Raw genomic sequence first — 51,987 nt, 5'->3', positions numbered from 1 at the left:
AAACTTTCTGAAACTCATTTTTTTATTGTCTATAAAATTATACCGTAACGAGAAAAAAAAAAAAAAAAAAAAAACATCGATTTCTGACGTTTTAAAAAATGTGAAGCGACCGCCTAAAATTTTTTTTTGAACTGTCCTTTGGAGTGGGCTCTTAAAACATCAAAAACTAACATTTTGTCACACGAGACTCAAAAAAAAAAAAAAAAAAAAAACAGTCGGTTTTTTTGCGCCACCCTAATATATATACATATCAGTTGCAAAAAGCAAGCTGTTGTACTCAGATTGGTCGGTATTATTGTGAAATGTAAAGTTTTGCGCTCATAATCACCCGGCTAACTGTTTTCTTCCAAAACTGTTGCTTAGTTTCAGCCCTGATCGTTTTCTTGCAAATGACCGTACTTTCATAGAAACTGAATGATTATCATTATTAAACTAAAGTTAGAAAAGAAGAATTTTGATTTACAAACTTCTGTACAATTTAATATCAGCATTTGAAATTGCACGTGGAAATGGTGTAACTTTATTTATTATATGAAACCGTCATCTCTCCTTCCGTTCAATTTAACTAGCTTATTTCGGGCAATTTGTTGTTTGAAAGGATTGGGCAGATTTACAAGTGTGTAGGTACCAAGTGAGAGAAACTTCTTTTTTACAAAACCGTCGATTCCGTACGGATCTCATAAGAACGAGTGGCTAGTTGTAGAGTAGTTCAGGCTGAGTGATTCGCATACTTAGCGAAGGGTCTCCCGGTCGTTATATATTCGCAAAAACGGGACAACCATTTTCTCTTGACCGTTGCGCAAGATGGATAGAACGAAGGAGCGCCGGATTCTCATGAAGAGCCAATTTTCAAAACCACTTCGTGATATTCCAGACATACTTGGATATCAAACACGACTTTTTATTTGCATTTAGCTTTGATGTTCATTTGAAATTCATTATTTTGTTACAACTACGAATATTAAAAACGCGGTTTGCCAGGCTTTGATAAAAATATTAATCAGTATGCTGAATCACGTGTGTATTTTTCATAGAAATTTTTCCATTTCTCAAGCTTTATTTCGACGCGTTTTTACAGAGGACAGGATAGCATATTGCAAGAAATGATGTCAATTTTTTAAAACTCCGCAAGCACAAAATATTGTACCAGGCGATAAATAGAGCAGTTCATATCCCATGTGTGCATTTTTATGATTGACCTTTTCTTTTTCGTGTGCTGTTTTTTATATGTACAACAAGATTACACATATAGTTACATCACATAGCTTGGTATTTAATAGGTACGTCTACACTTACAATTAGCCTGATATATAATATATACGTACTTGCATATGATAATACTAACAATTGAAATTATGCTAACAACAATAATAATAATAATAATAATAATAATAATAATAATAATAATAATATGTATCTTTGATAAATATTTACAAGATATGTCGTATCAATCCAGGTCGAGAAAGCAAATGAATATTTACACGATATGTCATTATGTATATTTATATAACTTTGTCACTTCCCTGCACGATTTCACTGGATAATATATATAGTTTATGGAGCACCTTGTGCTCGATTGTTGAACTGCAAGATTACATCAAATGTGTTTTTAAAGAACCGGCAATAAACTTGATGAAAAGTTGCCATGAAGAAAATTTTTGTGTATCTCACTGTACCGATGGGGATTATCTATAATATATGTACAGTTCCCCCCCCCCCCCCCCCCCCTCCCCCCGCCCCTCATTCATGCATCGGCTTCAGAACGTGTTTGACGAAATGTATGAAAATTTTTGCTTCTGGGTAAGAAAAAAAAATTGCATTTTTCTCGAACCACGTGCCGACGTACAATTACGATCCGTGTTTATTGCACGATACCTTAATTAATCTAATCGATTCTACGCATTTCTTCCGATCGATATTCCCTTCAGCAAATCGGTTCCGTCAAGGGCTGCGGGGGTCCGTATGGCGAGGCCCACTGAGGCATCGGGTGTCCCATTGCAGGCTGTGAGGATTGCTGCACTTCTGCATTAGACGTCTGACCTCCGGAATGCGCCGGCATCGAGCCAGGATATCCAACTTTTCCAAGAGCTTCTGCCTGCAGTGAGAGCATCAAACGATTCGCCGCTTGTCGTTCAGCCTCTCGTTCCTCTGCTGTTTGTCTTCTGGAAATCATTTGATGAAAGAGAAAACATAAGAGAGGTTAATAAAGGAGGTTAGGGAGTTGAACGAAAAATCATTCGATGTAGGGAAGGGTCGGTCACGACGGCCCTCCTAAGTCGGTTATTACTTTTTACCATCAAATTAATTAATTTTTCTTCTACTTTGAACAAATTTACCGAAATTTTACACAAAGCTGTAAGAAAACTTTTTTTTTTCTGGGGCACGATTACCCCCCTCTAGGAAATGGTAAAAAAAATGTAAATAACAATTTTTTTTTAAAGTCCATTCTACCCAGGATACCCATTTCACCCAATTTTCTTAGGTGGTCCATTATGTTCGAGATATCTCACATTGGCCTAAAAATAAGAAAAACATCAAGTTTACGATAATGTGGTAGAAAAAGAAAAAATAAATTTGGCCAAATTTTTTAGGAGGGCCGTCGTGCCCCACCTTCCCCTATTTGATTGGCCAAGAATCGATACCTTTTTGTAATTCATTAAGGAGTCGTGCACTTGGCATTCAACGAATTATTACGTTCGTAAGCTATGAAGATCTTTTTGTGAATAAGAAAATAGAAAATAACGAAATTACAAAATAAAAAAAGTTTAGACAGCGATGCATTATTTCAAATCGTTTCAAAGTCTGGTCGATTCGTTCGATTTCACAATATTATAGCTCGTCACCATCGGAAAAATTATTTTCTCCAGATTTACTGGAATACTTTTTTCTTCTCCTTATCATTCCAAATATCATGTTGACATTATGACTAACAAATTGCAATGATCATTTGAGTATTGTAAAAATAAAAGTATATTCACCACGCTGACTTTGTAGAAAATGATCTTCTGAACAAAATGGGCCATTTTCGTGTAGTGAAATCGAATGAATCAACTAAATCTTCAACCATTTCTTAATGTAGCTTCGACATCAAAGTTCTTGTATATAATTTAAGTGCGTTTTATTTTTGTGTATTTTCTCTTTTCATTTCATTCTGTATGAACAGTTCTGAGCAAAAATACCCTAAAATATTTTTATTTGACGCAGAATTTAAGAAATGACATGTACTCTACGAAATCGCAATGGTAAATTCGTATAATTCATGACAATTCTTCACTTTTGTGACAAATCAAAATGCAATAGAGTGTTTTTGTTCAAAATTGTGTACAGAATAAGGCTGTTAAATCCGTTTCGCGTTTAAGATACGCGAACTTTGATATTTAGAGACATACACGTTAACGTGGGAATCGACTATAGCATCCCCTTAATAACTTCCGACATTCAATTACAAAAATATCGTCGAATTCGGAAAAATAAAAATTCACCAAGAAATGGTAAACCCGTATATTATCTCGTTGAATACCGTTTGTATAATATTTCGCCTTATGTTAGACACACGAAGACGGGTAAGAGGATTCATCTAAAATATCCCAAATCCCGTTGGGGGTGAAACAGTGACTGGCGTTGTTGGGGCGGAAAACAGAAGACAAACGTAATAAAGATAATTCGATTCCTGGGCGTGCCGGCTCACGCTCGTCCTGCAGGATGGTACGGAGCCGACGGAGTCGACGTGGCTGCCGACGAGGGTGAGGGCAAAGGGTGTCTGTTTTCTAGCGCTAAGTCTATCGAGGAACCGCAAAATGGCCGACGTGTTGTTCTATACCGACAGAATTGTACTTCGGATGCTCGTTCTTCGAGGAGAAATATTCTGTAAAACTTGTCACGTGTCAACTTATTTTATAAATATCCCATAAGATGGGTTAAACTATAAACTTGCTCACTTACTCACTGCAATGGATGAATTTACGTCATTGAAGTTTTTTTCTTGGTATTTTTTTTACAAATTTTATGCAAATTCAATATCTAATCAGAATCAAAGTTCAAGTTGCAAATATTCTCATTATCTTTGCAGGAAGTGATGGAACGAAGTCGTTTCATCGAACAAAAAGAGAGATGATTAATGGAAACGGAATATCGTTATCGCCGTTACACGAATTTCATGATATATCGTTATACTCTGTAAGACTGGTTAAAAGCCAATACGTAATCAATATACCGAATTAGTTTGAATCAATCAAACGTCTTTACGTCCTGATACAAGTTACAGAAAAGTAAAACACCAGCTCTTAAGAGATTTTTAAATTATTCCAGTTTTAAATGGATCTGAAACTGAGACAACGATCAATCGGACCATAAATCCAACCTCATATAAATGGCAGAGAAACGTCGTGGAGCGGATTTTCGTACGATCCTGGTGCATTTAACGTTTCTGTACGCATATAAAACGATGTGCATCTGCGAGTTGTGCAACGGTAATTTATTTAACTTCTCCGTTATCAGGATTCGAAGTACCTCGGTCACTGCGATTGCTATGTTAATTGCCTTATTAGCGTCATAAAGAGTCCAAAGCTACCGAACTCCTCAGGAACTATTCTGCGGCGGATTCAAACAGGTAAGCATTATAATAAGGCAGAACAGGCAGGGAGATATGGACGGTGATTAATCCATGCGATCATAAATCTACCGCTTTTTCAAACGAGCCTTGAAGAGCCGGCATAGATTGCACGCTCTCAACACATATCATTGTAGTTTGCCTGAATTGGTACACGCGCGGATGAAAGTGCGGCTGAATTTTTATCGGAGTTTCAAGACGAGGTCTCGTCATTTGTATATATAGGTATATGTAAATCATACTAGAGCGACATTCTTATGGGCCTAGTTGAGGTATAATATTTTACACGCTAGGCGTAGGTTAGACGTCTCCTCGAGTAGGTAGAGGTGGATGAAAAAAAGCGGAGTTAATTCGAGATGATTGGCTGACCTGTCTACCCGGATCATAATAATTTGAAAAGCGACACGGCGTGAAGCGCCACCGGTCTTTGTAAAAAGGGTCTTCTAGAAACCAGTTTGGACTAACGATCGCGAGATTTCGGTCAGAGATTCATGGCCCGTTCACTGCAATCTCCCCTGAGTCTATCCATCACGCCCTCGTAGATATAGGGCATTAGTAAATTTGAATAAAACCTAAAACAGTACACGACTACCGATCGTCTTACGCCCCTGAACTACCGAGGGCCGAAGAAACGAGTCGCTGCTGTAAGGCGGAGGCAAAAGGAGGACCCTGAGAGATAAACAAAGGAACATTGGAATCGTTTAATTACCGGCGCGCGGAGATTAGCTCTAATGGAACGCCGCTGTTTCGAATTTAAACCCTTGTCGTTGATTGGCTGCTGGATGTTCGCTGGCGCCTCGGAGGCCGAGGTATGTGTGTACCGAGTGGATCGAGACCATCTTGGCACCAGGTCCCAACGTCGAATGGTACCCATAGCCGACTAGCCGCGGAGGATGAAACCGCTTCTTTATTACTCGGTGTCAGAAAAGGAGGTCGTGTCTCCAGGCTTGTCTCTAGATTCGTGGAACCCTATCGAGACTCAGGATTAGATCGGAACGCACCCTTCGTCGCGTTCGACTAGACTATAAAAATTTGAAAGAGTCCGTTGCACGCAGGGATGAATTCAATATTATATTGAGAGAGATAAGAAACAAGATTTTTTATCCAATAGTCGAGAAGAGGAATGAAAGCAGAACACAAGAATTTATTCGTCTCTATAATTGATTTTCGGTTCAAACCTCGATAAATTAATAAAAATAAACTTGTCAGGTGTCCACCTCTTGAAGTTGGCCATGTAAGAAATGCAGACTGTAATTATTTCCGAGATTACGAGTATCTTCGTAACTATTTGTGATACTCGGATGTTGAAATTTTCATTGCGATCACACTGCAAGACAATCGAAGTCAGGTTTAATACGGTTTTTAACCTTTCAAAACGGAGATGCTTTAAATTAAGGATAAAGAATTCGAAATGAAAAGTTGAGGAAAGAGTTTAAAAAAATTTAGCAATGACATTTACATCAATGACTAATGAACACGAATGAAACAACATGTTAATCAATCATCATTAGCGTGAATTTAATTGCTGGAAATTTGTTAAACTTTTTTTTTCACGTTCCCCCAACTTTTGAATCGAATTGTCCAACCGATTAATTCTCGAGGGCCAGAATATGAGATATACTATTGTTGATAATAAAAAGAGACAAGAAGAAAAAAAGCAAGCAATTATCTTCGTAACGAATTATTTCACGATTGTAAATTGAATGATGTTGCTCTTCGATGAAATTGCGCAGACACGATAATGAATGGAAGCTAAAACCGAAAATGTTGAATGAATGGAAAAGCGAAGTTGTGCTAGTTTCCGTAATCGACAGTACGACTAAATGACTGCATTACGTGGTCAATAATCGATGTATTCGAAGTGCGCCTATCCATACCTATACAGAAATTCGTAATTTGCATTGCAATAGCGCAACTAGAAACATGTGACGCGATAATTGAGTCCACTTGAAGGTGGATCGTGAATATTTGAAAGATCATTTGGCGGATTATTTAGCAAATCCAGCCTCCCTCGAAATTCGAAATCGCTTTTGCATAATGACAAGGGTTATACATACGACCCTGCGCACTAGATCGGCTCTCCGGTGTTATACCTGTTATGTATCCCGCAGTCAGCGAGAGTCAGGACGAGCGAGGCTCCCGAGGGAGAGGCAAAATGTAATCGGCAAACCACCCTCAATAATTAATTACCAGCCCGGTTAATTACTTGCACGGGCGTCGCCTGGAACTGTCACTGATACAATGGCGTAACCTGAAACCTGTTTCTGACCACCGACGATTGTTTTACAGCGAAATGAAAACCCCGAAATGTGCTTTTAATTCCGTAGGTGACGTTTTTCTAATTTTCAAAGACCTTTGTCAGCTCCACCCTCTCTATGATGATGATGATGATCGACAATTCTTTTTAATCTATTCAATAAAAAACTGTTTAATTCAACTCAATTTAAGATTAATTATGTTCATAAATTTGAATTCCGAAAAAGAGAACAATTGAAAAGATGATAAAAAATTTTATTCAATAACTGACGGTTGAAAAAAGTATTCAATTTATTATAGCATGGATGTCGATCATTATTTTGAATATCTTGTGAATAAATCTAGCTTCTTTTTTTTCGACTCAACTGCTGCAGACTTAAATAAATTTATCTTTTGTACTTTTCCCCCCAAAATTACACCATGATTTCGTGCTAAAAGTGGTAAAATTTTTTAAGAAAATTGGACAACCAACTAGAAAGCATTGTGACCAGGGAAAAATCGATTCCAAGTGTGAAGTTACGATAAAGTAGGGCAACTTCTAAGAGAAGCATGTTTCAATGTACGCAGAATTGCAAAAAATGAAAATTACGAAAGTGGAAGTAGACAATTTGTCACCGTTATTGAATTACGTAAAATTGGTACAGACAAAAAACTGCTAAGAATTTTACCGTGCAGCGTGTAATTTGTTGATAAACCAAGCTGTATAGTTACAAGAAGTAATTTGAACACGAAAAATTATGGATGCAGGCTTAGAGCGGTCGATATACGATATACTAGGAGTAGCCTAACTTTCGAGTGAAGGATACCCCCGGGCTCGAGTTGCTATTACATTTCTTTTTTTTCCACCACGCCGACGATTAACGCTGTTACTTTGACGTTAAACAGCTATTAAAACGTTCGTTAATTAAAATTTATGCTCGTTCTAAAACGGAAGGAAGGAAGGAAGGAAAGAAAGGAAGAAAGGAATGAAAAAAAGGGAGAGAGTGAAAAAACACGAGCCGTTTACAGATGCCGTTTCAGTTCTTCTTTATGCCGTGCCTTGAATATATATATATATACGATGATAAAAACAGAAGAATTCATATTCAATTACCGAAATGAAACCGGGTTGGAACGTTCATTAATTAACATTCATACCTCACCGCTTTCTCAAAGCCTGGGGTTAAAGAGACCCAGGGATCGTTGAAAAATTTATACATTTTTTTTTTTCACTTGTCATTTCACCCGCGCATTGAAGTCTGATCGTGAATCGAATGATCGACAGCGACGAAATGACGATAAAGTCATTTAGCCAGCGGTCAGAAATGCACTTTAAGGGGCGGACTTGAATTTTCGAATTTGAAAAGTTCCAAAAGCGCCAAATTCTGAATTGTTTGGTGGAAAAATTCGAAGTAAAGGAATAAAAACTTTGACGAAAAAATGAGAAAATTTAAACATTGGAAACATCGAAATTCTAAATGATCGAAGATTTTCAGTTCTGTGAATTTCTGGCTTGGTGAAATTTCACCTGCGTTTTGATATTTTTTTGTTCTGGATTTTCGATATTTTTACGTTCGGAATCCAGGTAATTCTTATTTTCTGTTTTTCTGATTTTTCACACCGGCTTGTTGAGCATATTTTAACTTTTTCGGAAGTTTGATTTCTTTACTTGAAGCTTTGCGATAAAATAATTCGAAATTAGGTGCTTTCGGAACTTTTCAAATTCGGAACTTCAACCCCGCCCCCATTTTGACCATAAAAATCCGGTAATTAAATCGGGAATTAAGGAAGAACCCCAGCCAGCCTCGATACCTTCCCCTAATTACGCCGCTGATATAGGTGGGTCGTCAGGTATATCGAAAGGCGACACAATCGTCGATACAGAAAAAAGGAGCGTGCTTATTGGACGCGTCCACGGGGTCGCCGGGAACACGTGACCTTTTGAATGTTTAACCATTACTTGGGGGAAATTGAACGGATTCCAACACTGGATTCAAATGTTTGACAGTTTAAAAGCCGAGAAGCACCGAGGCCGATAAGGGGATGGGAAAGGGGAGGTGACTGCATTATGAACGGGGACAAGGCTAAGCTGTTACTCCCCGTGAATTATTCATCCCTTGCTATCTCATCTGCTCAACGCCATCTTGTTAAAACTCGAAATATGGTCGAATAGTAAGGGTTTTAATCCGGGATCAATTGCAGAGGACAAGTATAAGTGCAGTCTACTGCACCGGAAATAGAACTGATAAATTATAAATGATGAATCGAATCTCAAAATCATCCGATCCCGTTGATCAAGATTTAGATGACTTAGATCAATTAGTTATCGCAAAACACAAAAGAATATGTTGATCAGTTTTATTGTACTATGACTTTTTTCGGAGATTATGAAATTGAAGTTTTTGACTGAAAATCCAAATGCAAACCGTGTTTTGCGGTGAGTATTGCGGAATCGTCAAGACTTCTCTGCCCGCAAATACGCAAATCGAATAGCGGAGTGCCTATCAATCACAATGAAATAAAACAGGAATAATATCGTGTCAGAGTTGGAAACAATACCTGGAATGGGGCTGTCAAGGAAGATGGAACAAAACTTGAGTGGTTGGGACTCAATTGAATAAAAGGGGATGAAAATCGAAGAAGACTGAAATTGAACTGAGTCACTGAAAAAGTTTTATTTTATTTCTGCCTCACATCTAAATGAGAATCCATTTGTCGATTTAATAATTTATAATTTTATTATAGATGATATTATTTTGTAATCAGACAGTGATTATAAATTGCGAATCTAAGCCTTTAACGGTTGGTGAATTATTGTGAAACTATTGCGTAAGAATGATTAAATTAGATCTATTAGTTGAGAATTGTTTTTATTTCAAGCATGGCTGTAAACGGAATACAAAAAACAATTGATAAAACTTTCTCACCGACAAACGTTTTTGAATTTATCAAACCAAGTCGACGTCATGTTTTGAAGAAATGCACTTTGAACTTTAGAGAATATTTAAAACAACAAATGTACACCGAAGGCATGGATTGAGGAAAACTTCTTTCGCTATAGAGGATAAGAGGTAAGTTTAAGAAAAGCAATTCTCTCCAAGAAATCAGTATTTTGCACGAATACATTTCCGAGTCAACGATAAGAGAGGAAGAAACATTAGAGTTTGAAAAGGAGTTAACCAGCGGAGAGCCTTGCAGGTTGGAATGTCGAAAGTGGCCTAGCAGCCACATAGCATCGTGTATCTGCGGGCGTATTAGGAGTCTCTTCAAGATAAGAAAGGACGAAAACATGTAATTTAGATAAAAAGGATTTCGGGGCACCGAAACCAAGTTTGATAGGGAGGGGCGTCCTCACGTCGCGACGCCGGTCAACATTCTTAAAGGATATCGCCAAGCCGATACCTTTTACAGTTAGAGTTTTAAGGGCACCGGGATTACTAGGACATGAGTCCTTGGGCGATCTTTGAAATTCCTTGATAAACCTTCGGAACAAGTCAAATCTTGAGTGGACAAAACTGAGTGCAAGAGTAAAAAGAAAAGTAAAACAATTCTACACACGTAAGAAGGCACAGGAATTTTGGAATTTAACATTTCAAATTTAGCAGCATTAAACAGATTTGTATAGTTTTCAATCTGCGGTTGGGCAACGGTTCAAGAATATCTAACAATGGCACGAATTGTGTAACGCATTAAACAGGCAAATTGGACTTGCTGAAATGCAGATTTTACCTAATTTTGCATTTACATTGCAAAACAAATTGCAGCAATTACCAGAATTTCACGTAAGTACATACCGTGTTAAAATTCTTTCATGTTTTTTCATAATTTCAAAAATTCACAAACGACATTGTTCTCATCTACAAATCACGAACTTGAATGGAAACATTTTTTGTACAAAAGTTGTTCGTTTTGATTTGACAATTCTTCTGGCGAAAAACAAATCGTGTTTCCATTGAAAAAAACATTTTGGCCATCTTGACGCCGCCATTTCTTATTTTGGATCAAAATATTTCTTTTTTTTAACGTTCCCCTTCGAACCTTAAAAGCTTCATTATACTCAACACTCGATTAGAATTGTATTTTCCGAGATGAATCAAGTTCAAGATTAAAATGAGAGACCCTATATATTCAAAACGGTTTAAAATCATATTCCCGACTCGCTGAATAGATCTGTTAAAATTTCTCTTTGCCTCCTCGGTTTAACCCGAACTAATAACGTCCACAAAATTATAACACTACCGGTTGATAAAGAGCTGAATTTAAAAGGTGTTAATTTATTTGTCATTACGCGTTTCTTTGTGTTACCTGCATGAAATGGCGTCAGTTCCTGTTTTATCAACGGAACAAGTGTCTTCCGGTTGAATTTAGCGTTTAACGTGTTACATAGATACTTTTATTCACCGTAATATAATATACAAGTTCGTGGATTGATGGAGACGATTAATCCCCGAAGAAACTTACCGCCATTTTGTCCTCCTGTTCTGAAACCACGTTTTGACTTGCGCGTCCGTCATCTTGAGGGATTTAGCGAGAGCCGCCCTCTCGGCTGACGCCAAGTACTTCTGCTTGTGAAACCGTTTTTCCAGCTCAGCAATTTGTAACCTCGTAAAGCTGGTTCTTGGCTTCTTCCGTTTTGGCGGCGTTCTGTTTTGGTACGGATGGCCGATCCTTCTCGGAAATGCTCCAGCCACTGCGCAAATACGGAGGAATTATAAGTGAACATTAAAACGGTGAAAAGTGCCAACAATAACGAACATTGTAGTTACAGATAGGCCAAATTGACTCTTGACCCGCGAAATTATCATGGCGTTCTTTGAATAATAAATAACACGTCTCCTCCAATCTCGCATTGGGGGTGACTAAAGTTCGCCTTGAATATGCCGATATAATGAGAAAACTTGACGTTCTACGTATATAATGACACTGCTATGAACAATCGCAATTTGTTCAACACACAACACGCTATACGAGGCCTTCTGTGATCGATGTCGTCTTGTTTATAAATAATGCGACGTTTGCGGGTAGAGGTGAGTATCGAGTGAGTGCGAAAAGACCGAACGAAAAGTTGGCATCGAGTTTTCGAAACGATAAAAGACGAATCAGCCGGCCAACGTGGATGCGGGTAAAGCTAGAATTCAATTATCCGACATGAATTACTCGTGATCAGAACGAGATTGTGAAAGTTCAATTTTAGCTTTATCTCATTTCCGCTAATAGCGATAGTGTTTATGCACAAGGCACGAATAAGATATCGCAACGTGGAGGTTTCTATGTCACGTTTAATTCAACCGCGATTTTTAGCGATCTCTTAATGTGTCCAATCCGCTGAAATACATACCGAAAGCTCCGAGTGCTTTGCCAAGCTTCGCTGCACTCGTGCCTCATGCATGCTTAATAATGCTTATACACACGATGAATGACGATTACACAGAGTCATTTTATCGAGCGCGGATCCGGCTGTAGAAAAGTAATTAGGAATAAATTACAAACGGAGAGATGTGAATATCATTACATGGGATGATAATTCAAGAGTCGTGTAATAGCCCGAGTACCGGCGATTATCGTCCTAATAAGCGAATGACGCAAGGGCTTCTCGCAAAGAGTAAACTCGCAAGAGAAGCTGCGATGGCGGCGGTAGGGGTGATGGGGTAATGGGTAATACCCGTTGAATAGCCCTTTACCCTTTTACGATGATTCCCTGGTTTGAACCTGCAACTACGCGTATACGGAGATGAGAGGGGTTCTTCCCTGTCAAATTTCATTTCCATGAAAATTTCATACAAGCCCCTGCACTCCGGTTGTTCCGGCGGCTCGGATCTCCTTCCGTAATTTTTCTCCGGACCGAAGCTTGGAAGCGCTTTTCACCCGCAAAATTCACCCCCGTTTTACCCGGCATGGGGTTTGCGTGTTACCTAACACCGCAATTCAGGACTGTGTTCTCGGTTCATGGTTAGAAAAGCTGTGCCCTTTACTAGGCTGCCGATTATATTATTCGACCCTTTCACAGTAAGTGCAAGCGAGAGAGATAAACGGAGGAGGTGGCCTCTTGCGGCTGAAACTCGTCCCTATCACGTGCCTCGAGACTATTTGCTCGGTACCATACTCGACGATACGTCTCTTGCTGTTTCAATAAAAATCGTCTTGCTACAGTTGGGTTGAAAGCAGCCGGTTTCCACAACGCGGTGGCGTGATCAGGGACAATGTGCCGACCGAAACTCCCTGCAACGATAGCTTGTCGTCGCGACTGCAAAGGAGTCGTTAGCTTAACAGGCCGTGCAGAGTGGGTTTCCATGGAGACGAAGAAGCCGTGTGTAAGCCTTCTTTATCGTTACAATGTACAGGAGGGAAGTGCTCTAATACGGTGATTTTTTCTCCAACTACTCAAAGACTCGGATAACCGAACTGTGTGTAGCCTTTTCTAGCAGTACATAGATACCCGGGTAAGAAGTGTAACTTTATAGTGTTCCGGGCCGTAAAACGAATTGTCACTATTCATAACATACCCTCTGAAAAATGAGCTTTTTCCGATATAAAAATGTATAGCGTATCACCTGCGACGCGCTTACTTGTTCCTTACATTCTTGGCATTCAAAATTCCCGGCTGAAGTGACGTGGTTTGAACCGTATAATATAACGGTTCCAATGAGATGTATTTTTTTTTTCATTTTGGGATAGGTAAGTTGAGCAATGGAGACTCACGCTGTAAGAAAAAGTCGGATTTGGTGACAATCCAACACACGACTTGATCTCGAATTAGCAAATTGAGTAGAAAAATTCTTCCCTACAACAGAAGTCCGCCATTTTTTACATAGAATTATTACAAATGTAAGCTAATTATTGTTCGCTTGCTAAAGTGATGAAACGGATCTGCGCAAACTGCCGATTCCTGCCTGTGCAGGAAAATGAAAACGGTTTACGATAGCAGCTGCTAAACCGGAGGCAATCTAGCGTTGTTAGACACTTGGGAGAGGCGTTCCATTGTTGTCGTTTGCAAGTTCCTATCAGATGCGAAGCGTATACCGCGAGCTGGCCAAGGGTGGCTGAGGGGTGAGTAGGCGGGTAAAATAAATGAACATCGACGGTTCGATGAATAAAACAATAGATGCTGGTAAACGCGGCTCCGTGGAAGTAGTAACCCATGCTCCCCTACAAGAACGGGAGTACAAATGAGCATTGGAAAGTAGCTGCAGGGGCGTCGGGTCTTCGGTCTTTCGCGGCAGTTCACCGGATGGAATCAGGGCAGATCGAGAGGGTTGTGCATAAAACAATAGACGGTCTGGCGAAGTGCGAGGAGAGCAATGCCTCCGCTGTACGTATATGTATGTAGTACATATGTTTGAACAGGTAAACGCGATGGCTGCACGGATATATCCGGTTTCTACAGGGACTGCCTGGCTTATCCGGCTCGGAGTAAAGACGGAAGAGAATTGCATCTGCATGCCCTACACACACACACACACACACACACACACATTTACGCGTACGCGACTCTCTCTTTCTTTCTCTTGCTCTCTCTCTCTGTACGCCGCGGGGGTGATCGTAAAAACAAGATGGCGCCCCCCGCCGCAAAATGGCCGACATAAATAAATGAGCGGGACGAAGACTGTGCGGCGGGATGTGCCGTTGCGTTCCTGTATAAACTGGCAAAAGTTTAGTCCGAGTTATCCATCGTCTTCGTGTATACCTATATCACATGCCAAGTAGGTACCTTCTACGGAGTCTTTGCCGCTTCTCGCTCGAGCCGCGGTGCGATTATAGGCACCTTCCCAATTCGGCGAACCTTCGCTCCTGATCGTGGTTGCAGAGTCCACATCGACCAGTCGATGGAGGAAGGAAACGATGGGGTGTTGAGGTGTTTTGAACACGTGAGCGATTTAAGATTACCTGGATTAGAATCCATTCCATTTTTTTTTTTTTTTTGTAAAATTTATTTGGGGTTTTTTGTCATGCAGTTTAATCATTGAATAACTTCGTTTCAATTTCAATTTTTTAATTACATACGAAAAATCTGCACGATACTTTATACTCAGCCTTATGTAGCTGACGAAAGCGCACCTTCTGACTACAAACCGATTGCTTTGTGAAAAATTTGAAACTGATGTTTTTAGAAAAAATCATCCCGTTTCTCGCAAGTACACGTAAATTGGTTTCGCGACATCATGTTCGATATAGTTTAAGGGTTGAACAGAACCAGAATCTTGAGACCCATTTTTAGTCTCAATTATTTAAGTCTTGGTTTTTCAATCAGAAAATTTCAATGCTTACATCGTGCCTGTCCTGAAATCCAAGATTTCGTCATATATTAGAATAATTTTTAACTTGTACCTGTAAAATTGTACATGGTTTCTTTGGGATATCGAAATGAGAATTATTCGTGACTTCGCGGTTGATGCGGTTATATATTGAAATATTTGAATATTACATGTCATAACTTTTTGAAAATTACAAAATTGGTCTCTGTATGAATTATCTCAAATATAATTGAATAAATGGAAATTTCCGCCGAGAGTCGGATTCTTTGCAGTTCAACAAAACGTCGAAAAAGAAGAACCGATTTTTCACACCTCTAATTCAACTCGTTAATGGTGGCATTGAATTTTTGAATAGCCATCCGACACAAGGCCTAATTTAAGTAAAACGATGGTAGGATCTTCCTTACCGTCATCCCGATTGGCTGAGAGAAGAAAAATTACCACAAAATATACGTACACGTATAATGTATGTGTATATTCACCAAACCGGGACGATTATCGTCGAAGGGGCTTATACCGTGAGCAACGGGCATTCCGCGTCGGTCAGCGCAATCATAAACCGTACTTTTGAGGCGAGTAAATTGTGCAGCGGTGGAATTTTATATTGCATAAAACAGGCCGGCCATTATATGCCGACGATCTTATTTGGTCTTCGAATTATCCCCATTTGACGTAAATACGTGGAACAATAAGCGGTGTTGAGTAAAACACGGCTTGGTTTTAACCAGGGAAATGTGCACGAGTCCGGAACTTAGTGCGAGTCGTGGAACTTTAAATACAGGAAAGTCTTGAAGCTATCGCGTTGTGAGTGGAATATTTAAACATCTAGCGAGCATGACTGCAGATTATATGCCCAAATATATACTATATATATATATATATATATATATATATATATATATATATATATATATATATATATATATTGCGAAGATATCTCGCTGACACAGCCGAATCAGGAATCCAGCCCTTCCTTCCACCACCCACCCGTCCCTTCACTCTCCACCCCCGCACCATCTCTACCCCAACCATTTGGTTCATCACCAGGCCCGAACTTACCCGGACACACTTGAACAAAAATGAACGCATCCGACCTTACACAGAGGGATCCGAGCACACCCGAACTCACCCGAACACACCCGAAACACCCAACATAAGAACGCTTACGGACGCACGCGCACAAACACTTGGAATCAGGTCAATTCTGGGGTAAATTCGTGGTAATCTGGGAAAGACTCATAAGATTCTTCCAAGATGCCTCGAATTCTGAGTAAATCTTATAGAATCTTGGTGAAAGACGAAACGTCCATACCTATGTATATGCTTATATGTATAATGTTATTCTGCTGCTGTCGCGACGTGTCAGGAATACAGGATAATAATAATAATAATAATAATCACGATTCACTGGCTTTTTTTTTCCCCTCTCACAGCCAAACCCGAAATAGGGGGATTGGCGCACGAAGCACAAGGGGGGCAAAGCCTCATTACTGATTGCGCAGTCGACGAGTTTGGAAAAAGAATTTTATCAACTAGTAGTTTATTGTTCAACTGGAAAATAGTCGCGTTATTTTTATTTCACCATTTCGACGTGGCAGTTCCTTATGGTAATGACATCCAAAAATAGATCCCGAAAATTCTAGGCATAATCCTACCCTTGGGTATAGTTTTTTTCATTTTCAATCTTTCTGCAGCACGTTTCTATCCAATGAACCAAAACGAATTGAATAGAATTAAAAAGAATTACGTTTCAATTCTTTTGAATTTGTTTTAATTTGTTAAAATTCGTGTTAATTCCGTTTTTGCCGTACTCAATTCAATTCGATTTACTGGGTATATATACAAGGTGACAGAATTGCGGGTGTATGTGGTTTTAATAGTTGAATCACAATTATATTTTCAATCGAAAAAAGTACGGGCCCTGCAAGACGGTGTATTTATCCATCAGCCGTCGGCAAAGTGGAGGAAAATGAGTGAAGAGTAACTACTGTGCTGGAGCGGGTTTGAGACGGTCGGTCTCTCCGTAGCAGAAAACAATTTACTTTGAAGGCCGCAAACTCTATTATATGCATACCCTCTCGAGGTACGAGGGCTAATGACTTTCTCCAGCTATGCTGTTAATGTTGCATCATCAAATGATTCTAAACTGACTCACGATTCTAGCCAACAAAGGTTATGTCTCAAGCTCAGTGGGTCGTCGAGTGTGAAATTTTCATTTCACGTTTATTCCACGATTCTCGTGGTTACACCAAACGCAAACCAACTACGACTCCAGCAGTTTTCCACGTTTCTATATAAATAAGAGAGAACCCGTCATTCAGTATTATGGTTCACAGAGTAACGACGAACTTTGACAATCAATTATCTGAGTACCGGATAAATTTTACTGACGCGGTACTTTAACGTTTTTCAAGTTTAAGTATAATCAAGTACAATCAACGAACCAGTCTAACTTTCAGTTTAAGGAAAACGCACTTGGTCATCTGATGATAACAGTATTCACCCATTTCAAAACACCAATCCCGTTCCGGTATTGAAACTATTTGCCTGGTCTATGCGCAGGAAAGATAAGGTTTAGTAGGTATGTAACTGCTAACTGGTAGCTCTCGTAAAGATTTAGCAACAGGATAGCGATAACCTGGGCGTTATTACTGCACCTTACCTACTGGTGTTGGTGTTTCAGCAACGGTATCCCGGGCAACACGTAAATCGTTTGGCTTTGTGCAATCACACTGCTGGCAACGAATCTTCCTCAAGCTGCTGGATTCGTGAATTTTTTACTTGGATCATAGCAATTTTTATCAAACTCGGCTAGAAAGAGTCGCAATTAACATTGTTATTCTTACCCGTTTACGACTCCGTCGGATGGATTGAACGACTACAAATTGTTTGCGTGTCAAAGACGTTACGTCTTTTATACTCGGAAAAATAACCGATGAAACCGGTCGGCGAACAACGTTTTCTATCGAAGAGATATTTTTCAGCAATTTCAATTATATTCGACTCGTGAAACGGTAATGTTCAGTTGTAATAATAATTAAACCGTGAATTGAGACGCTCCGATATTTCTTGAAACGTTGCATATAATAGACCTTCGTGTTCTCGGTTTACACGTGTTATAACAATTTTCAAACGGTTTTTACACGGTACTGTTGGTGTATGTATTCGCGCCAAAGAGTTGAAAGGATGTATAAGATGTTACGCGGGTACTTAATGGATGGCTAGCGATACCGGACTTCAGGGCTTCATAAGAGGTACAGACATCAGCGAATCTTATTTATTATTTAATTATTGCTGAAGTAGAGAGTGGAGATTAACGGTTAATCGCAAAATCGTTTTGCAATTCGCGGAACAAGATAATTACATCATTATCTGTACCACGCATACGTCTCCATGTACGCGGTGCGCAGTTAGTATGCATAAGAGAACGTTCAGGAATGGTGTTTGTGGATGTATCGTTCCATGCCCATAAAAGTCCCGCAGGATTCCTCCTCATGTTGCCTCTCGCAACTTAAAAGCGTATCCAGCGTGTAGCGATCGTATCTTATTTCGGTACGTTAGACGTTTCGATATTTTCATGCGCCCGTTTTCCCCATAATCGATGCCTAACTCGAATCGATGGAAAATGTGCTCGCATAAGGACTGGCAAAAAGGCACGGCAAAGACTCGAGGCAGGCGCGTGTGCCGAACTCCTCCTGCAGTGCCGTTTACATACACATACAGCCTTGTACATATACTTAGAATATATACGAGCTATTGGCCCGGAAAGCTCTGAATAATACAGCAGCAGCTACGCCATATTTAAAATGAGATGCGAACGCAAGCTTAAATCGTCGTTTATACTTTATCTAGATAATGCCAACAGATACTGCAAGCCCCGCAGGATCTGAGATATTGCCGTTGGCAGCCACGTGTGTTACAAGCACATACATGTGTACCTATAATAACGAAAAAGGGGCGTCCACGTAAACGGGGGTGTCAAGTTTTACCGCCACCACTTGGCGTTTGTTTAATTTTATGCGATTTTTTATCGACGCCTTGTAATATCGATAATGTAGGCCACTGCTGGCAGGGGTATATACGACATCGGGGAATGTGGAAGAGGGATGGAAGGGGCGAGGGTGTAGGGAGGGGGATGGTTTATATCGAGTTACAAGAGTTTGAGAAATGATCGGAGCTTGTGTGTCTTATTTTTTACAGCGGGACGACTTAAACTAAATCGGTGGGGACTGCTGTATACGTGAATATGTATATATGTAAAGCCTAAGGCACACCCGCAGCCGCTTCTGGACGAACTTCTTTGAAAAACTTTTCGACAAATGAGACAAGTTAAAAATTGATCGAGTTCCCGGTACGGCAATATTGAAACAACTTTATGCCAAAACTTTATAAGACTTTTTCACTTTTGACTTGATATTTTTCATAATACTTATGTTCGTATCGGTTACAAACGATGTACTGATGCAATTTTCCAACAACGATTTGCGAGATGTTATAGGTGAGAATTTTTTATACCTTTTTGCCAAATCCGCAATTCAACATTTTTGCAACAGATTGTAGTATTACTTGATGTAAAGTAAACTCAAAAACTGACTAGATTTCATAAAGAAAATTTATCTCCACTGGAATATCTTGAATTTCTGATTCAAAAAACGACAGCAGCTTTTGCGTGACTTTCAATTCCTTGCGTGGCGTGTAGAATCTATATGCGTAAGTATACCGTAACGCGTGTATATATCCTTGTATAAATTTGCGTTAAGATACGTGGATACATGTGCGGTTGGGAAGGTATCACGCTCGAAATAGGGGGAAATGTTTACGATCTTTGGTATCACTCAATCCAGAGCTGTGGTTAGAGAATCGAGTGCGATCCTCGCGACCCCAAAAGCATCCCTGAGTGATCCCAAAATGATGAAGCCGAGCCACCGTCGAGTACCGCAGATATATACGCGTGTATGCGTAGCAATACGAAGCAAAGGAAACACGCGAGTGAAAGGTAAAAAAATCTCCAAATTGCCCGCAAAAACATCCCTCGGGTTAAAAACTTTTTTCTCACGATCAGAGGGGTAAAATATCGTCCGGCATCAATTTGGCCGGCGATGCTGAGGCTGTGCGTATATCAACCCGGGTTGGCAGCCCTCGTCGTCAGGGCTTTGGCATATTATTCAACAATTTTTTCGACTCCCTCGAGAAATCGCAAGATTTGCTTCAAGGCTTCCGAATGTCAGTAGAAATTTGCCATACTTCCAGGTCTGGGTGTCACGGTTATACAGTTATCGCCACGGTGACAAGTTCGACTTTACCAAATCTGCGGGATTTCGCTTCTAGTGGAATTCGTCATTGCCAGTTGAACCTGTTCGTTAAATCATGGTTTTGCATTTTCAAAAAGTTTCTAACCGTGCGACTAAATATCCTCACATATGTTGTTATTAAATTGATAATTAGCTTGTTTGACGAGCCTGTCATTAGGTTATATACACTGCGAAAGAAGTTATACACAGATTCTAATCTAGCCACCACTAAAAACTTGTTTATCTACGGCTTAACATTTTAAGTCTAGTATCGTTCGTCTAATACACTGTACTGATAAAACTTTATGTACCAAAGCAAGCCCAACTATTTTTTACGAGGTCTACAACATCCAATTCGAATTTTATTATTCTATCTGTCGTGAAATAACGAGTATTTCGTAGCTAATAATTACAATCTGGAACGAGCGCAGTGAAATGCCTATTTTAAATATTAATTCCATTTGAATTTTAATCTCAAGCACAAAAGTTTGTTCCAACACTTTTTCGATCCCTTATTCAAATTTGTTTTGATAATCTACTTACGAATCGTAAAAATTGATATAGATTAGTAATGAGCATATAGTGTTCACTATTGACCCAATTTTCGCCTGCGTAAGTAAGACTCGATGGACCTTTACTGCCTATTACCTTCACGATTCCCTATCTATTTTTCAAGAGTAGATATATGAAAATTGACGGCAAAAGGGAAGACATGCGAGGTACGTCTTGTGTCGCAGATAAGCTCAATCCACACCTTGAAAACGGGTTAAGCCTGTTCCAGAGTCACGATATTGACATTTAAAAGTATAAGTCAAGTCATCATGCGTTGATCACGGAGGAAGACTCATGATACACGTGTAGATTTAAATTCTGGAACCACCATGTTTAGTTATTGCTATAATATAAATTATTGCGGTACAATCGTCATAGATTTTGATACGTCGCGACAACTCGTCTTGCAACTATTAAACGTTCGTTGGCGCATGTTCTGTGTCCTTTTCGAACCGCAAAAATATCGTCACCATTGATGGTAGCGTATGACACTGACCCGTTATACCATGAAACGAAATGATTCAGAGTGGGCAGAAAGGCAGAAAGATTTTCCTCACAAATTGGTAGATCAATTAATTGAAAACCAATCATTTCATTGGCCGTCGACTTTCAACATCAAAAGAAACTGCTGCAATTGCATTATACAGCGAAGCATCTCGTCGAGTTGCATCAGAAACTGTCATTGACTTTGTTTGCAAATTGTGTGATAGGCGAAAAGGATCGGTACCGTTCAGGTTGTCGCAGAAATCACGTTTATATTACCGATCGATATTTATGTTGCCATTGAGAATGCTAATGGAATGGTAATTTCGCCTTCTGATAAAATGGCATCGGTTTATCGTTGATAGGTTTATTCGACTGGTAACCGATTAGAGTCTTCTGAGGGCATTCAACGGAAAGCTTTGATCATGGCGTAGGTACCCAAATAAAGAGTACAATTAATTCCTTCGTTAGGGGTCCGCGAAGTACCCAGCTGGACCAGATTTTTCCTCTCCATTCGACAACTCTTTCTCGTAGACTCCATACACGGCTACCAGATCGCTGGTCAGACGGCAGGGAATTCGGAAATGATAATTATTCAAACCTGTATTACGTAGTAATTAATCCGGAGGCAGATTAGCGCCTGGTCCCGCGATGGGGCGCGAGCTGAGTGATTGAGTTAGTGCTGAGTTAGGGATTTCCCTCCACGATGCTGGCAGCCGTAAGGTCGGAGTGGCTCGTCCATCATCACCCGTGCATCGAGCTCGAGTCGTGGCTGAACTCGGTTACATAATTAACGTGGCTTCAGTTTAATTTCAGTGCAGACAATTATACACCTGAGCCAAGCTTCGTCTTAACCAGTGTCCCTGGTCCGCTTCCAAAGTGTGGAGTATTACGAGGCAAGCATGTGCCCACACCACGGTGTCATTCTCTCCATGCTCGTACGTGGCTGGGGATAGATTATGCGTGGAAGAAGAGGAGCGAGTTAGCTAATTAGTTAAATTGATGGAACACCTGGCGGAGGGCTTCACGGATCTTGGAAGTTTCGGAATTGTTGTTTAGTTGGGAATTGGATAGTTAGATGGTGAGTATTTTTGCGATTCAAAGTGTAGTGGGGCTAGTGACAACTTCGAACTTGTTTTGCCAACCTTTGATCCGAGGGTGATTGAAATTGCGGAGTCGTGGGTCGTTTTACAGCCAAAGAGGTGAAACGCGTTATTGTAATAACAGTGAACCGAGTTCGAACGAGTTCGCGTCGAGCCCTAACCATATTACTACGTATAAATTACGAATCCCGAGAAACGCTTTCGTAGCCCTCGGGTGATACAGCATTTACCTACCTACTTTACTGACACTCACACGGCACTTCTGTCCACGAACACGAGACCCGTTCGCGTGAACTCGCGTAAGAAACAAATTACTCAGCGCTACGTAACTATCGACTACCGCTGCACGATCTCGAATGGCTCTTCGGCTCTCTGTGTGCGTAGGGATTAGAAGCGAGAAGATAAAAAAGGAAAAAGAAAAACGTTAGAAACTACCGGTACCTACAAACACTGCAATGCGGTGTACTCGATATTCCAATATGGCGTCAATGTCCTGTACATCTGATACACGGATTTGTTTGTTTTCTCGTAAGCGTAATAGCACCTTTCGGAAGGATTCCGTCTATAAGACCTGTCGGAGCACCTCGGAGGAGTTTTAGAGAAAAAAGGAACGAGCACGCGCCGTAAGGTGAAACTCTTGTAACAACGAGCATACGGTCCATCGAGGTGTATACTTAGGACCAGGGTCGAGTTGAAGAACGGAAACAAACGCCCCAGCGTCTATGTGTCGAGAAAATTTCAAACGGTTATTGACAGTAATCAACGATCGAAGATGAGTTCTAGTCAACAACGATTTCTACCCAACCCTAACACACCGATCCACTTCGGCTCACACTCAGACACCGCACGCCACATTCGAATGGCACAAAATAATGTCCCTACGTGTATCCACACATACCTACAGTAGGGATACACATGAGTCCGAAGCTGGTGCACAGTGCAGGGATAAGCCCAAGGGTTTCAGGTTTGGTCACGCGATGCTCTTTTTCTTTTTTCTTCCTTTTTTTCCTTCCATCTCCTTTTTTCACCTCTCGCTCTCTTCCCAGTATTCGGTTATCTCCGTTCTTCATTCTCCCGGCCTCCGCGATCCTCGCCGCCGGCAGCCGCCCGCCGGCAACCAACCTTGCTTTTACGCACCGTACTTTCCTCTTCTTCTCAGGATTTATTATCGCTCAGAGTCCATCCAATCGCCTGCACGAAACTGCGTTGTTTTCAGATCTAGAATTTTTTCGAGAACTTCTTTTTACATCTTTCCTCGCTTCTTTGTGAAAATGAAGCACACTCAACGTGTGCGTCAACGCAACATATTATATACACCCCCGTGTCATCGGTTCACTTCGAAATTGTTATTATTAAAACCATTCTCAACAAGAACTTTTCATTTGTACAGGTATATTCGATTGGTACTGAATAGATTTATCCTGCTCTCTTTCTCTTTTGTGCAACTAACAATAAGTGAAAGGGTTCGATTCGCTTTTTATCCAAATAATTATGCTGCCGCACAACCAACTTGTTAGACGTTGCCAAAGCCCCAACAATTATGACTCGTCTGCTATGACCAACTCTTCTGTAAACTGTAACAATAATAATCATTGCCACTGTCGACAGTCGGCACTAACATACCTATACCGAGTGGGTAATTCTGCAACGGTGACGTGACTAGCTCAATAAAACGATTACTAATTATAGTTCAACGCTTCTAAGACATGCGGATAAAAACCGTACACAGACTAGATACTTATATTCACTGAGCAAATGCAGAACTCTTTGTCGAGTGTTACGATTTATGGCTGAATGTTACAGATTTTCAATATATTCATTTGATCAACAAAAAATGTAGGAAGAGAAAGACAAACGTAGATATTGGCACATCAAAGACTTCAGCAGAAGTAAATGGTACCGTTATGACTTTGAAGCATTCGCAACTGTAGAATTTATCACTGATAATCACATAACTATGAGTAACCCATTGATGGGTACACCAGTGCAAAAACAGTACAGATGTTTTCGAGACACCTCTCGATTATTTAAAATCTGTTTTTTTTTTTATTGAATAAAGATTTTTTTCACTCATTTATACCGAGTGTTGGATCAAAAATGCGAAGCAATGGTCCGATGACTCTTACGACTATAATTCTAACGAATTTAGGGTTCTGAAATGCGATGGTATCGTTTAGGGTGAATCACACGCAATTCAAACAGGCCTTGGAAACCCTCGTGAGACGTGATGCGGACAAATGAACCGTCAGAAGCCGGTAAATTCAATTGTAGGTGCCCCTGAGTAATTCTGTGGTCACAAGCTCGCGCTTAGCTTCTCGGTGATCGATGACTCTTCTTGCGATTACATTAAACTGCGGAGACGTGGAACCGCGAGCATTCTCATGCATTGGAAAATATCATTTGCAAAAGTACGGTGACGGTGGAAAAAATATGATTGAGCAACCGGATTTGAGACAGCTTAAAATTTGATTTAAATCAAGTCAAATTTCTGTGAGAGGCAATGAAAGATATTTATTTCTGACCGTTTAAATAACATCAGTTTAAATATTGTTGATCGTCTTACACTACCTGGGAAATGGTAGTTTGTATAACAATGTATTTTTTGTGCGTAATCACAGTTCGATCGATTCGAAACAAAGGGTCACATATATAATCTCTCTCTAGAACGAAAACAATAATGAATAAAAAAGATCTTTTGCGCGTGATCAACTAATGGAATTTCAAATTCTATCCTGTTTTATTGACTAACATATATCACTACAAGTCTACCCTGAATTCCGTGATTACGAGAATTGTAATTGTATTTATTTCGCGCCAAAACATGAGTCAATTTCACGCTTTGCTATCGTTCTTCTCTTTATAAAACAGCTAAATAGATAAACTTCTATCTGTTTCGAAATAGATGAATCAGGCTGAGCGATATCATTTATAGAATGCCAGCTAAGGTCGGTAACAAACTTTGAAATCTCCAAAACCACAAGGTAAATAATAGAGTGGATAACAGGGGAAGGCTCTTTGGTAGCTTTCCCTTAAACTTTCAACCTTGTCGCGTTACCCTTTTTGAACCCGGGTCGACGTGGACGTCTAAAGATTATCTCTTCGTGGGTCTCTACAGGTAAGCATAATGCCTACCTTCAATCTCGCGTCTTATACCCACACCGATAGCATGCTCGTAAGTATTAATGCGTGTGTAATCGCTGACTGAATGGTCACAGACAAAATGGAAGTGCATTTTGCCGAATTTCGTGACTAATGTAAAAAGTACAAAACTTTTTTTCTTACACAAGGAATTCAACCGTGGGAATATCTTTTACGAATGCATAGATACGGTTGGAATATACTTACGGCTATCGGCTGTTCATGAATAATCAATAGAGGATATTTGCAAGGTTGAATAGTATCGATAAGTTGTAGATAGCTATCCATATGCGAGATTTTAATAATCTTCGTTCACGGTCGAACTTCATTAATTTGCCACTCGAAAAATTTTTATTGGACGTCACCCCGCCTCTCGACATACATATAACATTAGCCAAGCGAAGAAGAACCATTAACCGTATAGTGTGACATATTGGACATGCTTTAAATTAATTGAATTTGAATGTTAACGATAAGTGTCGACATGAAATCATCACAAGCATTAGAATACGTAAGTAGAAATAGAAGAGTTCAAACCTGCCAGTCTGTCCTTGAGATGTGGATGAGCGTGGAGAGGATGTACAGCCAGGTTAGCCAACAAACTAGCACGATGGAGCCCCGCAGCGGCAGCCTGCTGTTGACTGTGTTGAATGGCCTGCAGGCTCCAGGGTGGAATCAGGGCCTGAGATGGTAGGGTTGTACCAGGGTTGCCGGTAGCTCCAGGGGGCCGGTGCGCCGGCACTCTGATGACGCCACCCCCGGTGTAAATCAGTCCGGAACCACCTGGGAAGAGTCTGAACGGCGCCAAGAGGTCCGGGTGCAGGGAAGGGTTCCCGTTCTGAGTCTCGGGGGTGCTCCCGGTGTCGTCGTCATCTTTGTCCGAGAGCTTCTCCTCGGCCTCCGGCCCCCAGGACCGCCTCTCGTCCTCGAGGGTGATGTTCCTGTGCGCGTCATCCCATCCCCAAGAAACCTTGCGCTCTTTCTCGTTCTCCAGATCCTCCGAGGAAGGACTCTTCGCGGTTTGACCCCGGGTCTCACCCAGCAGCCGACTTATGCTGAAGGGGTGACTCCTGGGCGTCTCGTTCTCCGTTCTAGTCGTCGTGTGGCTCGGTGGCGGGGAGTTGGAGCACTCGGATCTCTCCTCGTGGATTCCGTGTGACGAGTTTGTGTAATTCTGTGGGCTGCTGCTCCTTGAATCTGAGTCGTCAACGTTTATTTCCTCCGTTGGATCGACGTCGCTGCCGCAATCCGCCCCCCCATGATCGGACATGTTGTTTTTCCCCCACGCGGGAAAACTCGTTTTGGGAAGATGCCCTCTTCGCCTCGTCCTAAGGAGACACCTAGATACCAGACGTCATTATGGCCTGATAACAAAGCGGAACGGTTCTAGCGAAAAACTTGCCCCAGCTCATGTGGGTACCCAAATCGAATGGTCTGATTCCGCCTCGGAGTTCTGAAAGTTTTCCTCGACTCTTGACTATCACCCTAACCAATTAACCAGCTTCAAGAGATTCGTTCACTGCACTCCAAGGCGCTCCGGAGTACACCAGCGCAACTTTTTAGCTTCCACGGCCCCCAACCCGTCGGTAATTGGTGCCGTTTGAAAGGCTCGTTCTACCGACGCTCGCCGCAACGGTCATGTCGAGAGAAGAAGGACATTTCGTTACAGTTCGGTTAATACGCGAAAGAAAAAAATCTCGTAAAACTATAAAATCGTTAGTCACTGTGTTCGGAAGATGTAGAGGTACTCCTTCTTCGAATCTACGTTTCACAAAACAAGGGAACGACACTGATTACACACACTTTGTATTTGGTCTCTGTATCGTGATGACAGGAATCCGTGCTTAATTATCGGTGGTATGAAATTGGGCCAATCAATTAGCGGAAAGAGTTGAAATCACAACCGGACTTCTGCAAGGTGCAAGTCTAGCATCGTTCGAGTTTCGTTGTCGAGTGAAACGGTTGGACCGCGAGGCAAACGAAGCACGAAAATAGAGGGCAACCCCCTACTTCCGTCCCGGCTGTTTGGTACTTACGAAGCTCCACCCACGGCAGGCCACGAGCCAATGGCACTGCGGAAAACCACGCCTCAGAGAAAGTCGATTGGTCGGGCTTAAATTGATACCTATTTAACATTTGAGGCAGAATGTAGCCGCCGATCGTCTTTTTCCCCTCTATTATTTATTACGATCGTCATTTTTTTTCCCTCTTCCTACTTCTTCTTATTCTTATTCTTATTCTTATTCTTATTCTTATTCCTCTTATTCTTTCTCTTCTTCCATTCTTATTCTTCTCTTCAACCACGTAGCTACAAGCCAAGCTCAGCCAAGTCGATTCTCACCCGCTTAAGAAGTACAAAGGACTTAATTATGGCGGACTTGGAATGTCCAAGTACCAGCTTCACCGCTTCGTCCTGCATCGATCATGTTTCCTCCTTACTCTCTCTCTCTCTCTCTTGACTTCTTGGCACTTCCAATGCGCAATATATGCTCACGCTTCCTTATTACCTCCAGATTTATTCCAAACTCTGCACATCGGAAACTTACACTTTATCACTGATCGCGTTAAACACGCTGTCAGCATTTCTATTACCAGAAACAGTAGGTACTAGTGCAGGTAACTTGTAACCAGTTCCTGTACAAGAAACATTTTTCCTCTCCGTGACTTCAAATAAATCCTTGCACAGAGACACTTGGTTGAAAAGTTCAACTTTAGACACGAACGCCGTTAGCTAAGTACGTCTTCTTCCCGTAACTGCCGTACAATCTTTTCAACTAGTGGCTTTTCCACTGTGCATGTCTCAGTCTGCAGCCCAGTTATTATTCATCCTTCAGAATCCGTGGTTCGGGCCAAGCCAATCTCCATAACTATCCAGACTCCTAACATTTAAGCAACACCGATGCACTTAGCGTTATTAACAATAACTCGAATATCATTATAGTACCTTCAATATAGTATTTAAATTCTTAACGTTTTCACTCCTTTTATTTACTTTTTCTTTATCATTACTTCACAAAGTGAAGGGGACGAAGAATGAATCGAATACTCGCGATAAGTATCGATCCGCAAACTTGTTACTTATTCCAACTGATGTGTCGAATTTTACCCGAAGTTCTATAGAGTGATAAAGCGGTCAGTAAATCTGAAGCAGGTAAATCGCGAATGGCGGCTGAACAGTCTAATCAAAAAGAAAGCGAAGAGTTGCGAGGCAACCGAGCCTTACAAAATGGTGGACTGTGGTTTTTTTTAACACTTCTTTCTGCCCATTACGACGTATGTACGGCTACATCAGTCTGTCCTTGTTTAGACAAGTGCTCACGGAGGATCGATCGATCGGAGTAACTCGCTTGCAGCTGATAAGCTGCAAACTTGAATCGTAGCTAAATCGGTGCTGCCGTTCACCTCGGCGATTGAAAGTCTGCGGGCTACCGATCTCACCTTTCAATTTAAAGTCTAATCGCTGAGCACTTATTGGTATGTATATCTACAGGAGTGCGACGTGAATGTTGCAGGAAGTTCCATCGTACAATATATATATATATATATTTATTGTAATCGCGCACCTGGCAACACGACCTCATTCCTACATCGAAGAATATTAAATCGGTTATTGACATTGAGATGTAATCGCGTATGATTACAATATTTATTGTGTTTACAGCAAATGAAATTGTATTTGAATTAACTTGTCGTAACAAGAATAATCAGTTTTCGGATTGTTTAGCGGGATGAAAAATTTGTTATCACACAAATGATCCACTCGAGCATTCACCTTATCTTGTTAACCAAATAGATGATCATTATTTCGTTTATTTCTTTAGGACTACCTTAAAAAAGTCTCTGTCCTAACGTTGCGAATAGTGCAAAAAGGTTAACTAAATGTTTGGTTTTTCCAGAAGCACATCCATACATAAAACTTGTACAATAAAATTCAGCAACGGGTTTGAAAATCGGTAAGTCTGATATTATTCACGAAGAAGATCAGTAAGTGATGCGGCATTTGCGTAGGTATATAGATAGTAAGGGGTTGGGGTAAAAGACGATTTTGAAATCGGTACAGGCGAAACATTAACCGATTTTGTGAGTCCTCGCAGAAATTATGCAAGAAACTTGTCCCTCAATTGGAGATCAATTTAGCTGTCAGGCGTCCCGGCGTCACTTAGGCGTTTTCACCGACGTAGAAATAATTCATAGCACCCTTTAGAGTGGATCGCGCTAACGGCAGAGTCTACGCCACCACCTACCGCTGGCAGAGGTTGTCGGAGGGTGTTTTTGGGGCTTGGCGAAGGGGGTTAAGGGGCGGGGGATCAGACGAGGCTGCAGGGAAGGGCTGGAGGCGCCGGAGCGTCGAGCTTACGTAACGACGCCGCACCCTCGTGGTAGCTGACCGCTCTCAAAGATGTGACGACAGAGAATCATGCCCCCTGTTCCCTGAAAAATCATTTTTTATTCAGCTCTTTCTGACTTTTATATAAGTCCTTTGCAGCGCGGCAAAAGGTTGACTTGTTGAAACCTGACAACGCAACATGGCTGTGTTTTTTTTTTATTCTATATGTTTACTGCCCTCTTTTTGTAAAGATTTCTCTACTCCATTTTTTCCGCCTTTCTTTATTTCTCTCTCTCTCTCTCTCTCTCTTGCAGTTATACAGATACGATTTTCGCCCCACGATTTTCGTCAATGCCGGAAATAACTGTGTACGGATTTATCCGTGCCAAATTCGGTTCGCAGTGGGACTTGTATTTCAGCTTGTTACGAATAATGCTCGACTATACGGTTATCCATTAGTGGTCATAGTCATTTCCAAGTGAGATATTATACAGCCCCTGTTAATTCCATTAGTCCGATTACCACATCCCTCGGGAGCTCAAACACTCATCTGATATTGAAGTCAGTGGATCTCGTTTTGGCCGAGGGTAATCAAAAAGTGCAATTTTGCACCACGTATCTACTAGGAAAGTGCAATTAATACATTCACATTTTGAATATGCTTAGTTTTTTAATTCGATGATACCTGCAATTTTGATGCAATATTTTTCAATTCACTGATATTATGTATTTCAAGTCGGGCGATCATTTGGTTGTAGGCCTAATTTTACACAATTGTGTTTTGATGTTTTGGGTACATAAACTAAATTTTAACAGAATAAGAAGAGAAAAGTGACACTCTTTGTGGTAAATAAGAGTGAAAAGACTATCATGAATATACGCATTACAGTTTTCTGGATTCTTATTTTTATTTAATTCAGGTTCATAGAAATTTCAATTGATAATTATTCTACTACTAATAGTCAATGCAGTATTTATCACGATATGAGGGTTTTTCGTTGTTGACATATTTTCTGTGAGATGAAATAGCACATCTTTGCTCTAAAGTGTCCAAGCCTTTTAACGAAAGCTTTCGATTTTGATTGTGTTAAGGTGCGCAACATTGGTATTGCCTATCGCTAAAAATGGAAAAAAGGAATACCTACACTTTTCGAAAAAATTTAAATATTGCTGCTCAACAATTCAGGCTCCATTTTTCTCATTTAGTAAATTTTTTGCAGCCAAGCTGTTGACGAAAAAATGGATCATTTGCGCTGTAATGTAATAGAAATTCTCGTCTCAAGTTTGCATCGATATGCTTAATGATCACATAAGAGGGATTATCGGAATCTGCAAATGGCGATGCACGTTGAATATTTGATAGAACACGTATGCCGGTTTTTTGCGCTTGATGCGAGAATAATCAAGTTCGGATTCTAAGCGGTGATATCAGTGTCTGCTGAAAATTTAAAATCGATATCGCAGATGGTGCATGCAACTATCGAAATTCCTGGGCATATCGAGTGCATATTTTCTTTGTCAATCGCCCTGGGCGATGAGGAGAAGGCGAGCCACGAAACCATCGCACAACTCAAACACAAGAGCACCGTCTAGACTAAATCGGCAGATATCCTGTAATTTGCAGGTTTGCGGACAGAGAACTAGAGAAAATGACAGTATAGTCGCTGCGGCGTTTATCTCTGCTGTCGGCGAGAAAAACATCTCGGGTTTCCGGTAGCTCGTCGGCGTGGATCGAGTGCACCCCCGCATTAAGGGGCCCGATTACGGGTTAAGGGCTGATTTCCTGGGCTGAGAACCAAATCGATGGTCAAAGGGATCACCGGCGTAACCGAGAACCGTGGCAACCTGCCGAAAGCGAACCTGTCTGCAGATATCGGCGACACTTGCCAGGCGCGAGGAAATTATTCCCCTGAGCGATAGAATTTCAAAACAAGCCAATCGTCCTGCGATCTGCCGGGAATTGAGGCAAGTGTGAGATCACCAGTGGCGGGCAAAAGATCGAGGGAAACCTTTGGGGCTTGAAACCAGGGCTCCAGGGTCGCACGCCCCTAACCAGCCCCCCTTTTCCCCCTGGGACCAACGTTCGAGAATTATAATATTGTTTGGGGCGCCTCCCCTCTCCTTATCTTCCCTCCCTTCATCCACCGTGCGAAATTTATGTCTCTCTTTGTCTTTTCGGGGGATGGATTGTCGGACTTGACAAGTCAAGCTCGATGCACCAGCCTGCATACATTCAATGATTAGTCGAGCCGAGGAGTGGTGTGAATTCGTAGACGAGTGAACCAAGAGAAACAGCGGCAGGGTTGATGTTCCGAAAGTGCCTGAAGGTCTTCGATCATTCAGAATCCCAGTGTTTCAGATTTTTCAATTTTCCCATTTCCGTACTTTCGGAACTTTGACTTGTCGGAGTTAAGCCCTTTCGGAATTTTGTGCATCAAGCTTCGGACAATTCGAAACTTTGGTGTCTCGGTAAAGTTCGATTTCCTTACTTAAGGAAACTTTTCAAATTCAGAATTTCAACCCCTCTCCAAGAAACCGTGATGGAATATGAACGAAGTGTTTTTTTCTGCATCAAATTTAGAATCACGGACATCGTGTGGTTTTTACCGATCATTTTACCGAAAACAAGTAATCGTACGAAACTCTTGAATTGCAGCTCTATAACCGCAAAAAATTCGGAAAAGTTCGTTACACAATGTCTGTCATAACGCAAGCTTGAAGCTCACACACATACTAACCACCGCATGTGCAGCGTTTAAATTAAGGTTTCTCTTCCTCGGAGTGGGAAATCATCCTAACTCGTCGTTAAACACTTTTCGTTGAGCAGGGTGGCCGGATGTATCCAGTAGTTTTCTTAATGACAGGGGATGGCGCTTCCTCCCCTTGTGTTCTTGTGTCACCGAAACCGCGTGCGGAAAATACAAGTGTAGTAAAACAAAGACGCAACGCCGCTCGTTAGTGCGGCATGGTATCGCGGACAAACAAGGTGGGAAACAATTTGGTTGCTGCAGGTGATTTTAGGATCTGCGATCAAGAACTTGCAGACAGGAAATGGGTCAACGTTTTCGGAAAAATAATCTGTTTCTATAGGACGATTTTTGACGGTTTTTAATGATCGACTTTTCGAGTCTATATTGAAAATCTGCTACACTGACTTTGATTTGCAAACATTATATTCTGAAGTGAAAAGTTATCATTGCTAACCTGTCTTTGTTATCGTGGCCATTGCTCTGAGCAAGATTAATGATCGTCGATCTTTGGGGTTGACGAGATGGAATTCGCATGAGGTACAGATCAAATTGTGAAAGTATAAGCGTACTACGGTTAAAGCGATTGTATCATCGACTTTAGAAAGTGTACGGGTCTAACTTTTGTGCTATAAGACCGTGCAAGCCGTGAAGATAAAAAAAAAAAATGGTATCTATAATAATCAATGATATAGTAAAAGGTATTTTCAAGTCACTCTTCGAGGTGAAAAAAACTATGGTTATCTACTTTATTGCACTAGTGAAACATTCTTCCTTTTTCACACAATTTTTGCTGCTACGACAATAAATTGAAGGTACATTACTTCAAGAAAAAAGTTTCCTATTTTTAACAATAGTTTTAATTCGAAAGACACGAGCCATATATCGTGACTTAAAAAAACGTAGGTACCCAACTTCCAACGAAACAAAACGCGCAGGTACATATCACGTTCCAACATAAAGCCATAATTTGATTTTCGCTTGGTAGATTAATTGCCTAGTATTAACAGAACTGCGGATACCTAGTTTATATTAAGTCTATTATTGCACAGCAGAAGAAATATCGGTAAGAATGAGGCGAGAAAGGGAGGCAGCTGGAGTTGAGCGGGTCGTCGAGCAATATCCTAGCCAAGGCCACAGCGGCCGGGTTCTCCTGGATCAACGTTTTTATCTGGAGCCCGGTTATAAACGGAGAGGCGCGTCGTCGGCGAGGTCTGATGGCGTCAAAAATGGCGCTCCAGCACCAGCGACTCTCGTATAAAGAGATACTTTCCTCGAACAGCATCTCGTCTTAATCGCCTTTTTATTTTCACAAATTATCCCTCGTCTACTAAAATTCTTTTCTTTTCCCAAGTAATTTTAACGGCCTCCTTTTAATCGCTCATGTTGCACCGCTAAGGTGTTCGGCACAGCCAAACGCAGGTTGCTCGTAACAAGTAATCCGTTATATGTCAATTATGAGAAACGTTTTGGACGGTGATATGTTATGAGAGAAACTCGAACGTAGGGTTTACACTTGTCGGACCAAGAACTTCATGCTTTCAAACTTCATTATATCATGCGAATATGTTATGAACGGACAAATGTGTATCTTTAAGAAAAACCACTGTTACTCTCTGATTCTTCAAGGGCAAAGATTTTTAAACAAAAAAGCAAAATATAATAACCTCGAAATCTAAGATTTCATTCGGACTGGAGCTTCAGCCTATGAACTCTTTTTTTCTTAGTACATCATAGAATAATGACTAAAATTAAACAAAGTAAACGTACACGAGGAATGAATGCTTCTGAATGCAAATAGGATTATAAATATCATTATAGCAACACGTATTAAAAAACTTGCGCACTATGTAACGAACCTGTGTCATCATGTGACAAAGCAGGAACATCGGTTATTGGATAATTCTTTTCCACCGAGTTATCGTTCAAACGAGATCTAATTGGCAATTTTCCGGCAGCCTATTCATGCTCGCCAAGATCGAGACAGGCAGTATCTTCCCAATCGGACAAATGGCGGGTTAGCTTGCAGGAAGGTTGTACAGGTGCCAGAAGAGCTGAAGGCAACAATACAAGGAGGCCGAGTAATAAAGTCGTTCGGAGGCAGAATACAAATCGGAAGGCTCGAAGATAATCAGGTTATCCTGGGCGGAAAATCCCCCGGCACTGAATAAATGTTTTACCGTTGTTAACCCCGCTGCCACCAGCCCAGGTCCACGTTTTCCGTGTACATGCGATCTTGGCGTGAGATTCGCGGCTGCGGCTATGGCACTCGGCTGGAGTGTTGGTAAGAAATATTGGCCGGTCATCCTTTCGTTATAAAGCTTTTGCGTGTAAATGTTTTACGTAGCGAAACGGGGCGACCGTCACAAACTCACCATCTCAATGCTCTGCGGACCGATTTACTTCCGTTGACTTTAAATTTCTCTCCCCGCACCGTTACGAGCTTCCTTTTTATACCCACCAAAGCTCCCGGGAACCTCTGACTGTGGTCCAGAGTTTGGACCAGTCGATCAATTAGAATCCTGAAGGAAAAAACGTCGGTATTCTGCACTAAATCTCACCGGAGTTGGGCGGCGTCGTTGCAGGCCTCATGGATTAACGGGGGGCTGAAGCTCAGGGTCCCGTCTTTTGAGATACAAAATTTCTGAGGAAACTGACGTTTGTTTTAACACAGATGCAATAAAGAACTGGATTTGGTTGAGAGTTGTTTCTAATGTTCTACAATAAATTTTTAACCCGTGCAAGTCGAACGATAAATTTTATAGTCAATGACGATAGAAAAAAATTCTTAATCACGACATACTCTACAGATTTAATTAAGAGTATCATGGATTTTAATAAAAATTCGATGTACTCGATTTAATGTGCCTACAGAATTTTTTCTACAGTTTTTTCAGCAAGTGTTGAATTTTGTATATCGTAATTTGTGAATTAATTTTCGATATTCTTTTTTAATAAGTGAAAACTTCTTATGCGGAGCCATCCAAAAAGCTTATTTCTACGTAGGTAGTAAACTGCAGAGTTCGGTATATGAGTTTATCGTTTTCGAGAGAAGGGAAATCTATTTTTATTATACTTTTACTTATATAGGTGTCAGAAACAATTTCTTTCTAATAAGCTAAAGGCTCTCCTTTCGCTAGAAAATATAAAGCAGTCAAAACGCAACGATGTAAGTAATTTTTTTGTATATGTAAAATACATCGATGAATGTATATTGTTTTTAATCACTATAAAATCATTAAGTTCGAAAAATAATGACCGTAAAATAAATTCTATGAGTCAGCCCCAATCGAACTTCTTAACTCCGCCAAATCTAGATCGTGTTCATTCGTTCGTTCGAATGACTTACGTTACTTTGAAAATCCCGAGGAATCAATCGAGACAACTGAAATTATTGCGAATCACTTGACATGTGAAAAAATCGCGCGGTGAGCGTTAAAAAACAATCGATCTCGTTGTAATTGTCTTTCAATTCATTAACATCATGATAATTTCCCAGCCTTAATTCTAGGCGACTTTCTGTGCCTCTATCTTATCAAATAATCTCTGAAAACTTCCTAGAGCGATGGGAAATCATAGAAAATTATGCAGGGTAACATTGATAGACAGTAACGCATTAATTCGTTTCATTCACAATTGAATGAATCTTCAGTCACAGGTCCTTTGAAACATGCATGAAAAAAAGCTTCGTCCCGACTCTTGAATTTGAAATTTTTTCAAAAAGGGAACATTATTCACGCTGAAAAGATTCTCATTACTGCATAACGTTAAAACAACGCTTAAATTATGTATGTACGACAAAAGAATGTCCTGTGTTTTACCAATTTTCTGACACATTTCATTCGTCACTCGTAAAATTGAGCCGGACGTGCATTACCGAATGAAACATGAATTCTGATGGCCGGGCCCTTTCGACCGAGGGGCCTGGAATGGTAATTGTTTCTTCAGAATTAGGATAGCGAAATATCGATCAAATAACAATGCATAATTGTACTTTTCGCCCAGTCCGTTACTCGTTAAATGAAATCGCGAAGGTAATCACCTTCGCCATAGGATGTGATTAAATTTTCACCAACTTGTTCCAATTTGAATTCATTCGCGTTGTCGCAGCATCATAGCGTTCCCTTTAATCCACCTTGTATCCGTGCAGCAGCTGCTGTTGCTGGATTTATGTACTTTGTATACTTTATTTTTCCTCGCGGAGCAATTTTCAACCTTGTTTTAATTCATCTCCTCATGATTTTTTGATTGATTAACAGTGAGTTTGACTTGAGACGCGTAAAAGGGCGTAAAAAGATAAAAGAATTCTTAATCTACGCTGGCGTGGCTTTAGCTTAAGATGAGAATAAGAGGGCTGAAGACGAAGGGACGAGGGACGCGCTTATTCTCCACTTCGTGACGGCTGTACGAAAAATCGTCGGTCGCTTATCTGGAGAAAAAAATAAATAAATAAAAAACGACAATTCCTTAACAAATTCTCACAGCGACGTGTATGACTATTTCAGACACGCGCGTAACTTCAACAGACGATATATCACGTCTCAATGTTATTTTTTTTTTTTTCCAGATCCCTTTCCGATTCCTCTGAGATCAGAAATCATTTTCGTCAGCCGTAGACGAAAGTCTGGCCCCGCTCTCTTCTCGCAGGATGAACGGGCATAAATATTCCGCGTCACGGTGTATACTTTATGACGAAATTAATCTGCGTTGGAGGATTTACGAGTTCGCGGCCCGCCGCTCCGCGAATTCTAAATCATCGTGCAAAAAGTCGGGCCAACTTAGCCGCCGTTTAAATTACGCAATAATTAATTAACACCTTAATTATAACACCTACCCTCGAATCGCGGGGAAAAAATACCCGGAAACGTGGAGTTAATCGTACAAGCTTATTCACCGTGATCGATATTTCTTCCCCGAGTAGAATTTGATGCTTCTTCGAAACGATTTCTGCAACATATAAACAAAGACAACAATTATCGTATACGACTATATTTTCTTCCAAATTTTTATCATACTCCGTATTCTTGTTCGATGAAAAAAGGAAAAATCACGTGTCTTCTTTTCCTCAAAAACATGAATATCTATATATATATATATACAGCGATTACGATTTTTATATTATAAGTCGACGATGAGATTACGGAAGAAGGTTAAATTTTAGCGCTGTAAATTTATAACATCAATAATATTTAAACCTCTTAACGGAACTGTGGAATTCAATCTCACTCCGATTCTCACTGTGACAAGTACAGTGAATAAAGGGACGCAACAGCGACGAGTTTATTATGAATTAAAACGATGAAAATTTGATGCGATAGTATAGTTGATACGATAACTCCACGGGGGGATGTATCCCCGCAGTTCCTAGACATACACACACTACTCAATTCTCGATAGTAACATAACAGTCCACGCATGTTCCACCGACCGCGTGCGTAGATTTTGTGTACGAGGGGTGAGAGAGAGAGTGAGAAAGAGAGCGCATGCAGGGTGCAGGAGTGGCCGTCCCTGATGCCGTTTCTATCCCGCTGCGAAGTTGTACCCGGAAAATATATCAAATGGCAATACGCTAAGTGGTCGGGCCTGACATTGACCAGACAGAAGTTCGCAAAGCAGGCAGGCAGGCAGGCAACAGCAACGTGGCACGACCAGATTAAATTGTATTTAATTCAAACGCCCATTCAATTTACTCGCGTGCATGCCCAGCCTTCACCCCTGCACTACCTCCAGGTTCACAAAATTGCACGCCAGTCAGGACGAGCCGCAGTTTTTGATGACCCCCGATGCGAAATCACAGATTGTACGTCTGTTCGTGAGAGTTATGATGTGCCGTTCAATCATATCGAACCACGATCGGGTACGGAGAAGAAAGAAATTGAATTCCTGTATGGTGGAGAGGGAAGGATTATTTCACGTTTCTCAAAAACTGTTAGAAACATTGTTCAGATTTTGATTTATCTCATTTCGATTTGAATTGCTTGAAAAAGGCACAATTCGTGCCTTGTATTTTTTAATCACGTAGATCTGAATGAAAAATGAACATCTTGAAATATGAGAGAAAGATTTTTTATCCTCATGGTTGCATCGGTTTTTTAACAACGTTCAACAAGCCTCACGTGACGCCATGCTGGACGGCGCGGGCAGTTGCGAAAGCCTTATTCAACGTGAACGGTAATGTAGATAATAAATAGTCAGTTTCTAGGAACTCGAAGTTTAGTTTGCACGAAAAGTGGATAATAATTTATAATAGAACGTGTATAGATGGACGTAGTAGGAAACCGTGTAGAAAGTCTTCGACGTTACGGTGCGCGCCTGCAATACACCGTAACTTGTAGCTGTTATTATCCTGGAATAACAATGGCTGTGTGAAAGATTTTACAGTTGAGCAGATATTATGCTTGCATAGGATATGGATGCATATTGCACGATGTATTGCGTTAAATATCTACTTCCTGCGGCCTGACGTTTGCGCTTCGTTAGCTCAAGTCCACAGATAGTTTACAATTGCTTCTGGCGCAATAAATAAAGCAACAAGTATAATATATCGCAACGGTATTTTACCGATGTAATTGTAATCGCTCTGAAAATGAGCGATAATTGTCGATTTGCTATGGACATTATTTCTGGAGACAATTGAAAAGTTAATGGACGAGAACGATCTGAGACAATCTTGGAAGTAAATAATAAACGACCGATTCAATCACGTCACGATTATGCTGCAACGTGACGTATATTTTTGTTTTGTTTCACAAGGATATCGAGTACAAAAACAAATTTTTCTTGGAACAGATTGTACGAAGCCTTATGAAAATGATACTTGTCGATTCTTTGTTCAATTCTTAGTTCTAGAAACCTAAGGAAGAAACTAAATTGAAGCATTAATTGTGTAATCCTCCACTTTGTTGATGGTGCGGAATGAAATAAATTATTATCTATGCCACAAATATGTAAAAATTTAAAAAACCCAGTGTCATTTGAACAAAAGATTTGACAGATCCAAAGCAAATCACTTTGTTAGTGGAAAAAAAATGAACTTGAATTTCTGTATAAAGGATAAATTGTATTATTCTAGCAACTCTGATGTATGAATATGAATTTGGGTCGAATGTGGCAACTTCTCTGTCGCTGTTGGCGAGAACTGACGACTCCCGATTAAATTTCGACAAGAGCTTCCTGAACCCAGAAGTCGCATCGTAATGCGGATACAAACGAGAGGCGAGTACTTAACGTCCACTGGACATAAGGGACGACAAATAGGACAATCGCTCTCGTCTGTAGAACTGGAACGTTAGTCGACGAATATATTTCAGAAGCTGGATTTATGCCGGCCCCGAGGGACGGCGGGATAACAAAATTACATTTCTCGTCGACGAGGGCTCCGCGTGGTCCGCCGACTCCTGCAGGATCCGCAAAGAGAAAGAGAGAAAGAGAGAAAGAGAGAGAGAGAGAGAGAGAGAGTAAGCCGGTGAAAAATCACTGGCGTTTCCCGAAAGTGGGAGAGAAACAAAAGACGGTTGTTCGTATGACTGAGCGTCGGACATTACCTGTTCTAATGAAAACATGGCCGCCACCAAGGGATCTCTTCGCCTAGCTCTTGGCGCCGCAGAAACAGCTGCACGAGGAGAGCCAGGCTTTTACCTCCACACTAGTTCCAGCTTATAACCCCAAGAAAAGCTCCGCTGTTATTTAAGCTCGCGCAGACAGTCTGCGTGTAGAAATATTTCTAACCCGTATACGGTGGAGTAGGAATTCTAACTCAGAATTGCTTCGCTGTGCTACTGCCGTATACGGTGTACATGAATACGTAAAATTTGATAGTTCGGAGAAATAGATAAGTGCTAGAAAAGATAGACCGACACGTCATGCTCATAAATGGAGAGGGATGTGGAAATCTACTTCCTCTTCACGCTTCGGGAATATTTTTTCACGCAATCTTTGTTACATAGAGAGTGAAAAGTCGGAAGTCATACTTTCTTACAATACAGATACATACAAAGTTTTGAGATTATATTTAACGAGTTATTCTATTGATTGATATTAGAAATTTTTGCTACGCCCATGGCTGTTAGATATGAAATTCAATTCGATGCTTAGATGCTGTAATAACTCGTTTTCGTTTTTTTTCCTATCGCAACAGTTCAATAGTCCCGAAAAGTAACTATCAGGTGATGCTCTAAAACTGATTGAGCAATACTAGACCATTCGAATTACATTGCAGTCACTGGCATGAATTCGCCAATTATAGGCATTACACAAGATGGCTTTCAGTCTAGCTCCATTTTTTCTCCAAGATATTCACCTCCCTTGAGTAATTTTATGCAGACCCCAACCAACGGACCGAACCAATGTGGGATTGAACAACGTTTTTATCTCTCGATAAGTAAGAGTTACTGCAGTTGCCCAACAAACACACAAACTGTAAGTGGTCCGGCTAGATCTTCGCCTGCATTGTTATCTTACACCGCGATTGCATACGATAGATACAGTCTGTGTACGATATAAATGCATTATAAATATCGAGGAGAGCGTATAATAGGAACTAAGAGCTCGAATTGCTAACGAGAAAGGAAAATCACGTGGCTTTTTATGGCAATGCGATTGGTTATATATATATATATATACAGTACAGGCGTTACAGCTGCGTGCAAATCGATGTTATACATGCCTTCTACGTATGTACCCAAGTACCCATCGAAGCATACATTAAAGCGTGGAGCAGACAGCTTAAAAGCTTCGTAAACGTCCAACCGCGTGCGGGTGAAGAAATCACGTCGTTCGCAATGCGAAGACGATACATTATTGAATTCAGGTCCGAATGGCTTACCGCGAGTCCTTCGCCCTCCCCGTCGCCATTCGCCTCAATAAGATCGAATAGCAGCTCTATATAGTGCAGAAAAATCACTGCAGCAGTGACCAAGAAATGAAAGCTTTTGCTGACCTTTATTATTTACGTAGAAGACTATTATTTTGCACTCCACGTTCGCGTACAAGAACTAATCGTCTGCCTAAGTGTTCGCGAATCTCGCACTCACTCAGACAAATTATAACATAATATATTATAGTTTCACATTTATAACGTATAAAAAACAAATTCAGAAGTGTTTCAAGATTTTATAAGTCTGACAAACTATCTAAACAGTCTGTAAAACAGATCCTGTTCAAAGGGATTGCGGTTGGAGCAAAAAGGACTGCCAGATACCTATATCCTTAGGACCATGCAGGACGTACACGTATGTAGAAGCATAGAGTATAACGTATAATCCGAGCTTGTTCTATCGATCTCGTGGCAGCCTAGACGGGAGGCTGAGGGTGAGGGATAAATAAAAACGCTCAGAAATGCATTTACTGTGCGACCAGCCGCCACCTAGGAGAATCATCCGAGATCTTATTGAGCAATAAAACCACCAATTGTCTCAAAAGCTCGGCCCGATAATGAGGGATTAAATATTAAAGGGAGCGCCGTATCCTGCGGGGTGGACTGGCGGGTACCTCCTAGCTCTCTCTCTGCTCTCGCAGTCAGTCGATGTTCCTTTGTTTTACGGCGGGACGTGACCAGAAAGCAAAATGGCGACCGTACGCGAGGTAACGCGATTAGGGGCGAAAGAGTCGCGCGCGGAATCGTATCAAAAGGATCACATCCCGAAGCCTGGCGAGCTCTTCTCTCGTTTTTCTCGTCCTTACTTTTCCTTTCATTTATACACCTCGCACACTGATTTCTCCATCAATTTCATTCTCAGAGCAAAACTTAACGCAGAGCACTGATGCGAATTTGTTTTACGAATGCTTGTACCAAGAATTGCTGCCATTTCACGCTCGTTTCAATTTCGCTTTTCATTAAGCGTGGATCAAGAGTTCATTCAATCACTCCGTAATTTGCATTGCAGTATTATTTATTCTCTTATGTTATTGAATCGATATAAAAATCTGTGCAGCTCTGAATTACATACATTAGATTCTAATCACTCCGTGCTGAGGCAGAGTTGGCGGGAAATTATTTGGCAATAACGGCGTCGAACACGTTGCCGAAGGGAAACGGCGGATGATTAAGAGAAAGCGCATGACTATTAACGATAGGTATCGAAAAAATTAAATATCTATATCGATCAGCGATCTCGTGAATTTATACTGCATAGACGTCGATTGGACGATTTGCTATTCGGGCCTAGAGAAGAATATTTGACTTGTTTTGTAGAAATGTTGTAAGTGATTTTATACTGTTCAACATTCTGAGAGTAAAAATATGAATGTTTCAACGTCCTATACCAGCTCAGTTATTTATTCCTAAGCAAAACCATCGACTCATTTCATGCGGTTATTTGAAACCGAGTGCGATGCGGGAGATCCCTGATGTAATTTTGTCACATTTCTGTTGTGCAGTTCTGACGCAAATCCGAAGTTTGATGCTTAATCACTGATTGTTTGAATTAGCAAAATCATTTTGCGTATATTTTTGGAATAAAGAGGGTATATCCTTGTCAGTATTACATCCTGGGGTTAATTATAGTCACAGAAAAGCGTCGCATGTATAGACTGCGCCTACAACGAGTTATAAAAAATGCACAACCGCAACACGGATTGGCAACTCTTGCGTATCTCCGCGGCGCACTAACTTGGCAAGCAATGTGCTTCTTGGATATAACTGACAAATATTAAATCTGAGAAAGTATACGTACTGTGTTATTAAATCAACATCGATTTTCAAATAAGAATGTTCGACTGTCGCGGTCTTCGATCGAATTATTTTTCACTTTACAAATCAACGTAAGTGCAGAAATTACTTTGATGAAATCTATCCGAAAGAAGAGCTTTGAAATTATTTAGTTCAACTTTCGTCAAATTTGGTTAAACGTTCGAATCTAATACAAAATAACATTTAGGTTTATAGTCATCTCGAACTTTTATACAGAAAATTTTACTATCTACAAAATGAAACCAAAACAGTTTTCCAGCTTGTACAGTTTTCGAGATATTTCGGTTAGAGTATTTGAAAAATTCAAACCGGATGAGTCATCTTTTAGAATTTTGCTGCCGAGTTCAGGTTTCACGAGGCTTCGTTTGAGGCTAAAAACTAACTGTTCATCGGGTACCTAAGAAGAAAAGATTTAAAAAAGCAACTAATCTAGTGTAGAATGATTTCGCGAACGTCCCTAGTTATATAATAATACTGGAAAATATGAATCAAGGTAGAAGCACACGAACAGTATAAAACGTCATTTGAATAATCGAATTTCAACTTACCGTTGAAATATTTGATCACGCCGATTGGTTTTCGGGAGAAATTGGTATCAAATAGGACCTCAAATCCCGGCTGGGCAATCTAATATCCATTTCCCAAGCAATTCCAGCCAATCCCGGGCAATTCCGTACCGACTGAAACGGCTGCTCGTCCATTTCAGTTTCATTTACTTACTCGGCTGCAGGTGGATTCTAACAAAATATACAATCGAGCTGTCGTCCTGATACCGATCTGGCTTCCATCGCATCGGCCAGTTCAATGCCGTAGAAAATATACGATATTTCAAACTTGTATACCCATAAACATAACGTCGTCCTCCGTATACACCATATACATAATGTACCGATATACGATACATGCGATGGTGTAGTTTAGGTACGTATGTGTGTGTGTGCATGGCCCAGGCCGCAGAGGCCGAGGCTTGTTTGTATTTGTGGCGGAGATTAAGCCTTAGCAATATGGTATGCGGCCTCTGTCCGATTACGATCTAACGGAGCAGGTCGAATCCGATTGGTCGCCGTCACTGGGAATGGCGAGGGCGGAGCAACGGTAATGAGTCTCTAGCTTTAGAGCCTGGGGAGCCTCTTTTGCTTAGCTGACGATGACGCGTCGATGCAGCGTGTTTGCCGCTCGTTCCGGGCTGCAGGTACCTTCTTTGATTTAGATATGAGATTCGTGAGTGAGTTGCGTCGCTGCAATTAGGCAGGTTCTGCTATCATCATCTTGCTTGAGACTTTGTCTTCGTCGTTTGGTGAGATTTCTGACTGGATTAGACGAGCGTTTTTTTTTAGTCCACATCTGCACGACGTTCTTATCGCGGGAACGCGACGCCACCTGCCAACCACAGTTCGAACTACACCATCAATCGTCGACCGCTACTTCATACATGATAACGCCATGATTTTCAATTAAAAAACGAAATAGCCGGAGTGTCCTGTTTCTTCATAACGTTTATAGTCTGACATTTAAAAAATAAGGTTTGGGATGCGATTATTGGGTCTCATTCCTATAATCTCGGGTGGGTCCTTATCACTCGAGCGAGACTGTTCGTATAATTACGATCGAAATTCACAACACGTAAGTTCGTTTCATCGTTCAATTATAGTCGAGTCTCGTTCTCATGATAACTATGTAGATATTTAGAGAATTCTCTAATTACTATTCGTCGATATTTAATAAAAATACTTCTTTGTTTTCTATTACAGAATACATTTTTTTTTCTTCTACAAATTGCCCTAACATTGGTCCCAACACGTCTCAGTTTACATACTTGAGACTCATCAATTATCGCGCTTGCAAAAGCACTTTTATCTGATGTTACTGCACGCAGTTCTTAATTATTTTCGTTTTGTTAATTGATGTTAAGTACTATTTAATTTAAAAAAATTGTTAAACCAGACAAACAGATTGAACGATACCATAAGTAGAAAATGTATACGTATTTACAATTATAATCGCACTAAGTACCTGTATAGTTACCTACTTGTACCACGTTTTCTTGTGATTAGAACAATATTCAAACCGTTATTGTCATGATACTAATTTTACTAAAGAATTTCTAATAACCATAATAAATAAAATAATTCTCGATGCAATCAGTTTTAAATTCTGCATAAAACTTTCGGTCCTATTTATTCTAAAACGAATAATAATTTGATGTTATATGCGATTAAAATAAGGCTTCACGATTGTACGTGTGGTTTCGACATGCCTGGCGTTGCAAGTGATAAATTTAAAAAATACGGAATTAAACAGTAAATTGGTATGGAAGCGACGACTTCTGCACTACCTGCATAAAATTGGCAATGAAGGGCATTCAGCTCTGTACAATCGAATGCTAAAAATAAAACTGCAAATGTAAAAAGAAAGCCCAGTGAATAATAAAATTGGATTCTTTTTCCAATCAAGTTTCTATCAGGTTTAATTAATGCAATTCTTCTGCATGGGCCAGTGGCATTTTTGTGCCAGCCATTAGAAAAGGGAAAATAAAAAAGCAGTTGACTAATTCACATTGATTTTAGTTGATGCAGTGGAGAATATACTCCGATGCATAGTGCACGTGGTAGAATATATGGACGGATATGTAATCACAGGAACAAAAAACGAAGAAGCAAAACTAAATTTACTTTTTATGCATGACCGTGGAATTTATTTGCATCGATAAAAAATGCGAGATTTCTCTATTTGGCGACAATTTTATTTACCATTAAGTGGCATTCTGCTGTGATCCTCGATAATTTTCTTTCACGTACGATAATTGAACTTAATTAGATGTTGCCAATATATTTACCGGTTACACGGTTAGTCAAGCTAATGTAGTGCAACTTTTTCAATCAATTGATTCTTATTATCATATTTGCGCACGAGTATTTTAGATATAACACATTATACATCAGACGATTTGTCAAAAGTGGCATCTTCAACTGTAAGCCCAAGTCGTGTCGTTTCCAATAAAAGATCGAATCGAAACGGTAAAAAAAAAAAAAAATGACAGAGTAAGACTTGTCCATGCTGAAGAAATTTGAAATTCTGAAATATCACACCGCGTTCTCTGAACAATGAACCCTGACAGGATTTTACTTTTGCAATAACTTCAAGAAATTGAAAAATTATTATTACTTTACTTAAACAAGATCTGATTATACCGATGAAGACGAATGATTTTCCTGAACATTACTCGAACGATTTCCAACATCACCAACTTGGGAACATTCTTACATATTCGTCAAATTTTAACCTGCGTATAATACGAAAAATTTCTTTATTTCTGATCAAAAATGTCCAAGAAATGAAAAAAATACCTGAAGCTCTCCATGTGAATTCTATTTCTCAAGGAAAGCTCACAAAAAGCCTCTTTCAACCATATCAAGTTACTAACATACACCTAAGATCTGCATCAACGAAACGGTGCAAATTTTTCTTGCTTTTGCCCTCGAATTTCTCTCCATTGTATACAACTGGATACTCCATAGCATTACCAGACTATATACCTACGTACGGCTGCAAGTGTTGACCACTTGCAAGGATTGATTGACTAATTAATAAAGATTAATCCTCGCAACTCTCTGAGAATACGCTATAAATCAGGTGGAGGATAGACATCCGGTTGTTGTTCAAGATGAGGGCAATATACACAGTGCAAGCCTAACTTCTCCGCACGAGATAACTTTTGGTTGTTATTGTTAATAGGATATCTACAGAGATTGGATGGGAATGTCGGCACTGAATTATTGGATATTAATTATTGAAACGTTCCGTGGCTAATGAAATAAGAGAGGAAAGATAATTGGAGGTAAGACGAGAAAAATAAAAGAGTGACTCAACGACAGTCGATACATAATGAGGTTAATATTGACTGCAGTCACTTCCACACCGCTTATCACACGAGTTATTAATTTCCAATTATATCCACTTCGGAGCCAATCCAAGTTACAGATAGCTATATTGCTTAGACTTGATTAATATGTATGTTCACTTATATTCGATGCGATAAAGTTCTTCGCTTTAAAGTTTATGTTTTCTTTCTGCATGAACAGATCATTTTATTATACGTATTGAGAAGCATTTTAAAATCTTGGGATGCTGCGGCAGAAACGAAAAGTACTAAATTCATTCTGGATTGGAAACCTTGGATTTCTGAAGTCAGAATCCATAAAATAAATGTAAATCGACAAAGTATCTGTATAAAGTACACCGAAGTTGTCCAATTGGAAAAAAAGAAGAAAAAATAATTTCAGATACTTCTATCGATATTTTTTGTCTATCAAATTTTTTCGTACCAATAATTTTTTTGTCAGACCTGCCCAATCCAAGTTAGATTAACTACTGGATGAAAAAAAATTCAAGTTCTAAAAGCATCGATTTAGCATTAAAAAGCATTACTAGAATGTGGTTAATTGTGAGAGACATCTGAGAGGCCCTGGAAAAAGTAGCTCAACTGACGGGGAATGTCCCTTATATTATACTAGAATATTTTGATGTTTTGGCTCTCAAAAAAATTTGGATAATAGTATTATATTTATTTCTGATCATCGCGTTACATCTCTATTCGAATCTAATCGGAAAAAATTTACTGAAACTTGTTTGCCATATTACTGTCGATTTTAAGTAATTCTATGTAAAGACTCTCCAAAATTCTGTCTCAAAAATCGAAACTTCGTAGCCTGCATTCTTGACAAAAGTTTGAATTTTATAACGTTTAACTTATACCTACAGCAATCAATTTTCTCTGGAACCAAGAGACGAACAACATTCCCAAGTGCATAATAATATTGTTCGTTTTATATTAGGCCTAGGTTTGAATATAAACCACGTGTGTATTAGTCACCACATATGTAGTTAATTGCGCTCTGATACAGATTTGACATTTAAAGGTTCTATTCACACCGTAATGGGCCGACCTATCGGCGTCGCGACTGTATAACAAATGGTTGCGGCAGCCGCGGTGTGCGTTTAAAAAGATCAAGCGGAACAAAAAATGGAGGGACACGATTTACGTTTGATTACAGGCCCGCGGGTCAAGAGTCAGAAGAAATGACCGGTGATACGTTCGATGGGATCGATTGCTACACGGATTATGGGTAATGATACATCGTGGCTATGTGCATATATACACGTATTATCATACAGTCCTGATATATAGACGATAGACGGAAACACAAGTGCATGAGGTATAGGTATAAGGCGCAAGGAATAAAGCGGGGTCCTGAGCCCCAGGATTTCATGGAAGGATCAAGCCTCATGTCGATCCTATGACAGAAACTATAAGGTGTTTTGAGCATGGCGTCACGTGACCGATTTAACAGTTTTTACTATAATCGGGATAATTTGTTCTTAAAACTTTCAATCGATTTGTAATCTTTTGAAAAATAATCGTTGTCAAGGAGTGCGTTCTGGTTAGTTAGAGCTGATTAAATATCGTACAGATTTTTCACATATTTATTTTACTGTGAGACAGACTTTGAGGTTATGTTTAGCAAATTATTCAATTATCAATTGGCTATAATTATTGATTTGACATCAGAAAAAAATGTTAAATTAAATCGTGTTTTGACACGAAAAAATGAGATTGATTTTCACGAATACTTTCATATCGACCACGTGACTCTGTCCTCAAAAAACCTTAACAATGGCGACAATGGCAACAATGATCTAGGGTGTAAAAATAATCGCAGAGTGTCCTTTATGGATTCATGCAAAGTGCAATTAAACGAAATACAAAATTTTAGGCATCACGTAGCGACGGCCGATGGGCTTAATTCCGTATTCCATTATTCCAAGATGGCCGACGACGACTCGTCGAGAATGAGACTGAAGAAAAAACGATCGACGTAATAACCAGGATCACTAATGGCCGGGCAATTTGAGTGGATCCGAACTCACTCACTCACTCGGTTCCCTTTTGTCTTTTTCCCCGTCATTTTTGTTTTTTACCTCGCTGTTGCTGCTGCAGCGCTGCATCAACGCAGCAACCAAAAGGTTGGATCCAAAGTTAAACGCTGGTAAATGGCCTCGGAATAGGGGGGGCGTCTTTGAGGCCAACCTCAGACAGAGACTTACCTGCCTGCATACGGCTCGTATTTTTCACGGTATAACGTGTGCGGCGCAAGATATTATTCTCTTGCCCTTCTGCACAGACTGCAGAGGCATCAGCCCGCCAGAATGCGCGAGGCGACCGACTCGACAGGATATTGTTTTTCTACGGAATTGCAGACTCCGAGTTAATTAAAGATCATTATCTCTAATCATTGAACAGAACTCGAGGTATCCATGCCTGTAGATTATACATGCACACGCATTTCGAGGGGTCATCTGACATCTCGAGTTGAACGAAGTAGATATAATCGTAGATCCATTCTCGAAAGGAAATTGTTTCCAACAGCCTTTAATTTTTCCCCCGCTCACCTCACTCGTCATGCGTGTAGCAAAAATCGTTTATAAACGATGAAAAACTCGACATTCGTCCATATCGCGAGCCACGAGGCTCATTTGGAAGTAGTAAAAAAGAAACGACATTTGGTCACTCGTTCATCAAGTTGGTGGGCGCACAAAGCTTTCCTGAATTCTCCAAATTGAGGAAAGCATTTTCCTGCACCTGTCACCGAGGCGCGGACGAGAATTTTTTCCACTTGAAATTATCTTTGTTGCGCGTTTCTCTGTAGAATTTCATGCTTGCACTTGCGTGTCACGCGTTAAGAGTCGAATGTAGTTACATACCGTTGCATCTGCGGTCGTGTGCTGCCGGTTATCATGCGTAATAAGCAAGCGGAACTCGCAATAAAACCGCAGCAATTAATCTTTTCGACAAGTAATATGAAAACTGACCGGTATGCATTTATAGGCGGCATATCAATGCTTTTACGAGGTTGTATAACGGTACTTTTATTTTTATACTCTCTCAAGAAGATACATCGTCATTGCCAAACTACAAAATTTTTCGATTCTCATGAAGCTTGAACCGTCGATAAGATTTCGTGAAACCACTATATCTCTGGCTGTTCAGACTAAGTGTATCCAGTACCTTTACAGATATCGGTTCGAATAACCTTGAAAATTTATGATCTTCTTCTAAAAGCTGACTGACCTTACCGAACTTTTTCTTAAATGTTCGAATGATTCCGAACCTAACATACGCGGTGAAAAATTGGCGGTATCAAAATTGACAGAAAGTGACGAGTGTGAATCATTATAGTACAATTTTTGTGGTTAATTCAAAACTTAAACTTGAGATAGAGTCAAACTGACGACAGGTAGTATTAGATTGACATCAAACAGTGTTAGATCGGCACCAAAAAATATTCTAGGAGTAGCTTGTCGAAGATAAGCAAAACCAAAGAAGTCGGATAATAGTGAAAATCGATTTACAAAATTTATCTCATAAATTATAATTCTCCGAAGCTACAGAATACAAACTCGGTTTTGAAATGAGAAAAAAATGCGTTTAAACCTGAAACACATGAACACTATGCTACTGCACCATGTTGAATGAATAACGGCGAGCTCGTCCGATATAATGTAATGCAAAGCGTACAATAAGTATAAAAAATAATACATGAAATCGAAAATGAAAGAAAAAAGAAATTGATGGTCTAAAAAACTTGTGATAGCAAAAAATATTCAACACAAAAACAATCAGTGCTTAACGAGATCACGTTCTAAGCGAAGCCCAATATGTGATGTAGCGGTGAGTGTCGGTCGACCGTTCAGAGTCTTATCAGAGGAATGTTAAAAGGCTGCCCCCTTCGTCAAGTTGAATTTATTTGAATTAAAACCGCAGGGCCGAATACGGTACCTCTTAAGATAAGCCACGCGCCGGAGGCTCGAGACGGGCGCCAATATCGATAGGGCCGTACCTGGGACCCGGACAGTTTATGCTTTCGATTGTGGACAACACCGGAACGCTCTTAGGCGAAAACGAATACGATTGCAAAACAAGAAGCGGTTTAATTTAAGCTTCCTAGAATTTTTACCGATTCTGCACCAGCTCGCAGTTTTACATTATACTTTATGCGCCACGCTGTACGAATTGTATTGCTGAAAAGAAATCTTTACCCGGTGTGCCAATCTTGACAATGTACAATTATAGTTGCACGATATCGGTGTAAACTTCGGCATCTAGACTAGTTATTATACAAGTATGCGGAATAAGTTTATTGCGGAGAAATCAATGACGCCCACTATGAACAAAGATAACACTTGTCTACAAAATATGATCACATTTTGCTATAGTACGAAAGCTTTTGGTACACTAACTCGAGAGCTAGGTTTTGGATTTGTATCAGGATAAAATAAATGTTTCAAATTTTCTAAATTGATCATTTTTTTTATGAATATATCTATGAACAATTTGCTTGTCTATTCTGAAAACTAATCAACTCTTTCGTGAAATAGATGATTTTGCAATTACGAAATTCAGAAACCCGCAACAACAAGCGTCTTACAGTGAATTTCATAAAGAGTTACAGATATTCTAACTTCGCTGCTGCAATTTCTTTGGCCCAGTCGAATTAGCAAA

General features: G+C 40.2%; 1 protein-coding gene across 1 annotated transcript; it reads right to left on the bottom strand.

Annotated features, from left to right (window-relative positions):
• Window positions 1–1,746: 1,746 nt before the first annotated feature.
• Window positions 1,747–27,603, bottom strand: LOC124416132 (T-cell leukemia homeobox protein 3). The gene is made up of 3 exons (XM_046897023.1): window positions 26,201–27,603; window positions 11,306–11,534; window positions 1,747–2,162 (listed from the first exon to the last, which is right to left on the bottom strand). The coding sequence occupies exons 1-3, from the start codon at window positions 26,931–26,933 to the stop codon at window positions 1,925–1,927; spliced, it is 1,200 nt and encodes a 399-aa protein (XP_046752979.1). The 5' UTR covers window positions 26,934–27,603; the 3' UTR covers window positions 1,747–1,924.
• Window positions 27,604–51,987: the final 24,384 nt, after the last annotated feature.

Source organism: Diprion similis, chromosome 2, assembly GCF_021155765.1.
Source record: "Diprion similis isolate iyDipSimi1 chromosome 2, iyDipSimi1.1, whole genome shotgun sequence".
NCBI lineage: Eukaryota > Metazoa > Arthropoda > Insecta > Hymenoptera > Diprionidae > Diprion > Diprion similis.
Note: the sequence above shows the minus strand (reverse complement) of the source record. Positions and strands in the feature narration are given on the sequence as shown.

Coding starts and splice junctions, on each gene's coding strand:
- LOC124416132 (XM_046897023.1), bottom strand. CDS start 26,933: ATGTCCGATCATGGGGGGGCGGATTGCGGCAGCGACGTCGATCCAACG. Junction 11,535..26,200: donor TCTCAAGGACAGACTGGCAG/GTTTGAACTCTT, acceptor GTATTTGCGCAG/TGGCTGGAGCATTTCCGAGA. Junction 2,163..11,305: donor AACAGGAGGACAAAATGGCG/GTAAGTTTCTTC, acceptor AATGATTTCCAG/AAGACAAACAGCAGAGGAAC.